Source organism: Amborella trichopoda, chromosome 1, assembly GCF_054954075.1.
Source record: "Amborella trichopoda isolate Santa Cruz 75 chromosome 1, AtrichopodaSantaCruz75HAP2 v2.0, whole genome shotgun sequence".
Lineage (NCBI taxonomy): Eukaryota > Viridiplantae > Streptophyta > Magnoliopsida > Amborellales > Amborellaceae > Amborella > Amborella trichopoda.
The window spans coordinates 14,982,692-15,048,152 of NC_142336.1; the positions used below are offsets into that span (position 1 = coordinate 14,982,692).

The following is a 65,461-nucleotide window of genomic DNA, read 5'->3' on the forward strand; positions in this document are numbered from 1 at the left end:
GCATGCTCCCGCAGGAGCATATTGTACTTCAAGCCCTTTAGGCAATGAGATGGGGTTAAATTAGTGCGATCAACTATAACTCAAAACAATCCAGATTTGGTGAATAACACAAAGGAAGAGTGGAGTATGGTAGAAGGACAATTTTTATTTATTTTTTGACAATATTAGAAACTTCTATTAATCAAAAAGTGAGACAAGTACATGTACAAAATTAAGGAATCAACAACTACCACCTCCGGCATAGCCATACTGATGCAAATAAAAATTAGGCTTTTTTAATTTTTAAGTCTATATATTTTAAATTTTAGAAAAAAGTATTATTTGAGTTTTTAGTTTACTTTATTATTGTATTCTTTAGTGGTAGAGATTTAAGAGGTATAATAGGAAATTATATGAGTTAAATATGATAGATTATTATGTGGGATATAGTTTCTATTTTGTGGGGATTGCAGTTGTTATCTCTTAATAAGTTGGGGGTTGAGGTTGTTATCTCCTAAAATAATAAAAAATAGGCATAAATTATTTTATGGGGCGTACTACTTTACACTTGGATTTATAAGTTCTTGAAATATCAAGGAGAGAAATAAATACAGGTTCTTATTTTTTGAATTTAAGAAAAAAAAAATTTATAAATTATAAACCTGGCCATAGGAACTTATATATTAGTAAAAAATATTGCAAATAAATTATGATAAAAACTATTAGAAAGACAGTTTACTATTTTGCAAAATTTGTTATTGTCTTAATAAAAATATACAAGAAAATACATAAACTTTTAGAAGCAAGAAACATAAAAATAAAATTTTATGAAAATCCAGCATTTGTTATTAAACAAAAAAGTACATTTAAAAAACAAATAAAGCACCTAAATCATCCTCACTTTTCACAAAATATGGGGTGTCCATATAACTAAAGTAAAAAATCTAATAATCAACCGAGGAAGATAAAGGGAGAAAATGAAAAAGGTAAAATACAAATAATTAAAAGTAACCAAAAAAAGAAAATTTTGAAATAAATTTACATAGGAAGGTGAATGTAGAATGAGAAAATAAAAATAAAATAAAATAAAAACAGAAAAAGAAAAGAAAAGAGTGTAACACACATTTCACCAAATTTTATGTTATGTGCTTCCCCTATAGCATAAAACTTATATACTTCTCCATATCCATCCTTCCATTCTGAATAGAGGGTTATGATTGCCCCAATCACAATGTCACGTCTCTAACTATTTTATTTTTAATTTTTTTTCTATAAACCAATCGTCTATTAAACTCGCAATTGCGAAATATATAAAACAAATATTTCCAATAAAATATAATGATCAAATTACTCCTAAAATTTTTAAGGGGTATTTTAGTTATTATATTTTATCAAAAATTTATTTTTAATATTTTTTATAGATGAGCCCCAATGAGAAGATGACACGAACAAAATTTCATATTCATATAATTTTTATAAAAAAAAAACTAAAAATATAATACTTGAAATGTCAGATTTAAGATCAAACGGTGAGTGGTTCTCTTGATCGAAATTGGATGGCTGTATGGTAGGGGAAGCATAGATCTTCTATATTGTAGGGGAAGTATAGAAACCTTTCCCTTTTGTGGGAATACGTTCTTAGGGGAATTCACACACTGAGGTGATGGGAGACAAATTTAATTCATTTACCTATAAAGTTAAATTGTCTAGAAATTAGACATTGACAGTGATAACCAAAGTATAAAATATCAAAAATCTAAAAAATAGTTTTATAGCGTAAACATCAATAACTAAAGGAAAATAAGTCAGAAAACCCCACAATTAGAAACAAAACAAGCAGTCTATTTCTTAAAAATAATAGGAAATCACTTTTTTAATATTTGAAATTTTATAATAAGAACATCTAAATGTTAATTCTCAAAATTTAAATATAAATCAACAAAAAAATTTGTAGTAATATTCCAGAAATTACAAGTAATTAAATCATATTTTATTTTTCTATTTTGAAGCTCCTTAATTAAAAAATGGAGGAAAAAAAAGAAGGATGCGTTCAAGTACTTGCATCTAGTTGCAGGAAGATCTTGCATAAAATTGCATAAAGTATAATTTCTTTTTTTAAATTGTGGTTGATAAAAGCCTGGGAGAGGAGCTTTGAATTAGTTTGAGAGGGCAACCAAGAGAGAAACATAAAGCGATAACGTGAGAGCAAAGAAAACAACAATTCTCCAACAATAATTGTTTTAAAAAGAAAATTATGAATCATCAACTCTAAGCATGGAAAAAGAAAAATAAAAAAAAGATACCAAAATTACAATAAGCATTCGATAGTAATAAGATTTGAGAGTCAGCTAAAGAGAGAACTCTCTCTTCCACATCCTCCTGCAATTCTCTATTATAAATTTGTTTCTCTATTATGTGAAAACCTTAATTGGAGGGGAAAATGAGTATATTCTCTATTGACATGAAGCTATATATCAATAGTATACAACAATATCCCATGAGTGTAGAGAACGTGATTAAGAGATCTCTATAAATTAGAAAAAAATCAAACAACTACAGATAACGCCTACAAATATGGCCAAGTCAATCTCTATAAACTAGAAAAGTAATCAAACAAATCCTCATTACTCCCCCTCAAGATGGATTGTAGAGGAACGAGACACCTATATTGCGCACTAAAGAATAAAATGATCCCGTCCAAGAACCTTGGTGAAAGTTCCTGCAAGTTGGTTTTGAGTGGAGAGATAAGTTGTTTTGAGAATGTCATTATGAATTTTCTTCCAAATAAGGTGGCAGTCCAACTCGACATGTTTCGCCCTTTCATGAAAGACGAGATTCGCTGGGATATGGAGTGTTGCTTGGTTGTCACAATAGAGGAGCATAGGTTGGGGAGCCCAGGTCAAGAAGAAGACACTTGAGCCAAGTGAGCTCACAAGCAATGGTATCGATGGAACGATATTTCACTTATGCAGCATAGCGAGATATGGTTTTGCTTCCTAGTGCGCCATGATATAAGACTATTGCTAAGGACAATGATGTATCCAGTGATAGAACACCGAGTGATGGGGCAACTCACCCAATCGGCATCAGAGAATGTTGATAATTGTAGATTATTGGTGGAGGAAAGTAAAATTCCTTGCGTAGGTATGTGTTTTTGCAGAAGAAATTGAGAAGAAGAAGCACAAAAGAAGAAGACAGCTTTACATGGTTCGGTCTCTTAGACCTACTTCTACGGTTGAAGGGCATTCAATCGTGCCCATGATTCAATTCACCCAATATTAAATAGAAGATACAAGATAATAACAAATTAGAAATTGATTCTCAAAATATCTCTTAAATATATCACCAAGATATTATTCACCGTTAGTTACGCAAAATATGGGGGATTTGGGTTACCATCCGTGTATCATATTTATCATGTTTAAGTAGCTACACATTTTCATTTCAACACTCCCCCTCAAGTTGGAGCGCTGATATCTATCAAGCCTAACTTGCTTAATATTTCTTGAAATTGTACTTTGCTTGTGGCCTTTGTAAGGATATCAATAAGTTGATTTTTGCTTCTGACAAATGGAGCAGTAATTTCCTTGGCTTGAACTTTCCCTTTCACAAAATGACAATTTGTTTCTATTTGCTTAGTCCACTCATGAAATATGCGATTTGATGGGATATGTATAGCAGCTTGGTTGTCACAGTTCATAACCATTGGACGCAGAATATTAAAGCACATATCTTTGAGAAGAAATTTTAGCCAAATTAATTCATAGGTTGTAGTTGTCATGGCTCTGTATTCAGCATCTGCACTAGATCGAGCAACCATTAACTGTTTCTTACTTTTCCAAGTTACAAGGTTACCCCCTGCAAATGTACAATACCCTGTGATGGATATTCTTTTTGTAGGATTACCTACCCAATCAGCACCAGATAAGGCAATAATATCAGTATGACCATTTTTTTTATTATTAACATTTCCTTTTCAAGAGACGACTTAAGGTACCTTAAAATTCTATTGACAACTTCAAGATGAGCAGTTTTTGGAGAATGCATGAATTGACTTACCATACTGACCGTATAAGCAATATCAGGTATAGTGATAGTGAGATATATAAGTTGACCAACCAAACAATGAAACATCCCAATATCCTCCAAAGCTTTGCCAGAGTATATGTTGACGTTATAACATATCTCAATTAGCGTATCAATAGTTTTACACCCTATCTTGCCAGTTCGTGCAAAAGGTCTAAAACATATTCCTTTGTGATATAAAAATTCCTCTATGAGAGTAAGCAACCTCAATTCCAATAAAATATTTGAGTTTTCCCAAATCTTTAATATCAAATTTCGTAAGAAGGTAATCTTTCAATTTTTTTATAGCATTTGAATCACTTAATGTTATAACCATGTCATCAACATAGATAAGAACAATAACATTCCCAAATTCCCTTCTTTTTACAAACATGGATGAACCAGCATTATTCTGAGAAAACCCTATATCAAAAAGAGCTTAATTAACTTTGCAAACCATGCCCTAGGAAACTGTTTAAGCCCATAGATTGCTTTTTTGAGCCTGCAAGCCAGAGTTTTGTTGCCTTCTTGAGGATGACCAAGAGGAAATTTCATATAAACTTCTTCTTCCAAATCTCTGTGCAAGAAAACACTTTTTACATCTAGTTGATATAAAGGTCAGTCATTGTTGGCATCAATAGAAAGTAAAACCCTCACCGTATTCATTTTGACCACAAGAGCAAATGTTTCATTGTAGTCAATACCATAGGTTTGGGTGAATCCCTTTACAACAAGTATCGCCCTGTTTCTCTTAATAGTTCCATCACTTTTGTATTTCGTTTTATAGACCTACTTGCATCTAACTAGTTTTTTTCTTTAGAAAGAGTAACAACATCCCAAGAATGATTTTTCTTCAACACGTTCATCTTTCGTAGTAGTCCTCCATACTGCATTTGAATTAGCTTCCTCGAAGCTAGTGGGTTCTTTAGTTGAGGAAATTTTGGTAAAAAGAGCACTATATTTAAGAGATAATTTCTTAAGATCCATATGTTTTCTAATGGGGTAACAAATTTTGGGATTGCTCTCTTTAACATGATATGTATAATAATCATTTAAACCAGGAGGAGGATGGCTAATACGACCAGATCATCTTTGTCTAAAAGTCTTGAGGAATTATTTCTCATTGATATTCATTTGAGTGAACCTCCTCATTGGAGTCTTGTGGTGTTTCAAGAATAGATTCTTGAGGTATTTCCTAATTAGGCATATTACTCTTAATGGCTTCAACTCTTGAATTAAGACCAGCTATTCTTTGGAGCTGTTGGGTAGAGGTTGTCTTGCTAATCTCCTCTTGAGGCTTATCAGTTTTAAAATAAGGAATTTGTTCATTGAATTCAACATTTCGGGAAACATACATTCATCTGGTTTTTGGGTAATAGCATTTGTAACCCTTTTTGGTTGGTAAATATCCCATGAATATACATTTAATTGATTGTTTATCAAGTTTATCTCTATAATTTTTTGATAAATGCACAAAGCATTCACAACCAAATATCTTTAAATAATGAACAATAGGAGGGAAACATGCAACATTTAATAGGGGCTTCTATTATCCAAGATTCTAGTCGGCATTCGATTTCTAAGATGACAAGTAGTAAGAATATCCTTAGACCAGTATGATTTAGGAACATTTATTTGAAAAAGTAAGGCACGTGTTACTTCAAGACTATGCCTATTTTTCCTCTCAGCAATTCCATTTTGTTGAGGAGTTTCTACACATGACATCTGATGGATGTTCCTATGATCTATCAAATATGAAGAAAAAGGTTTATTTGTATATTTTGTACTACTATCAGTTCGAAAAATTTTCACCTTAGCATCAAATTTATTTTTTATCATGGCATGAAATTCCTTAAAGGCAATGAAGACATCACTGTTAAACTTCAATAGATAAATCCAAACATAATGAGTTCTATCATCGATAAAGGAAAACACATATTTAAAACCAGAAAAAGAATCCATTGTTTACTGATTCTATTGTAATTTTGAAATGGAAATCTGGTCTGTTTAGCATACCGATAGACTTCACAAGTTGCAAATGACGTATCAATATTAGAGAACACCTGCTTCAGAATTTTATCAGATGGATGTCTCAATTTACAATGCCATGTACTGTCCTTGGATTGCACTTTTCTTACAAAAACATTTTTTGCGGTTTTATCCAATAGGTACAACCCATATGATTAGTTACCCTTATCAATTTTCTTCCTAGATACCCGATCCTGAAAAACAACTTTGTCAGCAGAAAAAATAGCCAAGATTTTATATGCTTCTATGATTTGATTAACTAACAAAAGATTTGAATGGAATGAAGGACTATAGAAATCTTCAGATGGCTTATCCTTAGGAAAAATGCTATGGTTCCTTAGTCCACAAACTGGTACCATAGTCCAATGACACAGGACTCCTTGAAGATGTGTGTTCAAACCCTTCAAGTCCTTCACAATGGCCGGTTATATGATCAGTAGCTCAAGTATAAAAAATCCAAGTATGACAATTAGTAGAAAATAGATAAGCAGAAAAATTGAGTACTAGGCAACATCTCAGAAGAGGAAGCAGTATTCCCCTTCCCAATTTGTTGAAGTAACTATTTTAGCTTATCAACATATATGAGCACCTCACTTTGAGCAACTTGAGCAACAGGTTTACCCCTACCATGGGGTGTTCTATGAAGAACCCAACACCTTTTTTTAGTGTGTCTCAACATTTTACAATGAGTGCATTTAGATCGACCATGACCACGACCAAGACTAGTATTCTCGAATTTGTCATCAGTGGTGACAATGTTTTCAGCTTTTTGAAACTCAGTAACAAAGGTTGATTTCTCAATGTTGTCATTGAGATCCTCCTTTTTAATAACAAGGTTCATAACTTTGCGCCTAGTTTCTTCTTTCTAAATAGTGGTACATACAGAAGTATAAGAAGGAAATTCAAAAGCCATTAAGATTTGACTTCTAATGGCCTCATACTCAGGAGCAAGACCAACCAACATAGCAAAGGTTTTACCTTATTCGACCTTCAAGCATTCCAATGTACTCACTAAATGACTTTCCATGTTGTTTAAATTGACATATATTGAAAAATCATGGCAACATCGTTTTTTTCTCCATAAATATCTTTAAGAGACTTCCATAAATCTTCAGCATTAGGCTGAAAATATATCCCTTCACCAAGTCGTGGTTTCATTGAGTTTATAAGCCCCGACCTGACGAGATTGTCCCCAAACTCTCACTCTTTATAAGTAGGATCATCGGGTTTTGGAACAGATTTTTTTCCATTCACAAAACCCAACTTACATTTGCTGCTGAGATAAATGATTGCAATCCTAGATCAAGTTTCATAATTGGTTCCATTAAGGAGCATGGGAGTAATTTTCAAGTGGGGTTGTTGCCCTCATGCACTACAATGTTTGAACTAGAATTTTGATCTCCCATTCAAAAGAAAGAGACTTAGAGATTACCTTACTTTTTACAAAGAAAATAGGCAGCAGTGATGGTTTGATGCCAATGAACCACTTTGTAGAAGAAAGAGCACGATCAATTCAGATGTCTTGAGACGGGAACCTTTTAAAGCAAATGTCAACTGATGCAAAGCTTTTGGAGAAGCTTCGAGACAATCATATACAGCAAGTCAATCAACGCACAACCATCCAATACTTGGACGAGATCATGGAAGGCAGAGAGTCACCCGTTGCACATGATAGAGGGCAACGAAATTTGCACACTATGGAATTGTTGATACATTGCTGAGAGGCACAACAGCTTTGCAAGGAGATATTTTGAGGAATAAAAGGCATGAGATTTGCTAGGAGATTTGGCCACAATAAAGGGCTTTGCTTGCAAAGCTTTGCAAGGAAAACAAACTAAAGGTAAGTCAAAAACTTTTGCAACAAAAGAAGGTGCAACACAATGACGGCGCAAATATACAACTTACAACACCATGAATTGGACAAAGATGGTGCATGACAAAGCTTGACGGGCCTTTGGAAGAAAAATGTCAAAACCTTGACGCAGTTTCCAAGACAAAGCTTGATACAGTTTGCAGATGAGATCCTTTCTAGAGAGGAAAAAAACCGTGGATGATCATTGCTCTGGTACAATGTAGAAGAAATTGAGAAAAAGAAGAAAATAGTTTTACATGTTTCGGTCTCTTAGACCTATCCGCGGTTGAAGGGCATTCAGTTGTGCCCACTATTCCATTCACCCAATATTAAATTGAAGATACAAGATAACAACAAAATAAAAACTGATTCCCAAAATATCTCTTAAATATATCACCAAGATATTATTCACCTTTAATTACCCAAAATATAGGGGGTTTGGGTTATTATTCGTATATCATGTTTGAGTAGTTTCACGTTTTTATTTCAACAATTTTAAAAAACATAAAACACAATGAGCTGCTTCAAGGTGAGGTGTCCATGGTTGGTGCATGAACTGGCTCAAGATTTACATGACATAAGTGGTGCCGGGCCATGTGATAATAAGATATATAAGTCATCCCACCAGAAGATGATATTGTCCTGGATCTAATAAGAGCTTACTTGTATCATTATTAAGTTTGTTATGTTGCTCCATGGGAAAGAGTTGACTTGTACCAAGGAAGCATGTTTTAGAAAAAATATCCAAAGTGTATTTCATCTAAGTGAGAAGGATCCTTGTTGTAGATCATGCTACCCTGATGCCAAAAAAGTATTTTAGTAATCCAAGAATTTTGAGATGAAACGGAGGTTGTAAAAATGCATTCAATGAGGAAACGACATCGTCATCATTTCTAGTGACAATCACATCATCAATATAAACCAAAAGAGTTGTAAATATGTGACTGATAGTAGATGTGAACAGAGAGTAGTCTGCAATGGATTGTTTGAATCCTACATCATGAAGAGCTTGGAAAAAAATTTCAAAACAAATTTCTAGTGGTATATTTGAGGCCATATAGAAACTTTTGCACTCGGGAAACGACATGCTCCATCTTACGAAGATGGCCAAGTGGAAGTTTCATGTACACTTCCTCATACAATCCCCATGCAAAACACGCTATTGATATCTAATTGATGCAATTTCAAACCCTTTGTAGCAACAATGGTTAAAAGGCGTGTCACAGTAATTAACTTCGCTACGGGAGCAAATATCTCATGAAAGTCCAGCCCTTCTATTTGGCTATAGCCCTTCGCTCCAAGGCATGCTTTATAGTGATCAATGGTGCCATCTGATTTGTACTTGATCTGATAAGCTCATTTATAGCCAATGGGATTTTTGCCTGGTGGCAAGGATTGAATAACCAGTGTTGAGGTTAAGAGCCCTAAGCTCAGCTTCCATGGCATGATGTCAGTGGGAGTATTTGAGAGGTTAAGAGCCCTAAGCTCAGCTTCCATGGCATGATGTCAGTGGGAGTATTTGACGGCTTGTGCATAAGCCTGTAGTTCATAATGAGAACAAGGGCTTTTTAAAGGTATGATGCAGTGAAGAAAAGTTGCAATCTGAAATAAAGTTAGAAATGAGATAGGGTTTATGTTACGACCCAAATTTTTTTGAAACTGAAAAATAAAAATAATAATAATAAAAATAATAATAATAATAATAATAATAATAATAATAATAATAATAATAATAATAATAATAATAATAATAATAATAATAATAATAATAATAATAATAATAATAATAATAATAATAATAATAATAATAACTTATTGTGATGGTTCATTTTTATAAGGTGGACCTTTGGTTCACCATATTTTCTTTTTGTTTTCATTTACCACCTATTGCAATAAAGCAACCCTTTTTTATTAAAAGTTTGACACCTCCTTTATGAGGTGTTGGGTGTAGGCCTCTCCCACTCACTCTTTCTCTCTCTCAAATCTTGAACTGTGTTTTTTCTCTCTTAAGCTTCAGGCTTTACGAGCAATAAGCTTCTCGTTTCTCTTTCCAATACTCTGCAAAATAAGAGCTGAGCTCCTGCGTGCCTTCGAGAATGGCGCTCCCATATATGGAATCGGTTGTTGGATTTAGGGTTTTGATGTATATTTTTGAGATATATCTGGACTTTCGGCAACGATAATAATACATCAGAGTGACATCTAGGTAAGTGACCTCATTCTCCTAAAAAATAGTTCATTTTTAATAAAATTATGATATTATGTCCTTCATTTTTACATTATAAGTTTTATGCATAAGTGATCTCATTATTCTGTAAAATAATTATTTAAAAACTTGTATCTACTCTTTTAATAAAATTGTGATATTTCCATCTACTATTATGAATTTTAGACACTATAAATTTTATGTGTACGTGATCTTATTATCCGGTAAAACAGTTATTTAAAAATTGGTATTCTCACTTTTACTAAAATTGTTATATTTCGTTTACGATTGTGAATTTTAGATACGGTAAATTATGGTATTTCCTCTTTCAATAAAATTGTAAAATTTCTGTTTATTGTTATAAAGTTTAGATATTGTAAGTTTTATGTGTAAGTGGCTTTATTTTTCCTGAAAAAGCATTATTTATAGAAACTGATATTTCTATAATATTCTGAGATATTTTTGCATTTAATTGTAATATTTCTGAAACTGTAAGTTCTACGCATTTCTATATTTAATTGTAATATTTACAGCATAAATCCTAGATGTTGTAAATATTATATGCAAGTATATAAAAATGTCATGTGCAAGCACTATGTGTAAGTATTATGTGCAAATGTTATACGCAAGTGTTATGCGCAAGTGTTATGTGCAAGTGTTATGCGAATAAATGAGAGTTGTGCACAAGTGTTATGCGAATAAATGAGAGTTATGTGCAAGTGTTATGCACATCTGTGCAAACGTTATGTGCAAGTGACCTGTGTAAGTGTTGTGTGCAAGTGATTACTATAAATTGCTTCATGTGAATTTATGTTAATAATTTCAAGGATATTTTGAAAATATGATATTATTGTTTCTTGATATCTACTACATTGATATATGACCTGCAATTGACATAATAAAGTCTTTTGAATTTATATGCATGATAGTATGACATAGTGATGTCCTATGTGGCTATATGAATAGCATAAAAATTTTGATATTTCTTGTGATTACATATGAGACATGCTTCTGAAAAAATATGTGTGTATGGCAACATGCTTCTGATAAGATATGTGTGCATGGCAACATGCTTTTGATAAGATATGTATGCATGGCAACATGCTTTTGATAAGATATGTGTACATAGAAATATGCCTTTGATGGGATATTTGTGCCGGCGGCTGTGATTTATCCTTACTCTTTATGATAGGACTATGAGTTGATTGTGTTTGGGAGGTCACACCCCCAGAGTCTGTGTGAGGCACTACTCATTGGGACCCCTTCGATAGTGTAACACTCTCTTACCAAAAGGGCACATGAGATGGTTATATCTTGTACGGCTAGTGCCTATCAAAAGCCCCAAAGCACGCTGGGGTTGTGTGTGTGTGAGGTACTACACAATAGATTTGCCCGTTGGTAGTGCTTCTCCCTACGGGATGGTAGAAGTTTTAACCTTGGACTTAAGGCTAGTGCTTCTACTGTTGTGAATGTTTGTAAGGTTAGTGCTTCTACTACAAGACTTCTATTGTTGTAAATGTTTGTAAGGTTAGTGCTTCTACTACAGGACTTCTGCTATTGTGAATATTTGTCACGTTGGTGCTTATACTACAGAGCTTTTGTTGTTGTGAATGTTTGTAAGGTTAGTGCTTCTACTGCATGACTTCTGTTGCTATGAATGCTTGTTTGATTCTATCTGATACTTAATTGCAGTAATGTTAGGATATTGTTGATCTTGATGTGAATCGTGCGTTTAAGTGAGCTCATCTGGTACGCCAGTGGGATATGAGTGGACCCATCCCGGACGCTTGTGGGGTATATAAGTGGCCTATTTGGGACGCCATGAAATCCTTTGTATTATGTTAAACTGGGCATTTCTGTTAAAAAATTTATATATGCAGTTTCTCATACTGGTTTAATAGGCATTCAAATCTTCAGAATTATGTTAAATTCTGTGTTTATGAACTTGAATATGTTCTTCATGTATGTTTTTCCTCATATTATGCATTCTTTTAGAAGATATTTGCACTTTCTAACTATGATTTGTAAGGATAATGATAGTCACTTACTAAGTAGCCAAAATCATCAAGTTATTGTGAAATATTTTCAGAGTAATCGCAGCCGTATTGTTCGTATGTACAACAGGAGAAGTTTGGAAGAAGTTTATAGTCATGGATAATTCACCTTCGTAACTTTTGTCTATCAAAGTTGTATATATATATATGGACCTCATGTTATGATAAGCTGTGAAATAGACTTTGTATAAAAAGCTTTTGAATGGAAAATTTGTTTTGGAGCATTATATAGTAAAAATTTTGAATTTGTTTTGGTTCTTTAAGAATAAACCGTCACATCTCAGGAATTTTAGTATTATAAAACTTGGGGTGTGACAGTTTACTAAAAGAAATAGTGGTTATGGTGGTTGCCCGTGTGAAGTCGTATTAGTTAAAGACTAGTATGTGTGAGCTTGGGAACATATGTAATCATTAAGATGAGTTGGATATCGGCTAACCCATTCCAAGTGACGCACGGGATTAACAGCGACAATTGGTGAATAGGGTATCATGGTTTCGACTAGTAGGGGTGGAAGAGGAATAGGTGACTCATGATGTTGAGGCATAGATTGAATAAAGTCTCTAAGAATATCTCACTAGAGGTTGTACTACGGCCAGGTGTTTGAATGGGAGGTGGGTACAAAGATGGAACCTCAAAAATGTCATTGTCCACAAGAGGCATGGGAAAAACTGTGGTAATAGTCTCAAATTTCATATCTTTGACTTGAAAAGGGAACACATCTTCACGAAAAATCACAGCTTTGCAAGTAAAAATAGTATTTTCTTGCAATTCAAAGACACGATAGCCTCACTAACCATGAGGGTATCCAATAAAAACAAATTGCTTAGACCAAGGATCAAATTTTTGTTTGTGAACGTCATTATAATGAGCGTAGTAAAGGCACCCAAAAATGGCTAATTGTTCATAAGATGGATGAGTTTTAAACAGTACTTCATGTGGAGATTTGCCAAACAAAATGGACGGGAATTTTTTTTTTTATCAAGTATGTTACTTTTAAAACACATTCACCCCAAACTTTTATAGGAAGATGGGCCTGAAGATGTAATGCACGTACCACTTAATGTAAGTGACGATGTTTGTACTCAACAACGTCATTTTGTTGGATGTATGTATGCATGTTTGCTAGTGAAGAATCTCATAATCCTAAAAAAAGGTTTGCGAGGTACAAGACAAGAACTCAGCTCCATTACCGCTTCAAATCTATTGAACATGGCAATTGAACTGAATAAGCATCGGATTTGGATCTCATCAAGTAAACCCAGGTGCACCATGACTAGCCATCTATAACAGTGAAGAAATAATGTGCTCTTGAGTGGGATGGAGTGGAGTATCCATCCCATATATCACAATCGATTAAATTAAAATGAACACTAGATTTATTCAAACGAGAAGGAAGTGAAAATATAGTCTACTTAGCCAAAGTACATGCTTCACAAAAGAAAATAGAACATGGAAATAAATTTCAATTTGGACAAACTAAATATCTGGTACCGAGAACGATGCCCTAGCCTCTTATGCCATAGCTCAGCAGCATGACTCTGAATAGCAGTTGTTTCCTCAAAATGTATTGAAAATATGAATTTTTATCAAGACTCTAGCAAAATAGATACATCAGAGAAAATGCACACAAAGGAGACCAAATTTGCCCAAACTACTTCCATCATCATTGGAAACACAGAAATAGGTTTTTACAAATATGATGGGATAGTCACGAACTCCGGGGAATTTCAATCGCTGGTACAACTTACCCCAAGAAAACATAAACTCATGTTCTTTTGATTCAAGCCTTGAACATTACCGACTCAAAAGAAAGACAACGATTCAAAGAAGAAAAAGAAAGAAAATATGAGTGCCTAGGCACATATGCCCATATACCTGTTTTATAAGCGCATTATTCTTCACTCATCTGCTCCTTCTCCAAGCCTCACAGCCTTCAAGTGAGTATGGGTTACAGATATTTATCGCTTTGGGTTTATATAGTCTGAGATAGAGAAGAGGCTAGTGAGTCAACTTCTCAGTCTACAGAAATGTACAGTAGAAAGGCACTAAGTGGAACATCTCTCTCTCTCTCTCTCTCTCTCTCTCTCTCTCTCACACACACACACATAGGGTGTTAGATTTTAATGCTATCAGATCCCCCCCCATGGTAAGTGCGTGAGAAAGTGTATTTATAGAGAGTGAGAACCAATTCTAGATGGACAGACTTGAATTTTCTCCATGTTTATTCAAAGTTAGCAGATCTCAACAACATCTTCCTTGTGATGGTTGTAGGAGATTAGTATGAATCCTTCAGTTGTTATTTTGAATATGTTTGAATTCTTTTGACCTTTGTTTTCAAATGTAAGCCGAAACAAACTCGTTTGAACAAGTTTGAACCATGAGAAAACTAGGAGATAAGTTATATCTAATCTTCAACTGTCAAGTTGTTGAAACCGTCTGCCCAACTGAACATGTTTCAATCCAACATTGTAACCCTTTGTTGGGAAATCCTTTTGCCATGAGAATTTGCAAGCAAATAAAATTTCTAATATTTTAGGAGTTATGAGCTTTTGGCCATTAAGAATCTGACACAGGCAATGCTTTCTTATGCAACTCAAATGGCTTTCACATGGAACATTATTAGAATCTAGCTTTCACACGGATGATAGAGCTCTGAGTTAAAATTTCAAGGGCTTTGGTCCCATCAAAAAAGTCTTTCTAGATTGAGAGATATGACAACTTTACCTACTAGTTGTCGTCTTGGCTGCTACGTGGCACTTTAACTAAAGATGTGCATGAGCACTTATTGCCAAAATGGCAAAGCGGGCACTAAAACCATTTTCATATAACTAGACTCAAAGGAAAGGAATTTTTCGACCCAAATATGATCTTCCCATTAGTTAAAAGTCAATTTTCTTGTATAAAGGATGATTTTGTCAGTTAAGTAGCTTAACAGACGGTGGATCATGATATCCTCTCAAATGATGTCTAAATCCAATGAATTTGGATGGAAGCCACATAATGGCCTAACATTGTTGTCCATAAAGTTTCATATCCAAATGATATGATTTAGAGAGGTTTCATATGAGTTCAGTCTTTAAGGCCTCTTTATTTGATAGAATTTCCCTACAATTGTCAATCACATCCAAACTTCTCTGTATCATGGCCATGGGAGCATATGTATCCCATAGTTTAGTCTCAAAATGAGATGTCTTTATAGTATATGAGTACGCACATTTGTTAAGGCATGTATTTGACAGATAGTGGAACTTTCAAGGCATATGAGGCCTTATATAGTAAGTTCCAATCACATGACTCCTTTGACATGGTGCTTTTGAATTATTCTCTGCAGACATAATGATGTTTGATAATTCACAAGGCCTTTCGTCCATTAAAACTATATGTATTTTAATAACCGTTCAATTAGATCTCAAGGCTAATCTCATCCCTTGGTTTTATATATTTAGCGTGTCCAAAAAATCACCCCCAATAATAGGCAAGGAAGTGAGATTATTAGGAACACCAAAGGCAAATTGATACAACCCGTCTCGCACCTCACCGGCTCTAATCAACTTCCTCGTGCTCAGGTCCTAAAAAACACAAAAGTTAGGGAAAAAGATGGCTACACAGTTCACGAAACTAGTTAATTTACTTACATAAAGAAGATTGTAATTGAAAGTAGGAATACAAAGTATATTTTGTAGGCTAATAATGGGACTCATTGTCCAACATAAGTAATGAAAATAGTGCTACCATTCGGCATGCAAACAGGTTTAATACTATGATTTGGAATGTAAGTAAATATCATAGAAGTAGAACAAGTCGTGTTTTCAGGCTCCGGAATCACTTATCCATAAGTTATAATTGGTGTTGGGAATAAAGAAACAATCTTCCATATTTGCAAAATTTGCAGTAATAGGTTGGGCTTCAACATTCAATATAGACATCAATTGTTGGTATTGACTCGAAGTTAAGGAAGGAAAGTTTATCATTGACGAACCCAGGACAACTGCATCATTGTTGCCAAAATGCACATCTGAACCAACTCTGATGTTCTGTTGGTCGTGACTGGCTGGTTGCACGCCTGAGTTTTGAGCGTGTGGCTGGTTCTTAGCTTTGGGGTGGCTAGCAAGATACCCCACTATCTTGTAACACTTCACTTTGACTTGTGACCACAATGCACACAAAATGGCCACGGCTTCTATTCACTAGAGTGCCCTTTCTTGTCAAAGTTTGATTGAGCCATAAGAGTAGCAGTTTCTCCTTGCAAGGCTTGAAAATTTTGCAGCCTCTTTTGCTACTTTTCTTGCAAAACAAAGGAGTAAACTTTGTTGATATTAGAATAGGTTTCATAGCCAAGATTTGACTACGAACAATTCTAAAGGAATCACTAAGTCTCGTTAGGAATTGGTAGACTCGTTTGACTTGTTGTTGGGTTGTATCTCTTAAACAATTCACAAGTACACGTAGGGATTTTCGTGTATGAGGCTAGTTCGCCCCAGATGGTTTTTGTATAAGTGAAATAAGATGCCACTGAAGATTGCGCTTATTAGATCTGGGAGAGCTTCCACATCGACCTCCTCCTTCCTAACCCATGGCTTTCCCCCACTTCCCTTCTCATTCCTCCTCCCTCATTCCTGTTTTTAAGAATTTCCATGTAACAAACCACATAAAGATGGTAGAGCGAGATAATCATCTTCATGAACTCTTGAACCAAGGGTGGCAATAGGTCGGGTTGCCCAGCTCTTCCCGATCATCCCTACCTAAAAAACTAGGGTTGGGCCATGAAATATGGCTCAACGGCTAGGCCAAGGCTAAGCAACCACAGCCTAAAAGTAAGATCGAGCTCAGGCTAAGCTTGGGCCAAGACCTTTTTGGCCCAGTCTAAGGCTTGGAGGTGGGCCATGGCCTTTTTGGCCAGGTCTAAAGCCTGAAGGGGCTAGAGCCATGGGCGGCCCAGCCCTTTGCCACCCCTACTCAAGCCTCAAGAGTATCAAGAATGTGTGAGAGAGAAGAAGTCATCACTGAGGGATGGTGGGCTTGAACAAATTGGAGGTCCATCCTGAGCTTTAAATTCAGTCCCCACAATTCTAACCTCAAGGAGGTCTTTAAAGGTTTCTTCAGGTGGTGGCTGCGATGCTTGTTCTTGAATGGGTGGGGGCTGGGGTGCTAGTTCATCAACAACTACTTGTTGTGGCCAAGGTGCTTCAATTCCCAAAGAAATCTGCACTAGGCAAGTATTCAACAAATCTAATCGATGGAGCAGGTTATTCCTCCCAGTGTTCGACAAATCAAAGCGGACTCGGCCAAGGATTGGGTCCGAGTAACTAGTAAACTGGCTAGTGCACCTGGCCTAACCGAGCAGGTCCTAGGTGCCCCTCACTAAGATGTACACATGCTCCAAATTTCAGATCATTCTGATTAGTAAAAAAAATGAAAATTAAAATACTACCGAACAAACCGTGACCGTGCGATGAAGCTTGGATGGTGATGAGGGTAGCAAAATCACTCTTCATTTTCGCCTATAGGCGTTTTGTAGTATCTTCCATATATATATATATATATATATATGGAAGATGCTACGGTGAGCCCACTAGCTCACTGGAAAAAATGAACCCAACGGCCCAGATTGAATCTGGGTCGATCTAACGATCACAGATGCCCGGTAGTGTATTAATTTTAATTGTTTTTTCTACAAATTCAAATTATTTAATATTTTAGATGTGTGTTGATAACAAATAGGTGAATATTCGAAAAATATTAAAAAATATTTTATATAAAAAATTACCAAAATACCCCCATAAATTTTTTAGGGTATTTTAGTTATTTTTAATTTACGGATTATTTTTTTTATTTTTTTATTAGGTGCGACTTGATGAGAATAATATTCACCTAAAATTTTAAGTGATTTGAATTTGTAGAAAAAAAAATTAAAATTCAAACACTCTCGGCTGTCAAATCAGCCCAGATTCAATATGGGCCATTGGGCTTATACTATTATGTTTGACAGCCCAGATTCAATCTGGGCCATTGGGCTTATACTATTATGTGAACGAGTGGGTTCATCCAAGCTTTTTCCATATATATATATATATATATATATAATATCCGGCCAGACCACCTAAACCGGCCAAATTCGACATGGACCGTGCACGATTCCAGTTTGATTGGCAAGTTTCGAGTTGGACCGGCTGACTTTGTGAACACTGGTTCCTCCTCCATCTGTGGCTGAGCTAAAATCTCCTCCTCAATCGGTGGTTTAAAACAAAATGACCTGAAATCTCCTTCATCGGTGAAATGATCTAAAATCTCCTTCATCGGATCAAAAACAAATAACCCAAAAAATTTTGAGAAAAAATAATGGGAATATGCATGGGAGACAGGCAGTCTAATGAACGATCATCCTTGTAACAAAGGTTCCTAAAATAAGGGGCTAAGGTTATAAATAAATATATACATGGGAGAGAGATGAGGGATCATCCGTCCATCAAAAGGTGAGTGGAATGTGGAAGGGTGTCCAGGTGGAGGCTCATGAGAGAGAGACTGGAGTACAGAAAGAGGTGTAAAGCATCAACCAGTTCTTGACGAGCACGTATACTATGCTCCCTCGAGAACATAGTTTATTCGTACTCCCTCGGTTGGATGACCTATTTGGGATTTTCTTTTTCACCCCAATTTTTCATAATTACTGTAGAATTGATGATTATTGTAAATAAAATAAAATAAATTTTGAGTTTTCTAATATTTAGATTCACCCACAAAAAATTAGATTACTTCTATTAAATCTTGAGACATTAATTTTTTGGAAAAGAAGGCAAAGAGACCATTTACTTTTAGTAAAAGGAGATTACAATTATTCTTGTCCATAAAATTTAAAATTGAGTGGTTGTAAGTGTGTCATTTACTGACTCAAAAAATTTAAAAAATAAAAATAAAAATTGAACTGTGTGGGACATCCCAAGCCATTCAATTTGACATATGATTTGTAGTAAATAGTCTCATAATGTACAATCCCTTACTTTTTATCAGGTGCTTAAAAGGTGCAATTACGCAAAATTTTATTTTATTGAAGGTAATCCCTTACTTTTTATCAGGTGCTTAAAAGGTGCAATTACGCAAAATTTTATTTTATTGAAGGTAATCTATGTGTTACAAATGTTATATCCCCAAATTTTGAGGTCTTAAAGCTAATCCCTGGTGGGGTTTTATCTAAGGGAGTAAATGGACATTATACTCCCATGGAAGTAGAATATCTTTCGAGCTAGAATAAAAAGGTCTATTTTAAAAAAAACTTTACTGAAATACCCTTTAATCCTAAAGCATTTTGGACATGTTTTTTTCATTTCTAGCCAGTTTGAGTCTGGCCACATAGGTCCCTGGGCAGCTCGAACGCCCTCTCTTTTGGGCATGGTTGGGCTAGGTCAAGCCCCAACTTATATTTTGGGCATGGCCGGGTTTGTCCGTGATATTTTTTCGCCCTTTTTTGGGTTGGGTGCAACCCTAATTGTGACAAGAGCATGCATATATGTAAGAGATACTGTACCTTAAGTCCCTTGAGCAATCAAGATTTTCTTCTTTTAAAAAAGAAAAATTGAATTTTTGGAATCTCGTTAATAATAGTTAACCATTATTTTGCAAAACAATTGAGTTCTTTACACTTAGAACTGGCCCTCCAAACATTGGACATTGCTCATTCTATCTGGGGACACTATTTTTTGAAGCACATACAACATGCAATTTGAAAAATCTCTTTTTTTTAGATTGGTTTATATGATTCATTTAATTTGTGAGAAGCTGGATGAGGAAAAACTCCCATGTCCGATTCTGCAGTAGAGATGGGATTAAGGTAGTACCATCAACTATAACCCCAAACAAACGGGTTTCTATAAATAACACATTGGAAGAATGAAGGCGGTATCTTAGCGGAGACAATAATTTTTGTTTCGATAGATGTTCCCTTCAAGTAGTTGAACCCACTTGAGTCACATTTAAACAAATAGAAGCGGGTAGACGAGCAATAATACAATACGCTTGGCATGACGAAAAAATATGGATACGCATATTCCCCAACAAACCCATTTACAATAAGACTCGTGGCAACACGTATGGGTTAGGAAAAGGGATCTTCAAATATTGGGTTTCTGTAATTAAACACTCACAAGGTTACATACCCATAATTGGGGGTCCTAAAAGTATTTGTAACTCCAAATTTACCCAAGGAAACACATAGACGTAATGCTCCCGTGGGGGAAGTTTAATATAGAAAAGTTTATATAGAGCTGAGGCTCCTCTAAACAATCAAAATTGAGCCTACCTCAAAATTTTCACTAGAAGAGGTTGTTTTGATGCTCAAATATCTTTAAATTGATCGTCTCGACGTCAAGATGCATGGACATTAGAAAAGAATAGATTGCAAGTTTTGGAGTTAGTGTATTTTGTAACGCATTTTTGGACCGTCAATTTACAAGATTTTCAAGTTTTCATTGATATGTCGATCTACACTATTTTTGAAGCTTTAAACATTAAAAATAAATGTGAAAATATATTTTAAGGTTATCACAAAATTTTCAATATTAAAACCACATTTCTTGACATTATTTGAAGGTAAGCTCTAATTTGATTGTTTAGAGCCTGGGCTCTATACAAAGGGCACCCTTAATAATTTGTTACAAAATACGGGAGCGGAGGTCTCTCCTAATTGCTGGCTTCAATGAGGGGGCATCCAAAATTGAAATGGGAAGAAAATATTAAGCATCACTTAGACCTCTCCCTCTCTCCTTTTGCTATTCAAGACTTGGAAATATAATAGAAATCGGTTATTTTCTATGGTGCAAGGAGATTACAATCATTATTGATCATCAAAAAGGAGATCGGGTGGTTGAAGATGTGTTATTAAATAAGCACAAAATCCATAATAAAAATTGTCGAGTTTTGTGATACACTTCAAACCGTCAAATTTCACATCCATTGCTTAATAAAATTTGTGACCTCCTTGCACCGAAAGTGAATAGTCTTAGAGCACATATTTGTCTTGCTCCCTCTCTCTCTCTAAAGGACCGCTTCAAAATCTTCATGATAGCCATGAGTTCCCCGAGCTGAACGAGTAGGGCACCATGTCTATTACCCCTAGTTTTACCTTAGATCCACAAGTTTTTAGTGTTTTTTATTATAATAAAAAAATTTATCAAAAAAATCCTAGGGAACTGCCAAGCCGATTCAAGCGATTCCTAGCTGATTCAAAACCGATAGGCGACCAGTTCAACCCACAAGTCAAATTTCAAAACTCTACTCTAAAAAGCTCAAGAAATTTTAGCTCATGGGCTACTAACAAATAAATGTCAAATGATAACCTTGCTTCTCGTCAAATGCCCAAAACACTTGTTTTTTGTGAAACCCTTAAGGGAAGTTTGGATGGGTCGAGAAGTAAAACTTTGAAGAACAATTGTTTCATGCGAGCTAGACTGCATTTCTACAATATGCAGTCTAGAGGTATAAAGCATCCATTTTAAAAATGGACATAAATAGGTGATCCATTGAAAAAAAGTTGCAACTAACGGCCCAAATGTTTTTTTTATAGAATTATTATTTCTAGTTTCTAAAATTTATTTATTTTTTCATATCCATGGTCTCTATATTAAAGATTATATATTCTCTAAAAATTAAGATCAAATATTTAAAAAATATATTTATCACCAAGCCCGCATTTCTAACGAGCTGGCCGCATGCTAACAGCATCCAACTTTAAATGGCATTAATAGGTGCCGAAAGCAAACAAGTGCATTTCGTTGTGGGAAATCATCAACTACTTGGCAGCATCTTCAGCAAAACTCACCAAAATGGACAACAAGCATTGTTACGATGGTTCCGATCTAGTGCGTTCAAACAAATAGGATCAACGACATTTAGTTGTTCATCCAAACTCGGCCTTAGTAGTTTGCAGGCTTATAAATATCCACTTCCAGTATTTTGTCTATATTTATATAAGGGTGAGGCCCTAAACCATCAAATTAATGCGCACTTCAAAAATTCAATAGAAGAGGTAAAAAAACCTTTAATTTGATAATCTCGACCTCAAGATGAGTGGATATGAAAAAAAATAGAATTCAAGTCTTGAAAATTGTCATCTTGTAATGTATTGTCTAGGCCGTTAATTTTCAAGATTTTCAAGTATTCGTAGATCTACTCAATCTACACTATTTTTAAAATTTTAAATTTTACCATTAGAGATGAAAATGAACTTTTAGGTCATCAAAATTATTTATGATACTGAAGTAATATATTTCAAAACTATTTAAGGGTGCGCCTTACTTTGATTGTTTAGGGCCTCAGCCTTATACACACCGCGACCTTAAAAGAATTTTTAAAAGCAGAATGTGGAGAACTCAAAAGTCCGAAACATGAAAATCTCCAATGATCGATATTTGAGATTTAGTTTTGATCTAGCCCCAAAATTTTCATTGTAACAATTTATATGTCTTGCAACCCTTTAAAACCTGGAATCTGGTTTTGGATCCCTTTCAATGAACCAATCCTGATAGGCGGAATCAAGGGCAAATTATTAAAATGGGTGGAGATCAGAACCATGTTTATGGCCTTTTTTAAAAAGCTTGTGTACATCTCTCTTTTTTCCCCTGGTAATTCAATGGGGATCACAAGCACATACCCGTTTTTTAATTAATTTGGGTTTTTTTTTTAAATTGTCAATGGGAATGGAAGCCACAATGTACAACTAAGGTATGGTGTGTTTATCGATTGCAATAATCAAGCTTCGCCCAAATTTTTGGATATGAACCCCTATTTTGAAAGGTCATCAACTATACAAACACTATTAAAATCTTACCAAATTTCTGCAAGGCAGAGAAAAAGAACAAACTAGGATTACACATGATTATAATACAATTTAAGTTCCTTTCAAGCTGAAAGTGTCTCTTAGAGTATGGTCCTTGGTAGAGGGAAGAATATTAAAGCAAGACCTGAGGAAAGTATCACAACTGTTGATACCAAAAGCTTGCGGTCGACCCTGTCCACCACCACTGCCGATACCAAAAGCCCTAGAATCTCTGCAAAATTAATAAAGGGAATCAGATCTTTCACGTATAGTTTCATAAAAACTACAATGCCAATTGCCAAATCTACAATTTATATAAAGGTAGTGTGTCGGGATTCCCCTTGGCCATGGAACTTGACTCCTTGAGGAGATAAGTTACTCAATCGAATCCTCAAGACTCGACCTAGTCCAGCAGAGCTTCTTTTGGCCCTAATATATATATATATATATAATATTTGAAAAATAAAAAATTTGAAGTAAAAGTAAATTGAAACCAAAAACAACCTTAAAATGTAGAGAAAATATGGATTAAAAAAAAAACAATTTACAATTTGGGATATTTTAAAAAATCCAAAAAAAAGGAAGAATATATAAAAATATTGATTGTGGCAAAAATACTCACCAATCTTTGCCAAATACATCCAAATCATATACAAAAAGGTTATAAAACAAGCCAAAATTTTTAATTTTTTTTTAGATTTTTTTTGAATTTTTTTTTTTATCCCCATGCACTATACATCAAACTCAAGGAAACTCGGCCTCACCCTATCCCAAGTCCAAGTGGACTCAGGTGAGTCATGACACATTGAATAAAGGCATGAGAGCTGGTTTGGTCTCGGCCAAGTTAATTTGGTAAGACTTGACCCAATAAGGCTTTTGGTAAAACTTGTCAAACAAATAAATACACTTGGATAGAGTCGCTGTCATTGATAATTCATTGTTAGTATTGATAATGAATTGTTTGTTGTTTGGCCTTGTCCAAGGTAAAGTAATCTAAAATAAACTTATAGGTACTTTGACGTGTAAGTTTATTCTTTTTTCTTACTTTACTCAAATTAATATGCTGAAATCACATTTTTTTTGTCGGAAATAGCTAAGAATAGCAAGAAATCACTAAAAATGTTCAATAATTGAATAATATAATACATAATACACGATAAATAACAAACAAATGACAAAATAATATTATCCCTAGTGTATTAGTTTTTGTCATGATAATCTAATCCAAATAAATTTAAGTGTCATCCAAACAGTCCTGAGACTCAATCATAATCCTCAAAAAAACCAATCTAGAGACTATGATAAGTCCCCTTATGTGAATCTCGAGTCATTTTCCTAGGGTGTCCATATGAGGGTAATTATACTCTAATCAAATGGACCATGGAAAATCATAGCCCGTAGGGCTGATCACCATTGAATAAATGATGGATGGCGATGGCTGCAGAGTGGAGCACAAATCATGCCATGTCATGTTCTGGGGATTTCCCCTCTCCCTTCACCTTTCATCATGTCAATGGACAGATAACCCCATTAGACTATGGTTTTTGCATTCCGTTGGATTGTAGACTGATAGTTGCTTTCCCTTTTAAGCAATGCTATTTTCAAGAGAGAAATCCATGGCATCTCAGCAGAGAAATAGAGTACAATATGTTAGTGTATGGATATCTTGTCAATATTGATATAAATCATTGTGGATACATATCAATATGGATATGTGTATGGGTATATATCTCTTAATTAGGTGTCTCTTGATTATGATAAGATTAGTAATTATCCATAACCATTATTATTTATCTTTAATTGTTACTGCTCATATTTTTATACGGGGTATTGTATATTCTTAATTAATCAATTAATAAAGAGAGTTTCTTTGTAGTATTTTGAGTTTCTAATATGGTATCAGAGCACTAGACTCTTCAACCTAAGATCTGGGCTCGCCGACCTCAGATCTGAGGTCGAAAAATTTTATGAGACTATGTTTCCAAAAGGCACGTCGTTGTTTTGCATAGACTTGCATTGCTTACTCTCGTCACCGTTTTGCATCGAATTGCATTGCCTGCTCTCGCCCTTGTTTAGCCCAACAATACATTAGCAATCTAATCCCCTTCTTCTCAAAGCAGCACAAGAGAGCTTGCACCAACTATATACAAAACCTTTGCTTCCATTCAATATGCATTATGTACCCTTACACTTTGAATGTGCTTTGCATAAGAAAAGCCTTTGATTCTCCCATTGACTTTGAGGGGTTTGAGAAGCTGCTTGAGATCATATTCTCGGAGCCCTTGACCTTTGTTGACCCTAAAGGTCTTGGCCTTCGCACCTTATCTTGCACACAAATCGAAGAGATCATTGAATTCTTAATGAATTCCTTGATTCTTATGTCCTCTCAAAGTCAAGCCTCTTTGTTTACCCCAAGAAAGTCATACTCAAAACTTGCGGGACAACCAAGCTTCTTCTATCGATCCCTTCAATTCTAAAGCACAAAATCTTCAGCTCTCCTCTTCGTTCAAAAACTTCTGCTCTCCTCTTCGTCCATGGTTGAATCAGTCAATACTCTCAGTTTAGTGAGATACTCATAGACCAAGGAAGCACTGCCAAAGGCCTGCGAGTCGTATTTCGACTCTCTGTCGAGTCGTGTTTTGACTCTCTGCAAAACAGCCTTTGTCTTTGTACAGGCCTGTGTTCTAGATTGTGAGTTGTTAAATCTATCTCGGAGTGCCAGTTGCTGAATCTGTCTCGGATATACACCGAGTTATGTTGAGTCTTCCAAGTGTCATTCTGTGCTTCTAACTCAAGCAAGAGTATACTGCTTATATTGGTATCGCCATGCACGTGAAGACTTAATTATGCAACTTATTGTTCAAACTCCAGTTGTTTTGTGAAAAAGCATCTTGAGTTTGAGGGGGGAGTATTAGCATACGGATATCTTGTTAGTATTGATATACATCATTATGGATACATATCCATATGGATGTGTATCTGTATGGGTATATATATCTTAATTAGGTGTCTCTTGATTATGATAAAATTAGTTAGTAATTATCCATAACCGTTGGTATTTATCTTTAATTGTTACTGGCCATATATTTATACAGGGTCTTGTATATTATTGAGTAATCAATTAATAAAGAGAGTTGTTTGCAGTATTCTGAGTTTCTAATACAATAAACATAAACTTAGCTGCAATAACTTGTAATAAGAGTATTCTTGTAAATATTAACATCTGCAATGACCTTTGATTGCTATTCAGTAGATGTACACGATCCGGTTCCCGTTCAGACGTTAACAAAACGTGACCATAGTTGGAAAATGCATTTCGAAAAAAGACCAGCCAAAGCAGGAGTGTCATCAAGGCAAAGCTCTTTCCTTATAGCTCTATCTAAACCTCGGACTCCTATCGAAAGCCATTTATGTCTAGTTTGGATGGGCAATTAAACACAACTTATGTTTTTTCCAACATAATTGTACATGATTTCTTTTGCAACATGTTTGTTTGTTCCAATTTTGAGCCCTGCTTGTGTAAAAAATGCTATAAATAGCCGCAATGCTTGCTATTTCACAACAAAAAGAAGGGTATTTTCTTTGATCAATAATTATTTGGTTCATTATTTGTGGTAAACAATATTTACCTAAACTACCTTGAGTTACAAGGTCATGGGAAAATATCATTAAATGATCAAACTACCTCAAAAATATCACGGGGGTGGTCAAATCAATTAATTTATCAATAGTGTTATTTTAAAATCATTTTTCGAAGTATAATCTCAACTATTTTGTTAAAAATAACCAAAATGCCCATGTTATAAGTTTAGAATCACAAACAAGTGGAGCCATTTTTCTAAGGGTGTGGTTTCTATTGGGTTGCAACCTTAAACAATCCAATTAAGGCACACCTCCAAATTTTATCATAACAAGTAATTTTGGTAAGAAAAAAATTCTTAGGATTATCTTAAAATCTATTTTCACATCTAATTATAAAATTTTAAACCCCAAAAATGGTTAAAATCAAGTAGATCTATAAATATATGAAAATGTTGAAAATGGGCGGTCTAGATAATGTATTGCAAGATGCACTATTTTTGGGACTCAAAATCTTTTTTTTTTTCTTTTCATATTCATACATCTCGATGTCGAAATGATCAATTAGAAGTTTTTTCAATATTAAAACAACCTTTCTCTAATGGATTTTTTAGGTGCATATGTAATTCAACATTTTAAGGTTGCAACCCTATATAAACTTTTTTCATTATTACATATATATTAAATGGCCCGAGTCAAACAACTTAAACACCTATACTTGTTTTGAGTTATAAACTAGGAACACTTGCCTTTTAAATAAATCTTTTATTTTGAATTTGGAACATGGAACAAGTAAGATGTTTATGGTATTTGACAATGATTTAAAAAAACGGATCAGTTCCTCGGATTGAGCACCCCAAAACCGATCCAGATCAGTAAATCAGCGATTTGGATCGGTGAATTACACAAAAGAAGAAGCATAGAATTATCATAAATGAAGTATATAATCATACATGGACTACAATAAAAGCATAAAATTCGTAAAATACGACTTAAAACCAAAACGAAATACAATATTATTCTTCATTTTGGTCATGCTATTGCCATTCATTGAATTAGCGTGACAATTCATTGATTCGATCTAAGAATGAATCATCCAAATAGTGGCCACCTAGCTATATCAAAATCCCTAAGTGTTAGTGTTTGTGTTTTATTACTTTATTTATCCTTCATGCTCACATACATTGACATGTTTGCCCCTACCCTCTTGTTGTTAGGATTCGGAATATGAATAATTTGATTGGGATAGAATGACAAAAAATGGTAAGCAACAAAAAATCAATTTTACAATTAAAACATACAACCAAATGAATTTTTAACTATGGAAAACAACAAAAAATCTATTTTATAATAAATGGTAAACAACTAAAAAAAAGTAAATTATTTTAAAACATTTAGATTTCAGTAATTTAACAGATTTTCTTTGATAATTGGTAAAAAAAAATACAAAACAGATTTTTTTGATAATTCATAAAAAATACAAAACAAACAAATTTATCTCAAACAAAAATCGTAAAAAAACATATACAAAACAACAAATCATGTTAGTTGGTTTTTATGAAAGCTAGTCTTAATACGATCATTTGGAACAAGAAAAAATGGATCAAATTGATGAAGAATGGCCCAATGATTCACAGTTTTGCGGAAAACCCAAACCCTTTAAAAAAACCAAACATCTCGCTCAATCCAAAAAAAATCGTAAAAAAAAAATAATAATTTAGAAAACAACAAATCACATGAACTAATTTTGATGTATTACCACAATCATTCAACAAAAATTAGAAGCCAGTATTACCACAATCATTCAACAAAAATAATGGATCAAATCGATGAAGAATAGCCACCAAAATTAAGATTAGGCAGACAACCCTTAGCTGCTCAAAAAATCCCAATTTTCAGAATCACGAAAATGTGTTTTTTTGGGGTTCGATCCAAAGCCCAATCATTGTTTTATGGACCTTAAAAATCATTCCCCTACATTATTGATAAAAAAAATGACGGATTTTTATAGATCCAACAGCTTTTTCTATGAAAATGTGGCGAAGCATGGGTTTTATTGTAGTATGCCCATTTTTACTGTAGTGACTCACCATATTACTGTCGCAAATTGCTGTGTTTTCATTGAAAATCACCATTTCAGCTCTAAAAATGCATGTTTTTTTATATTTCAAGAGAAATAGCATGGGATGATCGATTCTCGGGTTGACTTGAGAGATTCTGTTCCGATTCGCCATTTTTTAAAACATTGGTATTTGTCTTGAGCTAATTGGCCCTAGCTAAAGGATGAAAGTAGCCTCATTGTAGAACATGTGTCTTTTTCATTAAAACTACTTGTTTTTGGAACCCAAAATAAGTGGGTATTTTGATCATTTGGCTGTACTCATGTCTTGGATCATAAATCCCTTGCTCAATTTGGATTTCAAATCTAGAATAAGGTATCTTTAGGCATTTTTAACAGAATAGTTGAGGAACAAGGCTGGTTACAAGTTGGGCTTGGGTCAGCTCCTAGCCCTAGCCCGATCAAATTTGAGATCTAAAAAGTATCTCTAGTATGTATTTTGCCTGAGGGAGGAAATAGATAAGTTTTATTTATTTGATCAAAGGTAAATGTAGTCCACCAAAGTGAAGAAATGTGAAAAAGGCCCCATTTGAATAAACCATTTATTAAAGGTAAAATTATTAAAACGCATCAAAGAGATTGGTCTGTTTAATATTTTACTTATTTCATTCGATTTAATTTAAAAAAGCCCATCAAAATACACATAGTGGTGAGTTCAAATAGTTGAAAACCAAGAAAATAATAAGTAGTTGAAGGATAAAAAAAAAAAAAAACAAACGAAGTTCACAAATTAACAATACTATCACAAATTCCCTTGTATCAATTATATCAAATAACAATGTCATTCTTCTCCTACCCACATTGGGGCAAACAGAGGAACATAATACGTGAGGCCCTTTCCTTTCCTATTTATTAAAAAACTAGAATGAAAAAGAGCAAAAAAAAAAGGACACGGTTTCTATGAGTCCATGTAGAAATGAGTTACCTCTTAAAAATCTATTTTTAAGATGGATTTTTAGATTTTTGGACTTAACTTTTAAGGACATGTAATCTTGAACAAAGAGATCATGAATATGAAAAAATAAATAAATTTTGAAAACTTAGAAATAATAATTCTATTAAGAATACATTTGGACTGTTAGTTTCAATTGTTTTTAGATGAACCACCTAATTACATCCATCTTTAAGATGGTGCTTTATATTTTGGGACCGCATATTGTAGAAATGCGGTCCAGCCCGCATAAACATTTTTCCAAAAAAAAAAAGGACCAGTTTTTTGCTTGCTTCCAAATAACAACCTTCCTCAAGGGGTTGTTGGGCGCTCCAAACGGGACAAAACCATGGGACCAAAGTTTTAAAGGGGAAAGTCTATCGGTGATCCACATGACCACACAAAACAAAATAACACGATTCATTATCCATCAAACGGTTGATCTAGATTAGGGCCCAAGCACAACACAACTCATTATTAATTCTGGATTATTCCCCACTGTACACATTTTGGTACAAGGTCACACACACTTTTGTCCATCAGATTTCGAATCGGGTGGTTGTAAGAGTGCTATTGACTAGATTAAACATTCAAAAATAAAAAATCTCAAATTTCACGACACACCCAAAGCTATCCAATTTGATATCTAATGGCTATGGTTAATTATGACCTTCTTATAACAAGGATGAATAATGTCATAATATACAATTCCATGTGCTTTCCGATTGACATAAAATGAAATGGGAAAGACACTTAGCTTTCCAATTGACCTAAAATGAAATGGGAAAGATACTTAGCCTTCCAAACACCTTCAATATGCAGCCTTTATATGCTTTGTACTATTTACATAACGTGCTCCCATAGGAGCAAACTATCAATTTGCTCCTCCGGTACAACCTAAGCTAAAAGTATTCCTAGACCTTAAATTTCGGGGATATCAAATTTTGAACTTACAGTTCAACCTAAGAAAAAATGAAAGAAAAATAAAATATTGAAAAACAAAAAATTTCAAATTGCACAACGCCATCCAAAATTTGGAAGTATTGAAGAACTCAAAATCTAATTTTCTCTTTTGAAAAATTAGTGTATGCATCAAGGTACACATATCTACATTTGTGTCCCCTAAAGCATAAAACATCTAACTTAAAGATGGATGTAAATGGTGGTCCTCCAAAAAAAAAGTTAAAACTAGTAGTTTAAATTATTATTTTTAATTTTTTGAATTCCTTTATTTTTACATATTCATAATCTATTTGTTGGAAATTATATATTATTTGAAAATTAGATCTAAAATCTATCTTAAAATTAAAATTTCAGTGAAGATTCTACAAATGAGTCATACAACAAAGCTCTAAACAATCAAATTAGAGCCCACCTCAAAAATTTTACTAGAAGAGGTTGTTTTGATGCTCATATATCCTCAAATTGATCAGCTTGATATTAAGATACATGGACATAAAAAAAAAAAAAAAGATTTTAAGTTTTTGCAATAATGCATTTTGTAACGCATTTTCAGACTGTCAATTTTTTAGATTTTTTAATTCTCATATATCTGCTCGATCTATACTATTTTTGAAGCTTTAAATTTTATAATTAAAAATAAAAATGTATTTCGAGGCTATCGTAAAGATTTTCAATATTGAAACCATATTTCTCAACATTATTTGATTTAAAAGGCGCTCAACACTATTTGATTTAAAAGTGCGCTTTACTTTGATTGTTTAGAGCGTCGGCTCTATACAAACCGCACTCATCACAAAAACCCTCTCAGGCTCCTCTTTTGCTCCATGGATGGAATATACATATGCTCCCCTGGGAGCATATCTGTTTTCTTGTTGACGAAATTCCTTGTACTTTCTCGTTTACCCTAATTTTCCAAGGAAAAAAAAATGTCTCTCTGAGCTCAAATTCGACCTCTAGGGTTTTCCATTATGCGACATTACGTTCATTAAAGCTTTATCCTCAAAGCCTTAAGAATTCCTGTTGCTTTCCTGCATCAACCATGATGCTTTTTTGAACTTTAGGGTTTTGGCTTTCTTTCCCGCTCCATTTTTGAATCTTACTTTTCATGCTTTAGGGATCGCCATTGCTGCAATTCTATCCTCTTTGAAGCTTCTTCGAGTTTTTGGGATCTTCATTGTTGTTGATTTCTTTGTACTTCAAGCTTATTCAGGCTCTGTATTGGAAAGAAGCACATCGGGAGTCTCATTTGTTCAGTAAAAATGGACGAAGGTTCTGAAACACGAGAGCTTGCTTTTTTGTGAACTATATTGCTTGATATGTTGTATTAGCTTTAAATTCATCTCCTTTCCTTTTTTGTGGTCATTTTTTATGCGTTTCAGTGCATGGAGATTCCTTCGCTGCAAAGAGGATGAGGAAGCTTGTTCATCGTCGCTCGGTTGATTATACAAGCACTGTTGTGCGACATATGCAGGTGAAGCTTAATCTCTCTGCTTGTCCTTCTAACTTATGTATTTTTTGTCCTGATTTGTAGTTACTCTCTTAAAATTTGAATGGTTTGATATATACATTATGATTTGTGGGCCAAAAACTTTGTTTATATCCCTGGAAGAGGAGTTCCTCTTGAAAGGAAGTTTTTACTAATTCTATATTTATATTTTTGAGAAACACTGATCGTACATTTATTATCATCCAAAGGAAGTTTCCTTCTCTATCCCTTTTGCAAATTGATTCTGCATTCAAACCAAATTGAGTTGAGATTGTTCTTTAACTCTGTTTTCGAATAACCTGTTATTATTGAGTACTCATGCCATTGGTAGATTAACGTTTTCTTCTTTTTTTATTGTTCAATACCATTCAAGAAATGGGAATATCGCTTTTTTATTGCCATTGATGCTTGGTTTCCATGTCTCACTAGATACTTGTACTATACATAGGTTCCTTGCATTTCATCCTAATTTCCTCCTTTCTTTGCAACTAAATTTATCACTTTTAGGGGATAAAGGTATTGCTGATATGGCTAAACTAAGGTGATACTTTTCTTTTTCCCAAGGAGTCCTTTCCGCCTTTGCATCTTTTTTTTTTTTTGGTAAAATAGATCAGAACTCCAGCACTGATTGACTTGGATTGGGAAATCTTATTAATTTCTACAAAATTCATACTGAATTCCTGGAACAGTTGGCCAACCAATTTTCTAGGAGGAGATTGTTAGAAGTATCACTTCAATAATCAACCGTAAAGGGTATGATTCAAAACTTTCCTTCAAGCACTACTCAGGCCTCCACAGCTGTGATAATTGGACCCCAAAGCAGCAACTCTCTATGGCACTTTTAGTGGAATTAAGCTGAATTAAAGGAGTGAGAGGGTGGTCTAGGCACTTAAACAACCTCTTGAGTGTCAGGTTAGAGGTTATCACTCAATACTGTTACATGCGTATTAATGAGCATGAATTGCCAACAAATGTTTTTGGGGTTGAACAAATGTTCTAAACTGGCCAGTAGATGTTTTTGATAGTGACACCATTCATGCGTAGATAGACTGACCTATTTGCTGATCGTTGTGTCCACCATACAATGGATCATTATGCATCAGACATTGGAGTAATGTTTTAGAAAATCAGCATTACTGTAGTTTGGTTACATGTTGGCCATTCCTGTCAAGTAGCCACAATCTACAACGCACGGTTCATTGCAAAAGAAAAGTGTTGATGGACTTGATGGTTAGATTATAACGTTGTGTCAATATCATTCAGATGTTTCCTTTGTTTCCTTTCAACCTTAAATGGAATACCCCCAGAACATCCAATATATTAAATACAGGGGCTATTTTTTTTGTATGGTAAGTAATTATCAAAGAACCTAAAGGTTAGCATGGTATATTCCCTCTTTGCAAGCTTTCTGAAAGGTCTATTTCCACACACGCATATATTCACATACATTCTCATGCACCTATCATTCTAGAAAAGAAGTTATGTCTATGTGATTTGTTGGATGTGGTGCCTATAACTTAATAAGATTGAGTTTTATGTTCTGCAATATGTTGGGTGCATTCCAACTGCATTTTTATTCCTTGGAAAGGTTATTCGGGTTTAAGCAAGAAGTTTTTTTCAGGAATATAAACTTCAAAGTTTATCTGCTATGTACTAGTTTCTATATGGCACAATTGTGCACCATTTTAAATGTTTTATTTTGAAGGACTTGATAGCCCCAACTGAAAGGATTACCTTACATTTAATCAATGTCAAAATCTTTGTCCTTTGCTAGGTTCGCATGTGGCAACGTGATGCAAAGGATAGAACAGAATTGCAACCGACCCCAGCTGCAGCAATTGATGTTAGTGCATGATCATCTTTTTTAGAGGTTGTAGGAGGGATAACAATGATATTGACACTATTAAAAGAGGACTAGTTCCCGCACCCACTTTTTATACTAATCATACACATTATGTGTAACTACCCCTCTCTTAGTGACAAGGTCAAGTTAGCTGGATGGGGTGCTGTAAAAATTAACCCGTTTATTGAAATTGCTTTTGCTATTTGTTGTATCTATAATTTGTTCAATAATTGTGCCACTGTTTTGCGTCATGTGCATGTTAATGATATTCAATTTATGATGTAAGTTGCTCTTGTTGGCAGATGTTGCCGACTATAGCATATGCTCACAATCCATCTACAAGCTTTGCTACGAAATTTGTCCATGCCTCTACTAATAAGAATCGGTGTTCAATCAACCGAGTTCTGGTAAGTTTGCTAAAAATTTGTAATACCAAGGTATGGTTGTTTAGTTTACTCAAAATAATGCAATGGCTGGAGCTTGAATGAGATAATTTAACTTAGTCATGTCAAATCTTCTTTGTGCTTGGTTTTTCTCATTGACAATTATATATTTATTGTTTATCTAGTTCTCATGTCTTGATACTTCTTAATTGTATTACCTCTATGTATTCAATATCATGAGCCAAAGATTATACATTTATTCTTCCAATGAAAGTTATGGTTGATAACTAGCATATTTTGAATCATCTTTGACTGAAAGAATTTGAACATTTGAAATTGAATTCAAGAAATATATCCAAGTGTACCTTGTAAATTTGCATCCCCTGATTTGGAGGCAAGTAGGGTTGCACTCCACACATTTGTGTGAGCTATTTCAAAATATCCTTTGGTTTTATTTGAAATAGAAAGAAATATGCAATTGATTGCTTAGTTAGAGAACAACTCGTGGTTAGTTACCGTTGGATGTTGAAATGCAATTAGACATCAATAATTATAACATTTTATTTTGTAAATTTTTTTCTGAAAGATAAATGGCTGAATGGGAAAGTGAATGAATTTATCTGGAGGGGTGAATCGTATACATCAAGTTGCATCCCCTATTGCAAACAAATATTTCCCACAATCATAGTTTCTATTTTAACTTTAGAGTGGTTTTGGAGTGGTTTCCTCGGTAGTCAATCTAAAGTAATGAGAGGCAGTCAGTAGTAATGCGCTACACATCTTGTATATTTCTTCCACGTGGGCTGTGATATTTCTTAGTAAGGGGAGTCCCCCCCCCAACACCCAACAAAAAACCCAAAAAATAAAATAAATCTAATGATGTTCTGTTAGTTCCGTCCTACCACAAAAGCATTACAAAATGATTGTATGGTGGCTTACAAGCCCACGTGAAGGCCCTTAGCCTCCATCATCTTGTCTCAACAACCTGCTAGGTTGTAAAGGCTGCGCACACTACACATTGCTCTTTTTGATGACCCATGGCTCCAGGATGTCCAACGTTAACTACATAGCTAACATCGAGGTTAGGCATAACACTGTGGGGTTAGGCAATGAATCATGACTTGCCAACTATGATTCATGGATGTGGATGCCCTTAACGAGGAAAGGAGAAAGATTTTGACATTGATTAAATGTTAGGGAAATCCTTTTCATATGGGCTATCAAGTTGCAATGACAAGGATATCCTTTCCATTGGGGCTATGAGGTGGTGAAAATTGTCTTAAATTGCCTCACTTGCCATTGTAGTGAGCTTGGCTCTAGAACTTTATCGAATGGATGTCAAGATGATATTTCTTAACGATTATCGGTCATCAAGGACAATGGGAGTTTCATGATCTTGTCATTATAGGTCGACGAGATCCTAATGGCAGGAAACTACAAGGAGATGATCAAAGTCGCTAAGGAGTGTTGTCGTCCTCTGATTTTGATGTGAAGGACATGGGCGAGGTGCATTATGTTTTTGGTTTTGAGGGTTTTGAGATCAAACATAATAATTCTAAGAGATTCATTAGCTTGTCTCGAGAAGATTTACATTAAGAAAATTTTAGAATGATTTGCGATGCATAATTGCAATCCTCCAACATAGGCCCGTGGTTATGGATGTTTGCATAAAGACATGGAGGAGAAAGGGTGAAAGTAATGGGCGTCGAAGAACTAGGTGGTGGAAGTTTAAAAAATGAGAAAATAGACTTATTTAGGAATAAATTAGTTGAAGAAGGTTTGAACATAATGTCAATGTAATTTGGAATAAGATGCCTGAATGCATCAAGAAAGTGGCAAAAGAAGTTTTAGCAGAATCTAGAGGGAAAAAAAACTTCGATGAGGAAACTTGGTGGTGGAATGATGAGGTTCAAAAGACCATTAGCGAAAAATGATCATGTTATAAAACTTGGTAGTATAATAGAAATGATCAAAACTTAGAATAATATAAAAATGCTAAGAAAAATGCTAAACAAATAGTAAGTCAAGCTAAACTTAAGGCATATGATAATCTAGTGAAAAAGATATCTTCAAATTAGCATAAATAAGAGAGAAAACAATGTAGGGATCTAAACCATATTAAATGCATTGAGAGTGAGGATTAAAGGGTCTTGTTGAGGGATGACGAAGTCAACGAAAGATGGAGAGTTTATTTTAAAAAATTATTACATGATGAACACAAAGGGAACATAGTGGTAGAAGGGACTGTTGTAACAAGTGACGACGGAGGCTATAGATACATTCGTAGGATTAGGATGTCGAAAGTGAAAGAAGCTTTGAAAAGGATGAAAATAGAAAAGGCTTTAGGATCCGATGGTATCATAATAGAGGTTTGGAAGTGCATGGGGGAAATTGGCATTGATTGGCTGACGAAGCTGTTCAACAAGGTGTTGAGAACAATGAAAATACTAGATGAATGGAGGAAAAGTATTGTAGTACCTATTTAAAAGAACAAAGGAGATATACAAAATTATGCAAACTATCGGGAATCAAGCTTATGAGCCATACTATGAAGCTCTGGGAGAGAGTCATGGAGCAACGACGATAGGTATGAAATGAGTGTATCTGAAAACCAATTTGGTTTTATGCTAGGAAAATCTACAGCTGAGGCTATTTTCCTACTTAGGCAACTAATTGAGAAGTTTAGGACGAAGGGAAAAGACCTTCACATGGTCTTTATTGATCTAGAGAAAGCTTATGGTAGAGTACCTCGAGATTTGATTTGGAGGGTGTTGGAAAAGAAAGACGTTTCTAGACACTATATCGACTTGGTGAGAGATATGTACGATGGAGCAGAAACTAGTGTACGAACAACTAGTGGAGAGACGAACGAGTTTTCAGTGACAATAGGTTTACATCAAGTGTCAGCATTGAGCTCGTACCTATTTGTCTTAGTTATGGACGACTTAATTAGGCACCGATAGAGTGAGGTACCGTGGTGCATGTTGTTTGTAGATGATAAGTTTTGATTGATGAGACTCAAAAAAGCACCTCTCTTATTCGGGTTGCTAGGCTTGAAAGCCGTAGTTTGCAGGCTCCCCAGCCTCGTTTATGGAAGTGCCACTAATCTCATACGTACGTTTGCATTGACAAATGTAATGATTATATAGCAAAAAACACTAATCATAGCATTTGTCAATGCAAACGTGCCTATGTTCTATCCTAAGATATAGACTTGAATGCACATATGTGCATCATACTTACCTTTGTGTTATCTTTAGATTTGGAATTGAATGCACGTCCTTGCATCATACGTACTTTGGTGCCACTTCAACTACCAAACATCCCACACTCTTATAAGAATCTCTTACAGCAAAAAACTCAAGAAGAAGGGGAACCCCTCCCCCAATACTTTGTTTACGAATATGGCCCCCCATCTAATAGGCTTTTTAAGGCATCCGTTACTCTGAGAGGCCAAACTTTTTACTGTGAGGTCTCTCTTGCTAAAAAAGCCACTGAGAAATTAGTCGTCCAGCAGACACTTATTCTCATTGATCACATACCAACCCTCTCCCAAAAATTGGAAAACTTAGAGAGGGAGTATGATGCCCTAAAATCCCAAAATATCGAGTTGTCTCGGTCATCACTTGTTGAGCAGCAAACCTCCAAAATGCATGAGCAAGAGAGCGTGCATGTTAAAGCTGAGCTAGAGATGCTGCGCAATCAGTTAGATGATCTTAAGCATACTACTTCACATTTTTCTAATGAGATCCCTAGCTCATCCCCTTATAATGTGGTTGCCTTGACCCTATTTATGATTTAAACGAGTTGAATGAGGATCTGCATACTTGGGTCGCCCCTCCTCAGCTCACATTTTATTGGCTTTGTAGTCTGTGGGGGTTTGTTCTATGGTAATGATGCGAGGTTTGTATGGGATCTTTTTGATGGGGCGTGGACTGCTGCTTATGTTTTGGGATTTTTAAGTGTTTTGTCAAGGACTTGTTGATGTGAATTATCCTGAACTTTTATCTCTTTTTGGTGTAGATGTTTATTTTTGTCACCAATAGCCGTTAGTGGGTATTGGTTTATGGACTTTGAATCTCTTTCTCCTCTCATAAATTTTTTTCTTCCTCTTTCTCTATTGGGAACTTTGGATGTATGGACTGAAATATGTAAATGATGCTATTTCTATAACATGACTGTTTGGTTCTTTGTTTTTTTATTAGTAAGTGGGTTATTTATTTGCTCATTTTTTTATTTCAATCGGTATTTTTTTATGTACTGTGTTTAGTTGTGGTTCATGATGCGCGGACCTTATGAGCTGATTGCGATGGTCTCAGATTTGAATCAAAGGCCATGTCAGATAACCATATGAATCAAAGCTTTGTCTTGGTTGTAATGTCTTGAAAAAGACAAATTCACACCCGTTGCCCCCCAAGAGGCACTGGAATAGGTTCTTCTTCGTTTGAAACTAGATTCGTTGACTCAAACTCATATTGGTTTTCCCTGTCTTGCTCTAGTTTCAATGATTTTGTCATATACTCACATGAACCCCAATTACAGAATTAAGCCATTTCATTTTGCAGGATTAGCTATGTCAAGCCATTAAGATGTATAAACTCCGGTTGGGGGTTATCTTTAAAGAAAAAAAAAAAAACTACACTATGTATTTGGTGGTTAGAGAGAGAGAAAGAGAGAGGTGGAAGGTTATCCTTCTTGGAAGAAATTCATATATCGCATTTGGTGGGGAGAGAGAGAGAGAGAAAGGGGGAGAGAGAGAGAGAGAGGGTAGTTATGAGGAAAACTAATTTCTGTTTGAAAAAGTCAATAGGGTGTTGAATGTAGGATAAATGGGATGTTTGGACACCGTTGTTTGGGAGGGGTTGTATGATGTTTTTATTGTTCTACACACATTCTCTGCAATATTTAGCATGATTGCATAGTCACAATTTGTTTCTTTTTTGGGTGAGTTTTTTGGGATGGATCAGCAGGGAAGGGTTCCCCTACCCCGTAGTAGGGACCCCTACCATAGCATATGACTCCAGAATTTGCACCTAGAAGAAATAAGTTTTATTTGTTCTTCAAATTTCAAAATGACATATTTCTAAGTTTCAGTTCATATTCTTCATGCCCATTTTTTTTCCTCAATGTATGTGTCTAAATAGGGCAATCTCCATCAGACGACTGGTCTTTATCCTTATCGACTTCATCGTTCCCACTATTTCTTCGAGATGGTCGGCTCTTTCTGTTCTTAGATTTTAAGCTCGATATGATGTGAACTGATTCAAGTCCTTTCGTGAAGCAAATAGTAGAGGCCTATCTGCAAATTCTGCGAATTTCAATAAGCTGCATCAAAACCCATCCCTCAGTTGCTAATTAGTAGCCCAATCTGAGATATTTATGTCAACATCATGTAACACATTTTCTCAAAAAACATCATGCAATACAGTCAATTGAAACGACAATGAAAAGAAAATTGTCAATTTTGTGGGTTGTGGACGGATGAAGGCAGGGAGGCTCCGCATGAGGGAAGGGTCCCTTCTTGTGGAGTCTTAATTAAATTTAAGTTAAGCAATGTTTTGGATGTGTTAAATATCAATCAAAATAATAAAATATGTGATTCAGAATAGTATGCATCACTATTGCTGGGGTGCTAGGACATTGATACAACGCCGTCATCCCCATATTTTCTGGTCAGGTTGCTTGGCTCACACATTAAGCCTTCTTATAAAGGATATTGTGGATAAACAAAGGAAGAACTCCTTCTTTTCTTTTGTTAGAAATAATTGTAAGGTCAAGAGGATAGTCAAGTACATTCGCAATCACAGTAGATGTTTGTATATATTTTGGACTATTTCAAACCTTGAGCTTCTTAAAGCTAAAAAGACTAGATTTGGATACCCATTACATGATGTTGCGGCAGTTGATGGAAGTGAGGCTGTTCTTAATGTCCCTTGTGTTGGGTGAGCATTGGCAAGGTCTTAGGCAAGGCTCAGGAGATACTGAGCATGATAAAGTTCGCAGGATAATCATGGATGACTCTTTTTGGACAACCAACAAGAAAATCTTGCATAGGATCTTAGATCCTACTGGACCTCCTTAGGGGCGCACTAGCTTTGTCGTCAAGGAATCTCCCATGTCCCAACTCTCTTATTTTCTCACAAGGCCAATATGGAAGATGATAAAGTTTGCAGATAGCGACAAGGTTGTTGTGGGCGATGCATAACTATGTTGGGCGCGATAAGTGTGGCCCTGTATGGCAATCCCGAGTTGTACTAAAGAGTGAGAGAATTGGTTGTGGCTCGATGGGACCGCACAAAGCTTCCACTCCATTGTCTGGCATTTCTTTTGAGTCCCAAGTATTACTCTCGAGAGTGGTTGTCTACACCCACACCTGCAGGGGAGAACAGGGTGAAGCCCCATCACGACAAAGAGGTGTCATCTTGTTACCATATAGCTCTTGATATGTTGATTTTGGATGAAACAGAACGAGCTAATGTGCGACAACAAATTAGCGATTTTGTTGGCAATAGAGGTGTTTTCTCCCTCCTAGTGTCAATAGCTGACAGGGGCACGATGTTCGTAGTTTCATGGTGGGATCTATATGGAGGAGGGACTCCAGAGCTGTATTCATTAACAACAAGGGTGTTGTCGCAAAGTGTTAATTCTGCCTGTATAGAAAGATGTTGGAGCACTTACAGCTACATCCACAGTGTGAAAAGGAACCGATTAAACGTAGATTGATCTGAGTCATTAGTTTATGTTCATTACAATGACATGTTGCTTAGTAGATTGTGAGCTGACCATGAGACCAAGTACAAGAATTTGGATGCTCACCTTGAGGATGACCACCTCGAGGATGATATGGATGCTTTGATGGAATTAGATGCAAGCTTGAATGTTGATGACACCAATCATCTGTCTACTTCCCTCACACTCCCATGTCCTAATGTCCATTTGGGAACTTCTCTTCCGCAAGTAAATTTGGGGACCCCCCTGCTGCACAACCAAGCCCAAGCACACCAGCACCTCCAAGTCAAGGCCTCTCGCCACCATTGAGTGTGACACAAAGGCTCCGTGCAGCTTGGATGACGACTAGAAAAAATAAAAAATAGTGGTAGTATTTGGATCTGTCTCTCTTTTATACTGTGGTTGTAAGGGAATTTGTATTGTGGTTGATAGGGTTTAGAAGATGCTGCTGCTCTCTCTCTATCTATCTCTTGGTTGTAAAAGCTCTCTCTCCCCTTCATGTGGTTGTAATTGCAAAGCGTTAATTTTGGATGTTGTGCTCTCTCTCTCTGTCTCTCTCTCCCCTCTTGTAATTGCACAACAATAATTTTTGCTCTCTCTCTCTCTCTATTGTCAAAGCTCTCTCTCTCTCTCTATTGTAAAGGCTCTCTCTTACTCTCCCTTCATATGGTTATAATTGCAAAGCTCTCTCTCTCTCTCTATTGTAAAGGCTCTCTCTTACTCTCCTTTCATATGGTTATACTTGCAAAGCTCTCTCTCTCGCTCTCTCTCTCTCCCCTGTCATGTGGTTGTAATTGCAAAGCCATAATTTATGCTCTCTTGATTGTAGAAGTTCTCTCTCCACCGCTTCAAGTATATGTAATTGTAAAGCCATAATTTTTGCTCTCTCATAATTCTTGCTCTCTCTCTCTCTCTATAATGGATCTCGCTCCTATAAAAGTTATTCCTCGCCCCATAATATGTTGGCTCTCTTTACTTATGTGCTCCTTGAGTTAAAAAACTTAAAAAATTGTTGCTGGGATTGTCACTTCTTGTTAGGATCTGGCATCTTTATATGATAATACTCGAACCTATGTAATAAAGGAGCTCGTTCCTATAAAAGATATTCATCGGTCCATTATATGTTGGATCACTTTTACTTATCCGCTCCGTAAGTTAAAGAACTAAAAAATATGGCCCTTGGAAACTTCACTTTTAATATATAGGATCTCGCACCTTGATAGGATAATTCTCGATCCTATATAATAATTGAGCTCGCTCCTATAAAAGTTATTCCTTGCTCCATATATGCGCTCATTGAGTTAAGGAACTCAAAAAAATGCCCTTGGAAACTTCGCTTCTTACATATAGGATCTCATACCTTGATATGATACTTCTCGATCCCATGTAATAAAGGAGTTCAAATCTCACTACACATGGACCTCAATCCCGACATTTGAGGTTGTACGAGCATTGATCCTTGACACAGGGATCTTAAATATAGCTTCGATCCGTCGTTCCCGCCCCCGATTCGGGAACCGTTCCTGTACCCAACAACTATGGTTTCAACCGATGTTTAAATTGAGGGATGCAGTTGGGGTTTGATGCGTGATGCCGCTCAATGCGGTCCTGACACTGGCACATCACTTTTAATGTGGTCAATAAATTTAAAAAGTTTGAAAAGAAAAATTGTTTCATGCGGGCTGGACCGCATTTCTACATATGCGGTCTGAAAAGTGTAAAGCATCAATCTTAAAGATGGATGCAAGTAGGTGTTCCATCTAAAAACAATGGAAACTAACGGTCCAAATGTTTTCTTACTAAAATTATTATTTTTAGTTTTTAAAATTTATTTATTTTTTCATATTCATGATCTCCATGTTAGAGATTACATGTCCTTAAAAATTGTCTTAAAATTTATCTCCAAAATAGATTTATTAAGAGGCCCGCATTTCTACGTATGCGGGCTTGGCCGCATAGAAATCGGGTCCATTTCAAAATCCACAAAAATATAATAACGCCTAGAAAAAATATAAATGTGATTTATGTTATAGTAGGAATTTTAATCTGTTCAATATCTGTAATATATTAGTTGTACAAGACTTTGAGTCTTCTCATAGCTTGATAAAGAGTGATAGAGTTTGTTGTTCTAACTTCTAATCTTTCATAGTTCAAATGTCTAACGTAATTAACATGCAATATAGAGCAGTCCATTCCATCTCATGTAAAATACCCAAAGTTCCAAACATTAATGTTTAAACTTCAAAGAGGCAAAGTCAAAAAGTTTATGACTTATAAGAGAAAAAGATAATGAACTCTGAACTCTCAATTAGACAAGTCATCAAATACTTGAATTTCTTCTATAAATTCCTTTTGTGTCATTTTCTTCTTTTCTTTTGTTTTTCCTTGACTATGTGTGTATGCTCGAATCTCTCTTTCAATCTCATTGGTTGCCTGTGGGCATGGTTTAGCATTTCTGGAAATACCAGCTAGGTGTTGCTTTTGCTGGAAAATACACCCCCTTGTAATTATAGAGTACAAATACTGTAAATTCAATTTGTTGGGTTCTTGAGTATAGCATATTTGCATACCAAATTCTTCTTACTTGAAGATGATAAAGACTCGCCAAAAAAGACTATTAGGAATGAAAATCTTACTAGACAACCCAAAGAAATTCTGTAGCAATTGATGTTGCGACATATGCTGGTGATGCACCATATATATGGACGCATCACATTTTTCTGCATATGTGGCCTGGAACGGTGTTCTTCAGGCCGCATTACACATTACGCAACCCCATAATGTGTTCTGGGGTGCATTTTAAAGCAATGATTTCAATGTTATATAAAATTTTCGTTAATTCATGAAGGTTGTAGTGTACGGGTTTTGCAACCATAATTATCAAGACTGGATCGGACTACCTGGTTCGACCAGTCAAACCGTGAACCGGGACCTTCGCCGATCTGGTTTAAAGCAAAAATTGGTTTGTTGAAAATTAGTCAAAGTTAAAATTGAGTCCAACCGATTTGACCCCCAGTCCAACGGGTTTGACTTGTAGAGACTGATCCATTTCTGATATATGTTTGTGATTTGTTTGTGGCTAGTTTTACATATACACTCATACTGGTGTCGTGTCTAGTATGTGTCATGGGTGTCTAGTACTTCGGCCTTAGAACCCAGTACAACTTGGCCTTCGACACGTCTATGCATAGAATTAGAGCTGAGTGGGCAAAGTGGAGTTGTTCATCCAGAGTTTTATGTGATCATCGTATGCCAATAAAACTAAAGAAAAAGTTCTATAGAACGACTATAAGATGAGTCATGCTCTATGGGACATAATGTTGAGCAGTCAAGAAACAACATATCCATAGGATGAGTGTAGCTGAGATGAGGATGTTGAGATGGATGAGTTGCGAGACAAGAAAGGATCGAATTTGGAATGGATAAATTCAAGGGAACTTAAGGGTGGTTCTAATAAGCAATAAGATGAGGGAAAGTAGACTTAGGTGGGCTATGTGCAGTATAGACCTATTCCAACACCAGTTAGGAAAGCGGAAGGCTCTAAAAGGGCAAGGGGAAGGCCCAAAAGGGCATGTATGGAAGTAGTTAGAAGAGATATGTTGACTTAAGGTCTAACTGAGGGTATGGCCCTTGTTAGAGCAAAATGACAGAAGATGATTGGTGTAGCCGATCCCAAATAGTTGGAATAAGGCTTGGATGACAATACATGAAGATGATGATAATATGCATAAGTCACATAAGAATTTTAAAATATCATCATCATTATCAGCCAAGCGTTATCCCAACTATTTCGGGTTGGCTGCACGAACCTTATTCTGCCATTCTGCTCTATCAAGGGCCATACTCTCAGTGAGCCCATAAGTCATGCCGATACAACACGTTGCTTATTGGGAACGCCTTAGCATGACCATACAATATAGGTTTAGGATTTATGAAAAGATGTGGCAAAGTTTTATACTGGCTTCCTACCTAACACAATCTCGCCTTTACCTAGGTTTGGGACCGGCATGGGGCCAACCAAGGTAGAGTTAAGGATTTTAAAATATAAATTATTAAAAAATAAAAAATAAAAAGATGTCGGATTTTAAAATATAAACACATTTATGCAAGAAAACGTAGCCGACCCCAATTAATTGGGAAAAAACTATGATGATGATGATGATTTATGCAAGAAAATTAAAATATTCTTTTACTATATGCAAAAATAATATTTTCACAATGCATGTCAAACATCTTTGATAGTTTGTGTTTGTAGAATCATTTATAATTCCATACTTTCTTAGAAGGGTGCAAGCTTAAATTCAACAAAGTACAATTTACATATTAGAATAGAAACCACATTTAAATTTTGGAGATTCTTTGTGGGATAATAAATATATGATATTTATTCATGTATATAAAATATATCTATAAACATCAATATTTTAATTTTATTATTTATTTATTTTATTTATGGAAAAAGTTTGTATAAAGCTACAAAATCCAATAGAAAAGAGTTTTTAGGAGTTAGAAAACCTTTTATTTGACCTTGAGATATATAGATATAAAAAAAAGAAGAATTTCAAGTCCAATAAATAGTACATCTTGCAACAAGTTATTCAAACCGTCTATTTTCAAGATTTCTAAGTGTATATAAATGTGTTCGATTTGTACCATTTTTGGAATTCTCAATTTTATAACTACCGTCGGATACAAATTTTCAAGCCATCATAAGGTTCTTGACACTGAAACTACAGCTCTAGACAAAATTTAGAAGCATGCCTTACTTCAGTGTAAACCTCACCCTCTTTTTATAAGAGAGTTATTCTTTTGTGCCGTATGTGATTACTCTAAAATATGTATGTTTTAAAGGAGGGTTTTTTTCATTTTGAGTCTCGTATGGTAGTATTTAAATGTTTTGAGTTTTCTACTTTGTATAATGCACTAAGAGAGTTCTTTTTATTTTGAGTCCCGCGTAATAGTATTTAAACAGTTTGACTTTTCTACTCTAATAAATGCAATTGTAAGAGATCAAAAGAAGCATTTATTGCACATTTTTAAGGGATGGGTATTATATCTTTCTGATAGAACCCACAATGGAAATGCTCTATATAAAACAAAATATGGACACTGCATGTTTCATATCCAAACATAGTGTGTATACACGTCGACGTGGAGTCTAGCTGCTGTAATTTTCCATACAAGAATGAACAATGTGTCTGTCACGTGTCAAGGTGTGTCGACACGTGTCTTTAGCATATGCAGGCACAGGACAAAAACGAAAATGGGTGGTCTGTGTAATACTGGTTTTGGCCTGCAAATCTAGTTTTAGGCACAACAATGTGATTTCTTTGTTTTGCTTTCCTAACTTATAACGAAGTTTTTAAGTGGTGTAAGTGGGATTTCAAGATGGACTATTTTTCATTTTATTAAGAGCATAGAATGTTTCCTTTAATTTCTGTCTACTGATAGTAACTGTATTTATATAGTTAACTAGCATGTTTTTATGCCTGTTCATACTTGTTTTTGTGATTTTTGTATACCTTTTGTACAACATAAATTCAGTTTGCACATCTTTGGTGTGGGTTTTTATCCTGTTTTGATCTCATTCTGCCTAATTTTGCTTACCCAATCACAAGAGAGATGTTGTTGTGCTCTTGCTGTTGCGCTGCATGAGTATGTTGAACAAATGTTGCTCAACATCCTTATTTCATTTCTGACAAACCCTCTTATCTTTGTTTTCTGGGCTGAAGTGGGTTCCCACAGGGCGAAGACTTATCACAGGCTCTCAAAGTGGGGAATTCACTCTTTGGAATGGACAATCATTTAATTTTGAAATGATTCTTCAGGTATTGTACTTTGACACAATTGACATGGATGATTAAATGGGTTCTCTGCCTTCTTCGTGTTCCTTTGTTGGAGTATTGAGAAATGATGATTGTTGACATTTGTGTTTCCAAAACATGAAGGCTCATGATAACGCAATAAGGTCTATGGTCTGGAGCCATAACGAGAACTGGATGGTCACGGGTGATGATGGTGGCTCGATCAAGTATGTCAATTTCAAATCTTGATTTTGTTGTTTTGGTTTCACCTAGTGTTCAGAAACTTCCCCAAGTTGATTGGGACTCAGGTGAGTTACCGAGGCTCGGCAGCCTGCTGAGCCAACTAGGGCACCTAAAGGTACCTATATGATACTCTATGAGTACTGTTACAAACTTGTCAAAACTACTGTGAAACTTGCACCTTGCTTGAGTTTCATGGTAATATAGTACTTGCGAGTACCATACTGGTCAGAATAAAAGTTGGCCCCTGGGGGGGGAGGATAGAAATCCACCCTCCTTTTTTTCTTTTTTTTTTAGATTGGAGCCTTAATCCTAGCGATTTGAGTCCAAATTCATTCCTTAATTAGATTTTGCCCTGATCTATATATTGGAAGCCTTGGATTTGAGGATAAAATGCTAAATTTGACAGACTTTTTAGATAAATCGGCAAAGATTTTGCCCGGTTTTGAAAAATTGTGATTTCTTCACAATCGATGGTCAATCTCCAAAGAAATTCAATCTCTAATCCTATTTTTGTGATTTTAATCCAATCAGAAACTTGATTTTCAACCAAAGAAAAAAACTTAAAAGGATTGAGATATTTGAAATTCAGATTTACTATTCATTCAAAGTTTTCAAGATCTCGGATATCTGAGATCCAAACTCAAAACCCAAAACTAGTGAGAAGGTTTTTGATTTGGTTGTGTATACTTTTATGTTTTTATTATTTTTCTTGTTTTCCTTTTTTTCTGAGATTCCCTTTTCAGATTTTCTGGTTTTTTCAACCCCATAACAACAATTTTATTCCTATTCCATGATCACATTTTTTTTATTTTGTACATTTTAAAAAATTAATTATTTTTACATTTTTTTTTTTTCTCGTGTTTTTGGCCCCTTATCATGGTTCGGACTTGACTCAGGCGAGTCCGAGTTAACTCGCTCGAGTAGCTCAACTTGGGAGGTGCATATCTTGCTGGAGCTGCGTTCTAAAATACTTGTTTCACCAGTTTGGTTGCTCTATCTCTGTCAAGTACTAATCTTTCTCCTAAGGGTTTTGCCATAGGTACTGGCAAACCAACATGAATAATGTGAAGGCTAATAAATCTGCACACAAAGAATCCGTTCGTGACTTGAGGTACACTACTTGAGAACTCTTTCTCTCAAAAAAAAATCAGTTATTAACTATTAATTGTTTAACTTTTAATTGCAAGCATAAAGGTTTTTTGCAATCATCCATGGGCATTGTATGGACTTTTTCTTTTTCACAGTTTCTCAAGGACAGACCTGAAGTTTTGCTCTTGCTCTGACGATGGTACTGTTAAAGTATGGGACTTTGCTCGATGCCAAGAAGAGCGGACACTAGCTGGTAATTGGGCTTAACTTATTGAGATGGCTTTGGAGAACCTGGAATTTTCTGTGTTTTAACGAACTAGTACATCGCATGCAAAGCGTGGCATGGACCAATATCATGGAACAATGGGAAAATGTGCAGATCAAAGCAATCCGTAGAAGAATCTGAAAGATAATATGAATTAATGCAGAAAAATAAATTAGAGAAAAATACAGGAGGCTAACAAAAAGTAGTTTTTTAGTAGAGAACTTTTATTATTAATGTGATTCTATTCATTGTTGAAGCTGATATAATAATCAATGAATATATCGGGCTTCTGATGAACTAATAATTTGAAATTTTAGGCATGTGTTCTTAAAAAATAAGAGAATCTAATAAAAATATAAAAAAAAATAATTTGCAAGAAATAAATTGACCAAAATACCCCTGAAATTATTTTGGGGTAATTTGGTCAATTTATTTCATACAAATTGTTTTTTAAATATTTTTATTAGATGCTCCTTAATGAGAAGAGTGTAACTAAAATTTCAAGATATTTGGATTTGTAGAAAAAAAAATTAAAATTAAAATACAAAATGAGGTCGTGACCGTCAGATCGGCCCAGATTCAATCTGGGCTGTTGGCTCATATGGTCATATGAGCTAGTGGGCTAATCCAAGCATTTTCCATATATATTTATATATAACAGAAAATTGTTTCATGCGGGTTGGACCTCATTTCTACGATATGCAGTCCAGAGGTATAAAGCATCCATCTTTAAGATGGATGCAAATAGGTGGTCCATTTGAAAACAAGTGTAACTAACGGTCAAAATGTTTTCTTAATATAATTATTATTTCTGGTTTTCGAATTATTATTATTTTTCATAGTCATGATCTCCATGTTAAAGATTATATATTCTCTAAAAATTAGGATCAAATTATATTTAAAAACTATATTTATTGCCAATCCCGCATTTCTATGATATGAGGGCTGGCCGCATAGAAACCGTGTTCATATATAAAATAGTAATGTATATGTAAGTCAATATATATATATATATATATATATATATATATATATATATATATAATGGCATATACTATTTTAATAACCGGTTTGGATCCGGATCTGATCCACCTATACCCGGATTTAATCTGGATAGTAATTGGGATCCAAAATTTAGATCCGGATCCGAATTTCGGATCCCAATCTTGGATCTATACCGGTTCTTAATAGGATCCCAAATTCGGGTTTCGGATCCGAACCGGGTAAATTCTCTGCCCTACTCCCATGTAGTTGAATGCCTCATGCTCAACCCTTAACAATGGCGTAATGTATAATACAATGGAGGCACTGGATGTACTTGAAAGGTGTGTCTATGTGGAATTCAAGACTATAGGTTTAGAAATTTTGCTTCTTTTCTTTATTATTGAATCTGAATTCCACTTACAAGTGCCAAAAAATACTTCTATAATGAAAATTAAAATCCTAAATAACTAGGACCTTTCATTTTATTGCCAAAGTAAATAAACACAATCCAGGAATAAAAATGAAACTTTTACTATCAATTTAAATACAAATAATGTTCCTGGAAAAATCACAGTAAATATGGAAATATGACTGAAAATTAAAATGAAATAACAGGGAAGACCTACTTGAATATGCTTAGGGTTACCCCCACAGGACTTGGTACACTCTATACCTGAATTTTCAATTGTACTTGATATTAGATCTATTATGCATGCACTAAAAGTGTTATTTGTAATTTTCTCTTGTTAGAACTTTGATGAGCTGGTGTTTATTACTTCCTATTAGATCATTAAATCATTTTCTGGCTTCATATTTGTTTCTTATTTTTTCCATTGCAGTATTTGTTTTTTCTAATGCAGTAAGGCTATGCATTTTCTCCTTTTCTTGTTTGCTGCTCGTTTTCCTTTCTTTCTGTTTTTCCTTATTTGGTTTGTTCTCCTCAAGCCATCATATCTTTCTCCTTGTTCCAAATGTTCTTCTGAAATTTACACCCTTGCTATGAAGTTCTGTGATAACTGGACCTGTTGCTTTGAACTGAAAGATGCATGCCTTAGATAGTGCATTGTATTAGTTTTATCATGTTCAAGGATCATACATGCAATTATATCAAACAAGGGGTAACCTGAGAGTTCTTATGTGTTTAAACTCAGACAGGTCACTTATGGGATGTAAAGAGTGTTGACTGGCACCCTACAAAATCTCTGCTTGTTTCAGGTTCGGATGTTAGAATTATGCTACATATCCTGTACTATGTTTTTATTGATGTACAATACTTAATGCTATGATGTTCTATGTACCCGCATGGTCATAGGTGGCAAGGAAAGCCTTGTAAAACTTTGGGATGCAAAATCGGGGAAAGAACTTTGTTCATTGTGAGTTGGAACACATTTACTTCCATTAAAAAAATTTTGATTCACTTCCATGGACATTTAATATATATAGTTTGGTATTTATCAATGTGCAGACATGGTCACAAGAATTGGGTACTTTGTGTTAAATGGAATCAAAATGGTAATTGGGTGCTCACTTCTTCAAAAGATCAGATCATTAAGGTCAGCATCTTCTTAGTATGCCTCCCTATATTTAATTATGAATACTTTGAAGTTCATTATTTTCTTCTAGGTTGCTCATGTTCACTGATATTGCATCTTGAATATGGCTATATTAAATAATCTGATGGTCACTTGCCCGAGATCTGGCAATTTCTGTGGCTATCTGTGACCTACTTTGAGTTAGTATGTGTTTTTTTAGCTCTGGGCTTACATTTGTGTTCTAGATGAGCATGAGACCATTGCTAAATGATCTTATATTATAGTTTGCTTTCCATCTCGGTGTTGCTGTACTAAGTTGGGCACAGATGCAGTAATAGGTCTTCTGTGTTGAAACTGGTGCTCGGCCTGTTTTCTACACATCATGTTTCTTTTAGTTGAGGAAGTCAGGTTGGGAACTTGGAGTGTTCAGGGATGAAAGTGGCCATAAATTATAGTTGTGGCAGTTCACTTTGGGTCACTACTTTCTCAAGGACTGGGGCCTTAGGGACCATGCATTCGTACATTTTTGTATGTCTTAGTATTGCTTTTTATTTGGGGGATTTTTCGATGTCATTTGATGGGAGATGACTGGTGTCCCGTACTCCCATTATGTTTAGCACTATTATTTATGATATGAAGGAGATTTTGTGGTTGATTGTAGGAGAGTTTTCTTGGCTTATAGCCTAGCTAATGATGAGGTGGTAGGTTAGCAAGTCATGGTTATCCACATGACCATCGGGGACATAGATGTTCTTTCCAGACAGTGTATCAATTGCATCAATTTAATCCTATTTCAGCTTTCCTTTCATTTGGTGATAATGTTCTTTAGCTGTATAGAAGATTTTATTAATATGACTACCTGCTGGGAGGATCTCTTGCTTTTTGTTACCTCAGCAGATTTTTTTTTTTTTTTTTTTTGGAGAATGTCCTCATGAAGGATCATATTGCAATGATATTTTGATATGCTTTTGTTTGAGTTCACCAAATGGCAAATGCTATTGTGTTGATGCATGCATAATTTTTCAAAGCAATGTTATCCGATTTGCTTCTCTTCGACCGAAGAGGCTGAAGCCTTCGGATTTTAGGCATAAACCGAAGAGAAGCAAAGCCTGATGTTGTCACTTTGGTTAGATTCGAACCGTTTCGTACTGCTTCGTTCAAATTCGGATTGCTTCGGGTATATGCTTCGGGTTTTCTTTGGCCAGCAAAGAAATAGCTATGTAAATGTACTTTTTATTTTTTAAAATTTTTTTAAAAAATTTTAAATTTTAAATTTTTTTAAAAAAACAAAAAAATTTACTTTAAAATTTTTTAAAAAATTTAAATTATTTTTTAAAAAATAATTAAAAAATTTATTTTAATTTTTCTTCCCCCGAATCGGCCGAAGCACCGAATTGCTTCATTTTTCTCACCAAACCGAAGAACACTACGAAGCAAATATGACAACATTGGTTCAAAGGCTTGATGATGCAGACATAATTGCTTGTCGGGCATTCTTTTTCTTTAGATTTTATTAGTATGACTACCTGCTGGGAGGATCTCTTGCTTTTTGTTACCTCAGCAGATCTTTGGTCTGAGCTTTTTCTTTTTTTTTGAGAATGTCCTCTTGAAGGCTCATATTGCAATAATATATTGATTTGCTTTTGTTTGAGTTCACCAAATGCTATTGTGTTGATGCTGCATATACTTGTACATGCATGCATGGTTGTTCAAAGACTCCATGATGCATGCATAATTGTTCAAAGGCTTGATGATGCAGACATAATTGTTTGTCGGACATTCTTTTTCTTAACAGTGTATAATAATCCATCGACTGATTCCCCGGTGTTACTATCTTGGTCCTACATACATTTAGATCTTTTTTCATATTTTTCAGCTTTATGATATACGAACCATGAAGGAGCTTGAATCTTATCGTGGACATCGCAAGGATGTAACTGGTTGGTAATTTGTTTATGGTTTTTTTTTTCTAGTTCATTATTTTATGCATAATAGAATTATCCCCAACGGCCATTATACTTTTGCAATTTTAAGCACTCATGATCCATCTTGTAGACTCTTTTTTTATTGTTTACTTCCTTACACGTTAATTTTACTTTGTAACAAGTAACAAATTAATTTGGTTGTGTGCTAATTGTGGTCTGCTCATATTTTTTGAGTTGATTGCTATGCGTAGTATTCGCTTCTTTTTTCTTTCCCAATTATGTTTGCCCATGCTTTGAACTCCTGTCTAGAGTTTCTCCTGTCCAAATCTTCATATATACCTATTTATTTCGTTTGATGGGGCCTCTATTTAACCCAATCAGGCGACAGTTTCAAGTTTGTGATGTATAAGAATTTCTTAGTACCTTAAGACATACTGCAAGAAACTTCTATGACCCTAAGGTTGAAGGCATCATTGATAGCATTTGGGTTTCTCTCAATTCTTTATTCACCACAAGTTCCACATTGACCTCATCTAAGTGGCAAAATTGCAATTCCTGCCCTTAGACTATCAAGGGTCGTTCTTAGATGCTTCAATACAAGGCTTCTCTATGAACTTGCGGTCATTTTCAATGTAATCAAGGAATGAATAGGTTGGCGAAATATTAATAATTTCATGTCACTTTTTATCATTCTTATCTGAGGTTGGTATCAAGATAGGAATACCATGTTTGATAATGTAGTCTTAAAATTAATATTATATCTGATAATGCTGACTTATTTTATTTTACTAGCTTTGGCGTGGCATCCATTCCATGAAGAGTATTTCGTGAGCGGGAGTTACGATGGATCCATCTTTCACTGGCTTGTTGGGTAATGTCTCTTTCCCTACAATTGAAGCCACTTGAAATGAATGAATCATACAAGTTGCTGGCAGTAAGCTTCTGTCCTATATGTGCTAAGTGCTTTGGAAAGAAGTAAACTAATTCCAAATTTATCGAGGTCCTTGTGTGTTTCTCATTTTCCTCTTATTTAGGCAAGTGGATTCCTGATTCTCAACTTTTAATACATTTATCATCATCATCATCTTCATCATAGTTTTTTCCCAATTAATTGGGGTCGGCTACACAAATCCTGGTCCGCCATTCTGCTTCATTAAGGGTCATACCCTCAGTTAGGCCATAAATGCCCATCTCTTTTCTCACGACTTCCAACCATGTCTTTTTGGGCCTACCCCTTTCTTTTTTTGAGTCTTCAACTTGAACTAACTCACACCTCCTAACAGGTGTTGTATTGGATCTGCCCCACACATGGTCAGCCCACCTAAGTCTACTCTCTCTCATCTTATCGCCTATTAGTGCCACACTCAACTTTTTAATACATCATGATGTAGAAATTTGATGAAGGAAACATAAATTTTAAAACTTCCAAAACAAATCATAAGCACCAATTGCTAGGGACCAAAGATTTCATTTCCCTTTTTCCTACTTTTCAATGTCATGTGAATAGGTCCCTAAACCTCCACACACCACTTTTCACATTTTAAATGGTGTACAAAATTCCATAATGCTCTTCACCAAAATAAAATTGAATAAATAGTCCCAACTTAAAACAAAATTTGTCGTAGCATTTCTACCTTTGATAATCCAAAATAGTCCGTAAGTATTCTAACTACTTTTCTAAAAAAACTCTTAAAGTCCAAAAAATATAGAAAAGAAACGTATGAACCCTAAAGAAACTTAAAAACCTTAAAAATAATCCTAAAATTAAAACCTTGGAAATTAAAGAATAATTTCATTCTGCATCAGACTCCCATGGTTGGAGAAAACTCATCCTCGAGTTTTGAAATAGGCTAAGATGAATTTTGTGTTAGCCCTACAACCTTCTTTAACCCAAACATTATACTTTTAATCGTTGGACTTCTAGGTTATTGGCCCAATCAAAACGCAATGATCATGCATTGAGACTAGAGCTTTGAAATCAATAGACAAACACATAAACCCTTTTGAGAATACCTCGAGGAAAGGGTCAGATTGTGTCGATAGGGTTTGTACAGCAACATAAACTTGTTGACATTGCCTAAGTTCAGACCTAGAGCATACTACAGGTGCATGTTTGAGATGAACACTAGATTTGATGGTCTAACCAACAACTTCATCTATTGATTCTCCTTGGACCCTTCATTATTTTCTTCGTCAAAGATCGGTTCGACCATGAAATCTTGTTTATCATCATAGATCAGATTTCCTACAAGATCTTGTTCTTCAACTGAGCATGTGTCGAAGATTGGTGGAGAACCCAAATCCCAACCTGTTGATTTTGGTACAACATGCGTTAAATTCATGAATGTCCACCTTCAAATAAAAAATCATAGAGAGATGTCCCCCATGTCTAGGTCTTCTATCACTTTCCTCTTTATTTAACTCCTCACTTAGAGCACAACGGTAAAAAGGGATATGCTCTACATTTTCTTTTGCAAAAAGGTCACTGTCTTGCTCGTGATTGATGCTCACGATGTGAAAGCTGCTGAACCTGCCTCTTCTTCTTTGGCATCTCGGGGTAGGTCTACAAGAGTTCCCCTTCCACAGCCCCATCTTGTTGTCATAGCTTCACCGAAATGACAAATCTAGGCTGAAATTAGTAAACCCTGGGCTGAAATCTGCAAACCCTGGCCTAAATTGAGCAAACCTTAGACTTGACTAAAGATTTCCACTCTTGCTACTCAAGAATCCCATGGTATGACACCAATTGATATAGAAATTTATGAAGAAAACAGAAAATTAAACAATTCCAAGCGAAGCACAAGCACCAATTGAAGGGTTCCAGCGTTTCCTCCCAAAACATTAACTAGGGAGCAAAAGCTTCCATTTCCTTTTTCCTCTTTTCAAAGTCACGTGATCTAGATGTCTAGGCATATCTTTCTGTATCTAAAATGGAGTACAAAGTCAACAATGCCCTTTACCAAAAAAAGATTGACTAAATAGTCCTAACTTAAAACAAAAATTCGTGAAACATTTCTACACCTTATAAAACAAAATATTCCATAAGCATTCTAACTACTTTTCTAAACAACTCATAAAATCTTAAAAATATAAAAACAACCCTAGAATCCCTAAAAACACTTTAAAACCCTGAAATGTGCCCTAAAACTAAAATTAAGGTCAATGTTTTAAAAAGCGGTCCGCCTGGCATCTAGGAACCCCCGCCTAGGCGGCCTGGACGAAAAATATGCCTTCCTAGACCTAGGGGGCCCTACACGGGCGGATGTGCCCGGGCGGGAGCCCAAGCAAGCGCCCAAGGCATATGTACCTAGGCAGGTGCCTAGGGACGTAAAGCGTTTCTCTTTTTTTTAAAACTACGGGGCGCTCGAGGTTCTGGGCGCCCGCCTAGGTGCTGGGCGCTGGAAAGTATACATCATTGGAAATTAAACAAAAATTTAAAAGAAGAATAGTTTTTTCCTGCATCACATTACGAATAATGCCATTTTGTTTTTTGTAAGTTACAATTTATGGTTCTAATTTGTTTCTATATAATCTTGTGTCATTGCAAGCAACTGTCTTAATTGTTAACTCTGCACATTTATTGGTCTTTGTATTTGATGTAGGCATGAAATACCTCAGGCTGAAGTGAATAGCGCCCATGAAAACAGTGTGTGGGACCTTGCCTGGCATCCTATTGGCTATATCCTTTGCAGGTGATCACTGATCTTGTTCTGGATGATTAAGCAAAATGTGCTTCACCGTCTTTAATTTCTTTCGCTATAGGACTTCTGATATTTTCCACAATTATAATCAGTAATGTGTCTCTGATGGAAAACAACTTAGCTTCCTCTGATCGCCATATATTCTCACCAAGCCAATCTGACACGAATAGTGATTATTTGCCCTGTTAAATCTGCTTCTTTATACTTCAACCAACATGGAATTCCTTTCTGCTCAGGAGAACATAAAAAATTTGAACAATTTATTGGTCTGATGGGAATCTTGCACATGTTTTGAAATGTAAAAACTATATATTTCAAAAGAAATCTCTAATAGCTTAGAACAGGCTCTAGGCAGAGGTGATCAGAGTGACGGGCTCCACAACATGGGTCCAAGTTAATAAAAAATAGCTTTTTAATGGCTGTATTTATGAGTAATCTTTAATATCTTAGTGAGTCTGGTGACCTTGTCGGTTAATTCAAGCTAGCCCGTGTGGAACCATATTTATTAATTACTGAGCATTACTCATTTCCCCCTCTGATGTACTTAATGGTTAATTGTCAATTTCCTGTGGCAAGAAGCTTTAACTATCATTGCATGAAGCTCTCTTCTGTAACAAATTAATTAGCATGTCATTTGATATAATGCAGTGGCAGCAATGACCACACAACAAGGTTTTGGTGTAGAAACCGACCAGGAGATACTTCTCGTGAGAAACATATTGCTGGCTACAATCAAGGTATGGGCTTATTACCTCACAACCAAGATTTCCTGGGTGTAATAATGATAAAAACAAAACAGAGACATCCTTTATGATTGTTCAACAAAACAACAACATTTTTTTTTCTTTTTTTGTAACCAAGACCAGGTAGAAGACTCGAAATTATAAGAGGTCCCTGTTCTGTCCTGGTCTCATGATGGATCACATTATGCTTTCATGTGGATATTGTCCTGATGTTTTCCGTTGAAATTTTAACCGGCAGAGAAAAAGATGTATTTATTCTGTTTCCAGTCTTCCATGGTTTCATGTTTGGTTTATTTCTAAGTTCCAAAATGAGAGAATAATTCTGGTTCATTTCTTCCTCTACAGGTCCCGTTGATGCTGCTGCTTTCGTGGGCCGCCCATCAAGCAATTTCCCACTACCAGAAGCCCCACCCACTCCTGGAGCTTTCCCACCTGGATTGACACGCAATGAAGGAACCATACCAGGTGTTGGGGTAGCAATGCCTCTATCTATTCCTACTCTGGATTCATCGGAACAAGGAGAACAAAGGCCACTTCTCCAAGTTCCAATGTCTATGGGTCAACCTCCTCTCCCTTCAGCACCCCATCCTTCTCTCTTGGCATCCACACAATACCACCAAATACCGCAGCAAGTTGGAGCTCCCCAAATGATCTCTCTCCCCCTAACCCCTCCTTTGCCGCCAGTGCCACATCCTTCCCAGTTGTCCATGCCTCAACATCCGCATATTCCCCGACCCCCTCTCCCACCTGGTTTGCCCCCTTTGCTCTCATCATCTTCATTGCCTATGCCCCCTCTTCTCTCATCAATGCCACCTCTCACTTCGTCCTTTCCCATGGGCTCAATGCCAAATCCCTTACCTGTCACTGCATTGCCTTCTGACTCTATACTACAAAGACCAGGTGCTCCTTTGCCTCAGACACCAGTTTTGGGCTCGCCTCATTATCAACCGATGTATGCCATGCAAGGCCAGCCGCCCATGAATGTGATGCATAGTGGGAGTGTCTCAAGTGGTAATGTTCAACCTATGATGGGTGGGTTTGCAAATGGAGTGACGGGTCTGCAAGGCCCAAGTACAAGTGGAGCCGCAACATATGCTATGGGGGGTGTGTTTAATCGGCCACCAGTTGGACAACTTGCGCCAATTCCGGGCCTCAATGCTTACCAGGTATGCTCGTGATTTTTATTTACTTGTTCATTTATCTTTTTGGGAAGAAGGGGAGGGGGGGGAAGAGAGGCCAGTTCTGTCCTTTTTGCCTCTGCTTCCAGTTTCGTCATAAAATGATCGAAACAGGCTTCTTTTGTTTGCAATCATTCTTATGCATAGTCAAACCACACCTTTTTCATTAATTACCCCAACTGGACAGTCTGGCCTGTTGGAGCAGGGACTAGGCCTGGAATCAGTCTGGTTTGATCACTGAACCTCCTATTGGTAAAAACGGGTCAAAAACCGGTCTGAGCCAACCAGATAAACTAGTTGGCCTGTTTGAACCAGCCTGTTCTTTGCCGGTTCAGACTGGTCTGGACAAGTTTATGTATTCTTCATAGAATTCTATTTATGATTTCCAGACTGCTTTGACAGGTGAACTGGCCAGTCCAACTGTTTGGATCTCGATTAAGTGACTGGTCCGGTCATGATTGATGATTTGCTAAATCATATTAATCTGTAGGTTTTGACATTTTATATTTTCTCTTGTGAGACGTAAGGGAAAAATGTAAAAGCTTCTTATAACAAAGCAATCCTACATATAGATATTCTTTGTAGCTGATTTTGTTTTCAATGTACCTCTGTTTTATAGTTTTCCATGCGCACATTCTTGTCTTTTAATAAATTAGTTATCAGAATGTAACATCGTCAACTTTCTGCCTTTGCCCACCAACTAGTTTCTTCAACTAATGAACTAATAAATTGGTTTCAGTTTAGAGCACATATGTCTTGCAAGAGTACTGCACATCCACTCCCTTGCTCGAAACACCTATTTAGGAAGATTTTTTAGTCTAAAATTTTGGGAACCATACAAGAATCACTAGATGATTACTTCTAAAAGAAAAAATTCGAATTTTGAGTTTTGTGGCACTCAGATCTAGCCCTTCAAAAATTGAAGGGTCTCTATTCAATCTTGAAGCACTAGTTTTTTCTAGTACATAGAGAGAACAAAAATACTGAAGACTGAACAATTCTTACTTCATGACTGAGGGGCCTATGTGGTTCCCTGATTCTGTGGCATTTCTATATAGGAAAGTGCCCATAATCCAGTGAATTATGGTATATGGTATCCCAAGGGACATCCACTCTCATGTCCCTGATGGCAACAATGGAGATCAACTGTAGTGGGGCCCACTGGGGCATCAGTAAGATGCGGTGAATCTCCACAGTTCATCTTCAAGAAAAGAATTTGGATACTGTGTAAGATTGCCATGTTCCGTATGCCAATAGATTATGTGGTACACTTCACTTTTCAAGATGTATAGATCTAAATTGAGATCTTATTTCCATTCCTAGTTTCTTTGTCCTCTCTTGTTTTCTTGCAGTGGTTAAATTTATCTGATAATGTGGGCCTGGGGGGTGTTCTGTGCAGGCTGGAGCACCTATGATGGATGCTCGAGCACCAGGTGCGGCTCTCGGTCCGAATGTTGGCATGGGTCCAGGCCTTCCTCCACATTCACATGGATCAACATCCTAAGCTCGAGTATTAGCTATCTAAGCATCTCATTATCCACCTTAATCCTCTAGTTTTTCGGAGAGGTTTGAAGGAGTGGGCAGAAAGAGAAATATGAAAGAGAAGGATGATGATAATACTAAAGGAGAAAATTTAGGGAGTTTTAAGGGCTTTGTATTTTTCCATCACTTATGCTACGGGCTTATCTTTGTTAGGGTATTTAGAGCTTACTGCGGATGTGTTTCTTCTGTGGATGAGGTTATGTGGGTAGGTCAGAAATGTAGAAACTTTCGTATTTGTTTCGGTGAATCCTTGGGTTTTTCTCTTGCCGTCAGTATCTGCCAACAAAGTGATTTATGTCGGTGAATCTTGATGGGAAATTTGTGTGAGGTGTTGCAGGATGTTTTCAGAATTTTGGTTTGATCAGGAAATTTTCAGGAAAAATCCTGGGAATTCCTCTGAATGCTTGTTTCTTTGTGGTTTTTACTTGTTTTTTTATTTTTTCTTGAATATATGAAAGACATTTTTCTTATGGAAAAGTGTTATGGTGAGTTGGCCGACTCATGTGTTGATGTACGGTCCCCATTCAAAATCCATCAATACTTGGGGGTTTGTTCATCTCAACTATGATGATGATAATGAATACAGAATTTATTTTTTGAGAAATAAAAATGGTAGGTTTTTTATGTCCTCTTTTTTCACCATCCATTTTAATCTTTATGGGGGGGTATTTATTTTTTTTGGAAAAATTACATACATATCCGTTATAGTTTTTGTTATTACGAATCTATCGAATAGTTTTCGTTATTACCACGGTATACATTTTTTATCATGTCAAGACGGAGATTTTAAGAAAAGATGATTTTATTTTTTTTCAAATTCAAAGTATTTTCGGTTATTCAAGAATAAAAAATTTTAGGTTGCTGAAGAATCAAAACTTTAAAATTTTTCAGTTCTTCAAGAACTGAAAAATATTCTCGCTTGTGGTGAATTTTCTCTCTTTCTCCGAAGTTATAGTTATCTGATAAAATCAAAGGGGAACAAAGCTTCTAAATTTAGGAGAAATCTTAGTGAATGAGATTAAAAGATTAGGAGAAATCATGTGGCCTATTCTCTTTCTATTTCTTTGGAGTCATAGTTAAATTAGGGAGAACAATTAGTTTGAGCTCTTAAATTTAGGGAAAATCTAAGGGATTATGAATTTACCCAAAAAAAACGATGCTGGGTGAAGGCGAGAGAGTTAAAAAAAAAAATCATTTTTACCTATGTAATGTAGAGAGAGGATACATTGATCCATAAGAAAAAAAATTTTGGTTTAAGAATTGAAAATTTTAAATTCAGTTTTTCAACAATCGAAAATTTAAAATTTTCGGTTATTCAAGAACCGAAATTGGTGTATTTTCAGTTGTTGAACAATCGAAAATATTTTGAATTCGGTTGTTCAACAACTGAAAAGGGTAAAATCGTTTTTTTTAAAAAAATTCGTTTTGATATGAAAAAAATAGACTCGATGGTAATAACTAAAACTATTCGGTAAAACTGTAATAACATAAACTATAACGAATATGTATGTAATTTTTCCTTCGACATCCTTCTCCCCTCTAAGATGTATAAGAGGGCGCACATGTTTTGGTACGTTGGCTTATTTCACAAAAACCGAGTCCTTTCTTAATTGCCATATATAAACATTTGATTATATATGTTCTTTTTGGAAATTTGAAGGAGCTAATAAAAGTTATGATGTTGTGGATTGGTATGGTTTTTCAGAAAATGGTTGGTCGTATTTTTCAAAGCTTGGCGTTGTGTTTTAGTACTCTTTGCTAGTATTGACACCCCGTCTACATGGCAGAATTAAAATTGCCATGCACATTAATCGAGGGATTGTATATTATAATACAATTAACTATTTACCTCTACTAGGATTAGATGATTTTGACATTGTAGTAAAACAAACGCTTTTATTGTATAGTTTGCTAAAAAAAAATTGTTACAGTTAAAAAAAATAAAAATTTTGGACTTTGAACTCAATAGCTCACCAATCACGTGCGTCCTTGGTTCTACCTCTACTAGCAGTAGATAATTTTGATTTTGTACTTAAAACAAATGCTTTTACCTCTATTAGAAATAAATAAATTTGATCTTGTACGTAAAAACAAATGTTTTTATTCCATGGAAAAAGTTTATATAAGGTGTCAACTTTAGAGGTAGAAGAAAGTGCACTTCAATAACCCATCAATGAATGTTGTTTAGTCACTAGAAAATTTTCCAATTGACCATATGAAAGAAAAAATGAATTTTAAGTCTTAAAAATAGTTCAGTTTGTAACATATTATCTTGACTGTCGATTTTTAAAATTTTCAAGTGTTTATAAATCTACTAAATCTACACCATTTTTAGGGCTTTCAATTTCATAATAGAGGTGAAAAATAGATGCTTAGGTCATGATGAGAGTTTCGGTACCGAGAAGTCTTCTTCTAACAAGATCTTGAGGTACATCTTACCGTGATTGTTTAAGGTTGTCACCTTATGCAAACCTCACCTTTTATTGGATAGTTTGCTTAAAATATGGGTGGCTGAAGTATATATGAGTATACACTTTGATCACATTGATCGCTTGTTCACCGTTGCTCTGGCGTATGCTATATGAGTGGGAACCTCTCCTCCTCAAAACATTGCTTGCCGTTCGATTGATATATGGGTGTCGTCTAGTCTGTGCGGGCCATCGTCCCTATCAATCCAATGGTGGGTGTTATTTTTTCCAGCAAAATTTTATGAGATGTTAGTGAACTTTTTAGCAGCATCATCAGAGTTTTATTCCCACTATTTAAGATCGGCTATAGTTATGCTTTATCAAAACCTATACCTCAGTCAGATTATAAATCACCATATATTTTCTCGCTATTTTCATGAATGTTTTTTTAGGGATTTTCCTTGTTATTTAAAAGCTTCTTGCTTGAACCAAATCATCTATCTTAACCAGTGTTGTTGTTCTAGGTTGACGTTGCAAATGACAAGACCGCTTAAATCTATTTTCCCTCATTCTATTGCTTATTGGTACTACTCCTAAGTTCCATCGAATTTATTTATTATAAACTCTATCATTCCTTACCTTTGTTAGAATTTGTAGGAGCATATATGCACAGACATTGAATGGAGAATGGAAGAAGAGAACACGACATTTACGTGGTTCAAACCAAAGCCTTATTGATTGGATGTAACCCAAATTTATTATTCATATTTTGATAGAGATTGACTTATTTGGGGATAGATTTGGAGTTGGGTTTTCTCGTTATCGGCTTTTAGGGGTAAAAGGTGGGCTTTTGGGTAGAATTTGAAAATGGGTTTTATATATCGATCAATTTTGCAATGGACTCGAGAGAAGTTAGTGGCTTTAGAATCCTTGAAATAATATTGGAAATCGTTTTGGTAGAGAGATTGATTTAGTGCACTATTGTTCTTGGGGTTTTTCTCTCTGAGAAAGAGAGAGAGAGGGAGAGGGGAGAGAATGGAGAGAGAAGAAGAGATAACACAACATTTACCTATGATGTAGGCCTACGGTTATTGAAAATCCACATGTCTCTCTACTAATTGTCATTATGTTAGTTAGCACTCTCTCGTACATATTGTCTACACGTGATCTTAGCCAGATCACGTGTAAATTTAGTTATATAAAGAAGTAGAAAAAGATAGGTCCCATCAAATTTAGATATATAAAGAAATCAATCTCAAAGGACTTATTCTTTAAGTATCTACGGCAAAGCTAGCTTTGGTGATGTGAAATACGAAATAAGCACAAAGAAAAGAAATAAAAATTAGAGATCTACTAAAGAAAAGTAGGAAAACAGGAATAAAGATGAATTAAATAAAATAGAGTAGTCAAAAGTACAGATTCGATTGAATGAAATGCCCTGGGGAAACAAGGATGCCGACTTTTGTTAACTGAAATAGGTTGATTTTAATCTTTGAAATTGGCTGCTGGAGCAAGGTCCTATAACTAGTGTTTGGACGCCAAGGCATAGGGTTTGGGAGCTGCAATGTTTGTATAATTAGGAATTAGGATTTGTGTTTGGGTCTCTCCTTACGGGAATGACTTGAAATTTGACTTATATAGGTAAAATACACCCTAAAATAAGAAGGCGGTGGTTCAGATGAATACGGAGGTGCCATGTAATTTTCGCTACATTTTCCAACATGGGCCTCTCCCTTACACACTGTAGTTTGTGGTGCAAAAAAGAACTCGGTTCGGATCCTTGACAGTTATGATCAGAACGTCGAACAGAGTAATGATGGTGGTTTGATCAAATTTGGAGGTTTCTAGAGGGGTCACAATATCTACTTCTTCCTTTCCTTTCATGTTATAGAAACTGCCTAATATAGAAATCTTGTTTTTTATCTAGTACTTCATCTTTTCATATTATAGAAACTGCCTAATCTAAACAACTGTTTTCTTATTTAGGGATTCTGCGCCTATTGACCTGCCTCTCTCGAAATATGGGATTGTTTGGCTTCTAAAAATGAAATATTAAGGATCCAGAGAATTTTAGGAAATTTTTATGAATATTGGGGTTTCCTAAATTTGGGATTTTGGGATTATTCAATTTCCTAAATGAGATATTAGAGAATAGAGTATATTCAGAAAATATTCTGGGCTGAGCTATAGTTTGAGTGTGGATTATAGAATAGTGTGCTCCAGCGATTTAGAATTTAGAGATAAAATTAAACTTGGAGTGGGTGCCTACACATATCCTTAACCATGCCAATATATCCTTGTGAGACTCCTTTCTTTTCTTGGCATCCACCAAATTATCTCTCTAGATATCCCATTGTATGTTTTCTCTAAAAGAAAAAATCTATATAAGGTTGCAACCTTATACTGTAGAAAGATGCATGCCTCAAAAATCCATAAAAAAAAAGTTGTTCTGATTCTGAAAGACCTCTAATTGATCATCTTGACCTCAAAATGAATATATATGAAAAAATGAGATTTTGAATATCCAAAAGTGGTATATCTTGTAATACATTATCTACATTGTCTATTCTCAAGATTCCATCTGTTTCTAAAGTGCTCAATCTATACCATTTTTTTATTTCTAAATTTCATTTCATCATTAAACTTTTTGAACCCAAAATTATATTTTTAGACGAGCTTTGGAGTTGCTTCTTACTTAGATTGTTTAAGGTTGACACCTTATACAAAAACCACACCCTTCTCTAAATAAATAAAGACCATAGAGAGGTCTTTTCAGTTCTCCCTAACTTAGAAAAAAGCAACTTCAAAGTAAATAGATGAAGTCAATAAATTGTTCCCATTTGAATTGTATGTAGGGTGAGGTTTGCATAAGGCTGCAACCTTAAAAAAATCAAAGTAAGCTGCACCTTCAAACTTTGTCATGAGATGCAATTTCGATGTCAAATATTTTTAAGATGGTTAGGAATATACTTTTATTTCTAATTATAAAATTTTAAACTTAAAAAATGGTTCGAATCAAGCA

General features: G+C 35.3%; 1 protein-coding gene across 3 annotated transcripts; it reads left to right on the forward strand.

Moving 5' to 3' along the window:
* Nucleotides 1-31,344: 31,344 nt before the first annotated feature.
* Nucleotides 31,345-60,501, forward strand: LOC18444537 (polyadenylation factor subunit 2). Of its 3 annotated transcripts, XR_016045190.1 has the most exons (17): nucleotides 31,345-31,853; nucleotides 31,964-32,055; nucleotides 33,845-33,913; nucleotides 34,216-34,320; nucleotides 46,758-46,853; nucleotides 46,974-47,056; nucleotides 48,112-48,183; nucleotides 48,317-48,414; nucleotides 50,562-50,625; nucleotides 50,723-50,783; nucleotides 50,876-50,963; nucleotides 52,819-52,882; nucleotides 53,660-53,738; nucleotides 56,470-56,559; nucleotides 57,217-57,305; nucleotides 57,657-58,477; nucleotides 59,889-60,501. XR_016045190.1 is itself a non-coding variant. In XM_088852732.1 (14 exons), exons 3-14 carry the CDS (start codon nucleotides 47,038-47,040, stop codon nucleotides 59,991-59,993), a joined length of 1,659 nt encoding a protein of 552 aa, XP_088708858.1. In that variant the 5' UTR covers nucleotides 34,240-34,320; nucleotides 46,758-46,853; nucleotides 46,974-47,037; the 3' UTR covers nucleotides 59,994-60,501. The 3 variants fall into 3 exon arrangements, 2 of the variants coding, with proteins under 2 accessions (XP_088708858.1, XP_006854757.2); XM_088852732.1 differs by lacking the exons at nucleotides 31,345-31,853; nucleotides 31,964-32,055; nucleotides 33,845-33,913 and having other exon boundaries at nucleotides 34,240-34,320; nucleotides 48,099-48,183; nucleotides 50,566-50,625; XM_006854695.4 differs by lacking the exons at nucleotides 31,345-31,853; nucleotides 31,964-32,055; nucleotides 33,845-33,913 and having other exon boundaries at nucleotides 34,240-34,320; nucleotides 50,566-50,625.
* Nucleotides 60,502-65,461: the final 4,960 nt, after the last annotated feature.

What these genes read in the sequence shown, in the direction of transcription:
- LOC18444537 (XM_006854695.4), top strand. An exon ending in GGGAAAGAACTTTGTTCATT is followed by an intron (nt 50,784 to 50,875) that starts GTGAGTTGGAAC and finishes ATCAATGTGCAG; the next exon opens with ACATGGTCACAAGAATTGGG. An exon ending in ATCTTTCACTGGCTTGTTGG is followed by an intron (nt 53,739 to 56,469) that starts GTAATGTCTCTT and finishes TATTTGATGTAG; the next exon opens with GCATGAAATACCTCAGGCTG.